This window comes from Haemorhous mexicanus, chromosome Z (assembly GCF_027477595.1).
Source record: "Haemorhous mexicanus isolate bHaeMex1 chromosome Z, bHaeMex1.pri, whole genome shotgun sequence".
In the NCBI taxonomy this organism is placed as follows: Eukaryota; Metazoa; Chordata; class Aves; order Passeriformes; family Fringillidae; genus Haemorhous; species Haemorhous mexicanus.
Window position 1 is genome coordinate 36,176,011 of NC_082381.1, and position 68,791 is coordinate 36,244,801.

The window sequence follows — 68,791 nt, forward strand, 5'->3', positions numbered from 1 at the left end:
ATTGTAGCCAGGCTGAAATATCTCCTTCAGAAGCATGTGCAATCCTGTCTAAACATTAGTCTTATTAGCCCACTTGAATTGAGTTTTAATAACTGAGTATCTCAATTTTATCTAAATTCATGACTTCTGCTCAGGACAGCTGGGGATAGAGCTCAGGAGAAATCAGGTTCCAAATGACAGGTTACTCCCTGTCCCTCACACTGCTACCTGCCTGCAGGGCATAACAGCAGCAGCAGAACCTGCTCTGGCTCCCTCTCTTTCTCCAGAGGCTAAAGGGGAGGCAAAGGACAGCAAACCTCCAGGTGTTGTCAGTCCAGGGCCTGAGCATCCTGCACCAATCAGTGGCAGCTTTGGCTGGTTCAGTGCAAAGCTCTGGTGCAGTGCAGGGCTGCAAGTTTCAGCGCAGGCAGCACTTGCTCTTTGTGGCCGACGATGCTGTGGGCTGGAGTCCTGCCATGACCTAGCTCTTCAGCCCAGGCACTGAACACACGTGGGGACTGGCATCTGAACTTTCACATGCAGGCATCATTGTCCTGGCATTCTCCCAGGGACTGTGAACTTCCCTTGGTGTCAGATAAGCAGTAGCATGGTGTCCTTTAGTGGTACTGGTATGAAAGTCAGCTCCTCTGTGCACTGAGTCTGTGCAGGCTCCCTGCTGTCAGCAGAGAGAGAAGTCCCATGGCGCAGTTCAGAGCCTTGTGGGGTGTGGAGGAGCCACTGTTGCCTGCAGGGACCTGCCCCTCTCCACACCCTACCTAGGTAGCTACAGTCACTGCTTGGACTGCACCCTTCACTTTGACCTGAGCCAAGTTTGTTGAGAAGACTCCTGAGCAGCTCTGCATGGCAGAGACAAGGTCTGTCTGTGAAGGGCTGGAATGCAGTTCCTGTTGGCTGCTCTCTAAGGCCTGAAATCCTGAGGGGAATCCACTTGACCAGAGCTGAGCAGGGAAATGTTCCCTGCTTCTCCTCAGACACTTGCAGAACAACTGCAGGCTTAGTTAGGACATAAACACCACATACATACCACATGAACAGCCCCGCACAACAGCTTTTGCCTTCAGGTCAGCCGTGTCTCTGCTTGCTGCGTCTGCCAGCTCTCAGGAGGACACTTCCCAACTCCTTATTGCTTGTTTGTGCTTTTTCCCTGCCCATTCCTTGCAGGTCTCGCTAGGAGAGGTTCTTGCCACTCAGGACTCATTGGCCCAGGCAGGAAAGTCGGAGCGGCAGGAGAGCACGGATAGAGTGCACGGCGCCCAGGAGTTCAGGTGTGTGTTCAGCTTTCTCGCTTTCTCTGAGCAGGGGTGGGCCTTGCTGGGCTCTCGGAGGCCCAGAGTCAAAGAACAGATTTGGCTTTCTCATCCTTTGTCTTGCTCAGCACTGACGGGGGAAGGCAGCCCAGGGCAGGTCTGGCTGCCCAGCCACCTAGAGCACAGCTGCCTCCTGGGACTCTCTTCTTAAGCCTTGACAAAAAGAATTCCAAACTAGACCAGAGTAAAAGCAAGGGAGGTTCAGGCTGGGCTTAAGGACAGCAAAGCATTGAATTGCAAAGGCAATCAGACAGCATAAGAAGGGCCTCAGAGATATCCTGCAGTTTCCACCTCTGGAAATTCAGAAGCCCCAGGTGGATAGAGCCTTGAGCAGCCTGTCCAGATGCTGACCCCAAGTGCTTGGAACTGAAGACTGGGCTAGAGGCTTCCTGGAGTCTCTGCCAGCCTAAACCATTCTTTGATAATTGGATTGGAAAATTTTACTCACCTCCTCCCCAAGCTCTAGCTTGCAGACTCGTTCCTTGTTTCACTAGTGAATGCAAGAGGAAGGGGGAGAGTACTCCTCTGGACCTCCCAAGCTCGTCTTACCCAAAGAAAAACTTTTGCAAGTCCGGTATACTCTGTAATCAGAAAGGAGCAGGCAGGAAGCTCTGATGCTGAGAGTACCTGAGCTTTCTGGAAATGTCCTGTGGCTTCTGGAGGCTTGTTTGACTTCCTACAGTGGTGAATCTTTCACCTGCACGAACGACAAAGAGAGATGCTGGTCTAGGGAGGGAATTGCAGCATTCTCTTGAGGTGAAAGTAGAGGGCTGTTGGAAGCCCCTGAGACTGCCTTTTGTGGGACATGGTATGTAGTCCTGGTTTTGCAAGGAGACCGTGTTGCCATTAAAGGCTTGTTTGTGTGTCTGCTTGTCGTAGATGGAAGGAGTTGGCTGCATTTGAGAGAAAGCACCACTCCTCCCTAGAGAGGGCGTCTGCAGTGGCGGCACAGACAGAGGAGGTATGGCAGCCTCAGAAGGATCTGCTGAAGGAAGAGCTTCCTCTAGCAGTGCCAAAGGTATGCTCACCTTGTTCCTAGGCAGCACTTGTGGGAGAGGGATTTGTCCTAGCAAGACACCCCAAATGCTGCTTCTGGCAGCAAGCTAAGACCCAGACTCTGCTGCTGTTGTTGTTGTGATTCCTCTTGGAAAATGGTGCCTCCCCCCTTCCAGGTGTGCCGCCGACAGCGGCCAGCCCGCAGAGGTCTGGAGAAGCTGCTCCAGGAATTCTCTCGCCAAGGGCACACACTGTCCCAGGTGTGCAGAGAGAAGGCGGTGCTGGCGCATGAGAACGCTGCCCTGGAAGCCCGACTTGAAGCCACGGAGCAGGACCTACGAGGCCTTTCAGAGCAGCTGGCAGAGGCCAGGTAAAGGCAGGGAGGAGATCCTGGGCGTGACATTATTGAAGGTCTGGAATTACAAAGGTGCTGCGTATCTTGTCAGGATTTACTTCCTGCTCTGTGCTCCCAAGATGTTTCTCGGACTGAGAAGAAAAGAGACACGAGTCAAAAGAAAAGGATCCTCTGGCCTGAATATTTTTTTTCTGCCAGCTCAAGCTCTCAAAGCTCTTTTTAGGCACATGCTTGGGACCCTTTGCACATTCCTTTGATAAGCGCAAAGCAAGCCAACTTAGCACTGAATTGAGTACCAGGGAAAGCGTACAGATGTTTGCTGAAACCAGAAGTTTCCCTCTGGTTTTGCTTTGTCCTTGGGTGCATCTGACCATCAATCTTTCCTTGCCAAGTAGTTGGACAGGGGATTTTCAAAATTCAAGGCTCTTCCATGTGAACTTTGTGAATAGCTCGCTGATGCTTCAGATGAAGCTGGAGGGTCATGCTGAAAATCTTGAGACCCTTCAGAGCTCACTCTTGTGAAGTATGGTGCAGGACCTAGATCTGCTTAGAAACAGCAGCAGCAGCAGAAGGGAAAGGTCTTGTGACTTCTTGACAGTGTCTGGGGATTCTTGCTCCGCACTGATTCTTGCCCACTGTCCACCCACCTCTGTAACCAGTCAAGGTCCCTTTGGCTGTTGCTTCTTCCTTTTTAAAGAGTGCCAAGATATTTGGGCACTGCTTGTTTAGTTAGTCAAAAATAAAGGAAGTGAGTGGTCTTGTTCATCAAATTCCAGTCATTGGAATGGCAGGAAATGGTCCATCACCCTGAGACAGTTCTTCAGATAAAAACCTACTTCTGCTCTCCTACTCATGGTGTTGGAAGCTGGAGGTTTCACTGTATCGTTTGGTGAATGCTTTTAGTCCCTTTTACTCAGAGAGTGCCTGGCAAACAAAGAAACGATACGTACACTAAGAATGGCATGAAACATGGATGAGTCAGCCAGGAGAGCCCTGTTCTGTCCCCTGCAGAGTGACTTGGGAGTGCTGATGAGCTCAGGGCAGTGAGCAGAGGCTGGGCTTTTGCTCCTTTGCAGATACTTGGTGGGCGCACGCGTGTGTGATAGGTCGGGCAACAGCAATTTGAGCTCTGGCTGCTGAGATCAAACTCAGCTGGGCTAGGCCATGAGGAAAGGCTGCCCAGTCACCTGGAGGACCTTGCTTTGCTATGTAAAGGGGTAAAATAGTCTTGCTCTATCTGAGTTTCCATGCAAGCCGTTATCCATACTAAGGCGTAGAGATCTTAAGTCACATCTTTCTGGAGAAACTGCCCCTGTGTGCCAGGAACTATTGCTCTTCATGTTCACAACTTGTAGGTCAGAGAAGGAGAGCCTGCAAAGCAGCCTGCTGGAGGCTCAGCAGCACATATCGGAGCTGGAGATCGCCAGGAGCCGTGTGCAAGGCCAAGTGCGCGCAGCCACGCAGGCCAAGGAGGCGATACTCGGTGAGAGCCTGGTGCTCTTTGTTTCTGCTGGTGGCCCTGCCCTGTGCAGTTGCTCCCAAGCCAGCTCAGTCCGCAGGGCTTCTGAGGAATGAAGCAGCTGAGGGCTGGTCCCTCCTTGCCTGAAACTGAAAGGGCTTAAGGTCAGCAGATCCCTTGGCTTGGATAGTCTCTGATTCTGGCCGTGTGTCATGTTTGCAGAGGATGTGAGGGGCCTTCGTCGTGAGCTGCTAGCTGTAAGATCTCTCAGCCAGCAGCAATGTGAAGACATGGCTCAACAGCTCCGCTGGGCAGAGGAGCAGTGCAGGAAGGCTCTGAGACTCTGGCAATCTGCTCAGGAAGTGGAAAAAAGGCAGCTTGTGCAAAACCTGGTAAGAAGCAATACACAACTAAAGATTTCAGGCAAGTTTGTAAGGCTGGCTTAGCAGCAGAGCGGCCTGAGTATGTGACATGGCCTCAAGCATCAGCTGTGGGCTACGCTTTGCTGAGCCAGGCAGCAGGGGACTTCAAGGGCACATACTCGACGGACTGGGAAGACCCAGAAGCCAATGCTGGGACAGTATATGCAGCCACAGGTTCAGGATGGGCATAAGCCAAGTTCCCCAGGAGGCTGGGTGGTCGCCACCCAACGCATGGCAGCAAAGGGGCAGGATCTTCCCCACAGCCTCGTGCCATGCCGCAGACGGCTGCTGACCTTGCTTCCAACTGCAGTCCCAGCAAGTGGATTCCTTGCTTTCTGTCCTTCCATGGTGGAAAGAGGCCTTCCCTTTGAGCTTGAAGCAGATGCAACAGGCCCCATGGTTCTGGTATTTCAGCTGGTGGCCTGTCTTGTGACTGGGTCATCGAGGTGCTGGCCATGTCCTAGTCCTGCAGTCCATCTGCAGCTCTTCCATGATCAAATGGCAGGGGCACTTGGAGAACAGAGCCTCTGAGAAGAGGCAGAAATCCTGAGCAGAGAGGGGCCAGAGAATAGGGAGCCATCAGAGCAGGGGAGGGAGGTGGCATTTCCTTCCTGCCACCTGCTGACACTCCCGCTAACTTCTGGGTTAGAACAGCATTGCAGGAGGGCAAGGACTACTTGCAGGCACTGGAAGCACAGAGCCTGGCAGGCTCCAGCACTGAGCCCCAGGAAGAACAGCTAGCATGGAAGGGTTAGAGCTGGCTGGAGAAGCAGAAGGAAGTGGTGGAATAGAAGTGCTTTTGAGCCTGGGAAAGAGGGAATCTGAGCGTGATGGCAGGTGCCAGTAAGATTTCTCTTGACCAAATATCAAGGACAAGCTGCAGGCAGAACTGCAGGAAGCTCAGAGGAAGATGAAGGCAATGGAGAAGAGCCACCAAGAAAACATGGAGAGGATGCGCAAGGTCCTGCTGCAGTACAAGCTGGCTGAACTAAAGCAGGTGAGTGAAAGAGCAGGAGCCACTGCAGTCACACAACGAGTGGTCTCTGCCCTTGTTGCCTTTGCCCTGCAGAGCAGCAGGTGGATGGGGGCGATGTGTCTGAGTGCCACGCTCTGAGGTCTCCATGGCAGTTGGTCAGAAGGACACTTACTGGGCCACTGAATCTCAGCTGCTGCCCTGGGCAGCAGGGCTTGTGCTTTGGCTGCTGGTCCAGCAATCCTGTGAATGTATTTCTGCTGGCCTCTTAGAGCTCACTTTGTTTTTTGAGGGGTTTGTTCAGGTCAGCATGGAGACCCACACAGATTCTGAAGCACTTGTCCCTGTCCATGGTGAATGCAGTCCTCAGAAAGGGGTGAAATGTGCAGTTGTTCTTTCCCTTTCCCAGTCTCTACTATGGCTGGCTGTGACAAGCTCTAGTCTCTGACTGCTGCTTGGGTTGGACTTGAGGAGGAAGACTTGACAGCTCAGCTTGCAGCCTAACACCAGTGTTGTTCCTCAAGGCATGACTTTGAAATGCTGTGTCTGAGGCATCTCTGCCAGGCACCTCTCTGACACAACCAAATTTCTTGTCCCAGATGGAAGCAGGATGTGCCATCAAAGCTGCCGCCGCAGCCGCATCCTCGGAAGCAGCCTCCTCTCCACAGCCTGAAAACCGGAGCATGAGCAGTTCGCCCCGCTGGAGCCAGGAGAGAGAGAAGCAGTTCCTGAAGCTGCTGAGTACGTCCTGGGGATTTCTTGTGCGATCGAGCAGTGTATTATAGTGTGTGTGCCTCAGCATGAGCTGTAGCACATGTTCCTCCCCACTCTGGTGTCAGACAGACCTTTTGGACTCCCTACAGAAGCCAGGGTTGTGCTTGGGGGCAGCAAGGGAGCACTTAGGGCGTTTCTCTTGCCTTTGAGGCAAAAGCTGGGAGTGGGTGGGCTTTGCCTGAGCTTCCCTGTGCAGTAAAGACTAAAGCAGGGATTGTGTCCAGAACAGCAGTAGGCTCTGATCTAGCCAATGACTCAGGGAATGTGTATGTGCTAGTGTGGCCAAAGTGATCGGAAGAAATGGTTTCCTAGACTCCCTTTAGACTCCTGACTTAGGACTCTTGACTCATTGGAGTAATATTACTTCAGAGACATTGATTGGCTCTGTGGCTGGTTTAATAATGGTGTTGTTTTTATGACTGTCAGTATTTCTACTATTCTTTCTACACTGTGGTTTGATAAGAATTCGACATTTTGGTTAGCCTGAACTCCTTGAAGAGAACATCAGGCGATAGAACTAAGAAGTGAGGAAGAGATCTTTTTCAGTAGCCCCTACAAGTTAAAAAGTTACATTCTTAGAACAATCCCAATTTATCAGAGAGAAAGAGTTGTTTTCAAAGTGCCCCAAAAGAGGAAAATCACATTTGTGCTGCAAAATCCCTGTTTGATATTTTAATTGGGTGCTTAGGAAGATGCATCAGAGAGACACATCTGTGTGGCATGGTCAGATAAAAGCGCTCTGCAGGCAATTCTCAGAAGGAAGCCTGCAGCCTCTCTGCTGCATGTTCCTCCAGTTCCAGGCACTTTGTCACTGCTTGTGCCCAGCTGGTAAATATTCTTGGAATACTGAGCATTGGCCTCAATCCCTGCATAGATTCCTGCACTCAAGGACAGCGTACCAACCAAGGCCTTAGTGACTCTGCAGTAGAACTGCAGTTGCTTCTTACAACTAGGAAGAGCTGGCAGGGCAGTGCTGTCAGAGAATATGGGGTCAGGTTTTTCAGAACAGGGCCCAGTTGACTCAGGGTCTGCCATCAGCTGTTGGGACAAAAGGTGGATTGATCGACTCCTCCGTGGGTCTGAATTCAAAGACAGTCATGTTCTGTCTTGAGTGGGGTCTACTGTAGCAGCGAGGGGGTTTAGATGGTGATTGCTGCTACCTATTTCCCTAAAGGCATTTCCTGTGGAAAAGCCACTTGGGTAAGCATTCAGGAAGGCAGTCAAGTCCACACACACCACACTCACCACGGCAAGCTCAGTGCACCGTGGCCGAGAGGCCTTTTAGAAGGTCAGTTCCAGCAAGGTTTATTTGAGCACGCCAAAGGGGAACTAGAGACAAAAGATGAGCCATGTCCTCTGCACAATGTTTAAGTAAGGGCTGGTGCAGTGGCGGTACCAAAGGGCAGGGCAAAGTGAGCTGGCTCTCAGGGAGGAAAGGGGCCACACAACCCATGAGGAAACAGGGAAAGGAGAAAGCTGGGAAAGTTGGGACATTCCCCTCAAGGCAGCCCTTCAAAGGAGAGTGGGAGAATCAGACTCTGTGCAGGCCAGAGCTGCCTGTCTTGCTGGGGCTGCTTTTGCTGCTGTTCTCGTTGATGGTATTGTTGGCCAAGCGACCATACATTGCTCAGAGCCCCAGAGAGTGGAGCTGAGTTTCAGATCTCCTGGAAATCAGGATCTCTGTTTTGAAGTTTGCTTCTTGCATTTTGTTTCTTTCAGGGCATGTGGTGAGTGTGGGAGATCCGGAGAAGAAGTACGCCAGGTGGAAACGTATTGGCAGTGGGTGAGTGCAGGCACGCTGACTTCTGCAGAACCGCAGGCCGGGAATTTTGGTGGTGCAACATCACATGTAAAGTTAGGCAAGCTGCAAGCATCTTCAGACCCTGGCTCCAGATTGTCCCTGTCTCTGTACTGTGGCAGTACAAGGCGTCATCTAAGATAACTGAATGCTGACAATGTCTTGGCTGCCTGAAGGAGCAGGATGTGGATGCTCTCCTATCTCTCCAAGATGTGGCACCAGGTTCCCTGAAGACTTGGGTTTGTATGATTCAAAGTAATATGACCAGACTCATGAAGGAAGAAAAACCTGAGAGAGCAGCTTCCCACCTGAGAGCTGTCAGATAACAGCTCTCAGTAGAATTTCTTAGCTGTATTGTGCTGGAAACCATATTCGGTGGCCAGGAAAATAAGAAAGGCTGTGTGGCATTGCCTGAGTTTGGCAGGTAGGATCAAAAGAGAGCGGTGAGAAGGCCCAGCAGGACTGTGTGTCTCATTGCCTGGAAAGGCATGCCACAGGCACAGACACAAGAAGGAAAAGGCAAAGAATAGCCCCGCATGCATCATCTAGTGTGTACATTTGAGATTTGTAGCAGCCCTTTTTCTTCCTGTTGGACCCAGCTTTTCTCTTGGACACTCTGCAGGGCAGAGGGCTGCTGGGCTGCTGGGCCATTGGCTGAAGAGCAGACAAACCCCGGTGTTTTAGAGGCACTGCAGGCAGCAGAGAGCTCCTGCCTGGGCTGCCTTTTGCTTCTCAGCACTGAACAACTTCTCTGTTCTTGCCACTGCTCTGTTTCTAGGGGTTTTGGCACTGTTTATAAGGCCGTCAACACTGCCACAGGACAAGCGGTAAGTGCCCATGCAGATTTTGCAGCTCTTGAGTGCTTTCCCTTGGCATGTGATCTGTGGCCAGAGCTTAGGGCCGCCTGTCTTTGCTGCAAAGGCTGTCCCGCAGGAGCAGCCTGTCTAGAGGCTGGCTGCAAAATGCATTTTGGACAGACTTTGTCCTTCTTGCCTACCTGAATGGATGCCAGGATAGCAGTGGTGTCCTTCAGATAAAGACAACCTTGAATGGATGCCAGGATAGCAGTGGTGTCCTTCAGAGAAGGACACCCTTGGACTTACTGCATAAATATGCATAGATTAGCTGATGGCAAGAGCTGTCATTCCAGCCAATTCCTTTTAAGCCCAGGTTCAGACACAGATAGTATTTCCCATTGTTTTCCATCACGTGGTTCAGTTTGAAAATATAATGCAAGACCTAAAGAAGGAGAGATCTTGTGTGCAACACCGTTTTGCCTTTTACTCCTAGGGAACCTAGTTCACATACACAGACACCCACACAAACACAAACACGCACAGATAAATGAGAAGAAGTGGATGAAGAGCCTTAAGTGATACAACCTTGTGTTGATCCTGTGTTGGTGACATTTCACTATGGAAATGCTGTTTGTACTGAAAGGACATGGAGGTGTTTTAGAGAATCACGCTGTTCTTTGAGGCTAAAAGTTCAGAGTTCAGAATTCTGGATTTTGGCTCTCAGCAAATACATTCCATCTTCCTTACTTGTAAGGCATTAGATAAGGTAGTTCCTTCTCCACCAGTGGTGCTGAGATCAGGTACTTCCCTTGGAGGGAGGTCCACGAGGTGTACGAAAGCCAGCCCTAAGCCCTATACTTAAAAGCTGGGACGCATCCATAGTGTACCATAGAGAGGGTTATTCATTGCTAAACACACGAAATAATTTCAAGTCTAAACCATGGTCACGAGTGTCCTTCACAGTTACAAAACCCAAAAGGCAGAAGTAAGGATGTGCTAAGATTGTATCTTTACTTTGGGTCGCTTTGGAGTTCTGTTTTGGACAGCATTTTCCCCGTCATGTTTGTGCGTGTTTATTTGGCACACAATCGAAATGGCAGCTGTCGCTGAAACGCTGCTCAAAGCCCCTAGAAATGCTACCATATCTTCAATGGTTTCAATTTGTCTTCACAGGACCAAAATTACTTTTGGCTTGCAAGACGTGTGCAAATGATAACAGTGGTGCGAAACAAAGTCTATTTGAGAAGTCTGGGGGTGCAGAGAGTGCTGTTAGCGCTTTGTGGTTGGTGGTTTAGAGTCCCTTTTGACTGAGGTGACAAGGCATCCAGGCCTGTGAGTGCACAGAGAAAGAGGCTCTGGTGATGTCTGTCCCTAAGAGCCTTTAATGTCATTATAGGTGGCCGTAAAGCAACTTAATCTCCAGCACCAGGGCTGTGAGGAAGTGTTAAAGGAAATCCTGGTCATGCGTGAAAATAAGAACCCCAATATTGTCACCTACTTTGAAAGGTAAGTAGTTCTGGCAGAAAATGGATCTTTCAATGAACATCAATCCACACCTGTACGAGGCATAGGAGGAGATTGCATTTTGTTGCCAGGAATGGTTCCTGGCATAAGCAGCTTGAAGATTGCTCTCAGAAACCTGGCTCTCTTACTAAGGCAGCAGCCTGTATGTTCACTGGCTGCATGTTGTTTTGCTCTTTTGGGACGTGATTATTTTTCCAAGTGTCGGAGGAGAAGTGCTGAGAAAGCATCCCAGAGATGATTTCCCTTGTGCTGTTCCCACTATTTTCCATTGCCTTGCATGCCAAAAGGCTTGGCTAGGAGGCACATCATTTGCCAGGTTGCCAATTGTTTTTCCTGTTTGTGACTATTCTTTCTGCAAGGTTTTCCAAAGGGTGATGGCACTGCTGCACACCTTCCTGCCCTGAGTAAAAGGTGTGAAATCGGTGTCTCCTTGCTGCTGGAGTTCTTGGTGCAATTTGTGTATGAAGATGATGAAGCAGCTGCTGGGATCTGTCCGCTTCCAGATTTATCTTTGCCCTCACAAAACTGCCTTTTTCCCCTGCCTGCCACCTAAGCCCTCTCCTTTTCCGTGGATTTGCCTTCCTCATTTAGGCGGCAGAGTTGGCAGACACTGGGTAGCCTGGCTGGAGTGTGTCTTCCTTTGATTCTGTCTTCATTTAGCAGTGACCTGGAAACAAAACTCAGCTGTAGTCTTTCTTCCATACGGCAATTTAGCTGTGCCCATTCAGCTCCACGCTGTTGCTTTCATCTTGCAGCTACCTTGTCAATGAGGCTGTCCTGCTGGTGTTGGAATATATGGATGGAGGCTCCTTAGCTGATGTGGTCAGCATGAGAAGGATGGCTGCAGGACACATAGCAACAGTGTGTCGGGAGGTAAGGGGTCCCCTTTGTGCTTGGGATGGCTTGGATGGGCTCGTCCTTGGAAAGCACGGCTAAAGCAGAGATTCCATGTTCAGAGCTTTCTTTCTGGGTTGCTCTTATGCTTCAGAGAAGAAGGAGCATCTGCACAGAACTGCCTACCACTGTCCCTGCCCTTACTGTAGGCTGTTCTTTACTCTTATCTACGGTTGTTGAACTCCCTGTCTCTTTTTCATTGTTATTTTCTGTTCTGCCCTGTGCCTCTCCAAGCCTTTACCCAGAACCTTTCTGTTTTGCCTCCTTGGCCTGTAAGCACAAAGGCGCTGGTGTGCGATTTCAAAACAAGTGGCAGAGCCAAAGAGAGACTCATCTGGCACAGGTCTCCAGTTCAAAGGATGGCATGGCAGCCACCTTGGTGCTTTCTGCTGAACTCTGACAAATGAGCTACTTCCAAGTCTTCTCTTAAGGCAGCCATGTAACCCCGGTCCTCCAGTCTCTCGCCCAACAGTGATCCCCTTGGTACCCAAGGCAGGGACTTTTTCTCTTTTGGCAAACCCATGATTGTCCTCCGGAGGGGGAGAGTGCATCCGCTGCAGCAGCGGTCATCTTACTGGCTTTGCAGGGGACTGTCTTGGACAACGACTGACGGTTCCCCCTCAAAATCTTACATGCCTCCTTTGGGAAGATCCTGCTCTCCTAGTGTTGCGGCAGCAAGCTCTTCCTCTTGCCAGCACTCACTGCTCCTTTGAGATCTGGGAATCTTCAGGAGCAGCCTCCTTTTGCGAGTGATGTGATCAGATCAGGGTAACTTTTGGCCTCCCGTTTCTTTTTTCTCTCATAGTGCCTGCAAGGCCTGGCTTTCCTTCATGCCAACCAGGTGATCCACAGAGACATCAAAAGTGACAACATCCTTCTGGGCCGGGATGGCTCCGTCAAGTTGGGTGGGTATTCCCAGTCAGGCGCAGCTCTCCAGGGAGGCGGTGTGGGGCTGCTTGGGAGTGGCTGCCGGGTGCCAGCAGTTGGCGCTGGTGAGAGGGCAGGGAGCACTCTGCAAGGCCAGGGTGCAGCTGTAAGGTGCTGAGTGGTCTAGAGAGAAACAAGGTGTCAAGAGTAACTTTGGTTTGTGTGTGTTCCTTCCAAAGGGAGGGAGTTACAGTGTAAAAATTCAGTGCAATGAGGATAAGCCACTGTGGAAATCATGGACGGGTTCTTAAGTGGACAATTGCCCATGTCCTTGGCCGCAGCCCTGAGGAAGGAGAGCCCAGCTGCTTTTCCAGCTTCATTCAGCACTGCATTCTGAGACTGAGAGTGAGGAACTCTTTTCCCTGATTTCCTACTTGAAGCAGTGTTTGTTTTTCTCCTCAGCTGATTTTGGCCTCTGTGCTCTGCTCAGCCCTGAGCAGAGGAAACGGAGGTCGATGGTCGGGACCCCCTGCTGGATGGCACCCGAGGTGGTGAGAGGAGAGCCATACGGCCCCAAAGTGGACACCTGGTCCCTTGGCATTGTGGGAATAGAAATGGCCAAAGGAGAGGCTCCTTATATTCGGGAAACCAGTGACAGGGTAAGGTGCAAAGAGGCTCAGATAGCTGTGCCCGTCTGGTCCCTGTCCATTAGACAAAATCCCATTCGCACAGCTTGAAGTGGCTTCCACCAGGGCCCAATTCTAAAACTGCCCCTGGGGATCACATCAGCTGTGGAGGCAAGACGTGGTGCAGCATGGAATAGCTGGAGCTGCACTGGGACCTTTCTTCCTTTGGGAGAGAAGGCTCATCTCTAACCGTCTGCTAAGGCAAGAACTTGCCACTGCCGACTGGAGCTGAAAAGATGGGGTCGAGGTGAGCCCTGAAGGATATGGAAGAATCACGTAGAGTCTCATGTTTCCTTTTGCTTCAGGCTAACTACCTGATAGCCAAGCGAGGGGTGCCAAATCTGCACAATCTCAGGCTACCCCCTGGCTTGTGTGAATTTCTGGGCTGCTGCCTGCAGATGGATGTGGACAGGCGAGGCTCTGCCAAGGAACTTCTGCAGGTACAAGGAAAAGGGGCTGCAGGACAAACAGCTGTTCCTCTTTGCTCCTTGGCCACACTCCAGGGAATCAGATGGGCCCCCCACGTAGTAACCTCCACTCTGGGTGCTTTTCAAATGGAAACCAAGTAGGATCCAAGAGTGCTTGAGGTTAGAAGGGACCAGGGAAGGTCACCTACTCCAAAACTCCAGCCACCAGCAAGGACATCTCCAAGCAGATCAGGTTGCTCAGTGTCCCATCCAAGCGGACCTTGAACGTTGCCGGGCTTGGGGCTCCTCCCAGCTCTCTGGGCAGCCTGTGCCAGTATTCTAGCACTCTCCTGGTATACAGTTTCTTCCTTGGAGCCAATCACAAATGAGGGGTTTTTAGGTTAAAAGCATTGCCTCTTATCCTCTTGCAATTGGCCCTGCTACAAGATATGTCCCCATCTTTCTTAGAAGCCTCTACAACTATTGAAAGGTCTCCTTGGAGCTTGCTCTTCTCCAGGCTAAACAAGCCCAACTCTCACAGCTGTTCCTCAGAGGAGAACTCCCACCTTCTGGTCATTTCTGTGGCCCTCTTTTGCTCTCGGCTGCTGCATTCAGGTTTACCTGGCAGCAAAGGAACCGAAGTATTGCAATGCCAGGGACAGGGGGCTTGAGGAACACAATGAAAGCAATCCCTGCCAAGTGGTTTTAGACTGATCTGTAAAAAGGCAGGGGCTTTGCGGGGGCTCACTGGGGGCATCCGAGGGCACCCAGCTTGTCCCTCCCAGCCCACTCTTAGAGGTTTCTGCCAGCCAAACGGGGACAGCTGTGCAGGATTTGTGCCAGCCCCATGTGCTGCCTGGCCCAGTCAAGACGATGAGAACGGCTGTGGCTTTGCTGCCAGGTTTTGTGGCAGACAAGGAGCTGGTGACCGGGCCGCTTCCTTGCCTGTGCCTGCTGTGAAGGAAGATGCCAGCCGGCACAGGAGGGGGGGGCATGCCGAGGCAGACACCGCTCTTCCTGCAAGCCAGAGCTGAGCACATCTGCGCCCTGCTACTTGTGTCCTTGCTCCTGGCTTGCTCCTGAAAACCTGCATGTCCAGCATCCTGAGAACAACATGTGGGATCAATACTTTTCAGAGCTCTTGGGAGTCTTTAGGAATGCTGTATGCCCCACATCTCCCTTGGACACCCATATAGCCCATGTCTCAAATAGCAAAGAGGAGGATAAGAATAAGTCTGTTGACTTTCCTGAAAGGAACAAAACCTTTGGAAAGCAAGCAGCAATCCCACAGTGATATCAGGACTAAAATCCCAGCAAGTGATGACACCTTGACGAATGGACTAGTGCACTTCAGGGCCATGTTTCCTGCTATAGCAGCATCCTGGACATGAAGGCAGATAAGCTGATGGTGCCCTCAGTCCGATGTTTGTGTATTTCTGGGCACTAGAGGAACCCAGCTTGACCCTGTTAGGAGCTCAGATTGGAAAAGAATGGTTCCTTTTTTCTTTGTCTCTTTTAACTTGGGTTGTTTTGTTTCTTTTTCCCTTTGGGCAGCATCCATTTCTCCAATCAGCGGAGCCTCTCTTAAGCCTCTTCTGACAGGCTGATTGCTGTCATCCCTGCAGCAAGGTAACGCAGGAAGCAAAGGTGATGACAAGGCCACTTCAGCACTTGGAGAACAGAGCCTCTGAGAGCAGGTAGAAATCCTGAGGAGAGAGGGGCCAGGAAAGAGGCAGCCATCAGAGCAGGAAAGCAAGGTGGCATCTCCTTTTCCCCCACCTGCTGATCCTCCATCTGAATTTCTGCTTAGGACAGCATTGCAGGAGGGCACAAAGTCACTCATGATGTGCACTTTTCAGGTGGGTGGTGTGAGGCATGAAGCTTCCACTGATTTTTTGGGGCAGCCTGGCTGGAACTTCATGTGGAAGTGTCTTCCTCCCCTCACTAGGAGCCGGAAGGGCAGCGTTTGGAGGCACAGCAGCTGCTGGCACAAGGGACAAACTTCCTTGCAGAGGTACAGAAGGAGCAGGAGAAAAGGCTGCTTGAGATGAAGCAGGAAGTTGCCAGCATGCAAGCTGAACAAGAAGAGGTACGAAGCAGAGCCAGTCAAAAGGCAAAGGGTGAGAAAAGAGAGCTTGTGTGTTGTTTTGGACTCCTCTGCCCTCCTTATGGGCACTGTTTCTCTGGACACTGTCTGTCAGGGTGGCACTGTCTCTTAACTGGCCCTTGGGAAACAGTTCTGGAGAGACCTTGGTGCCAGGAGGGAAAGCACCGGTCAGGTGAGAAGCTACCAGACCACAGGTTTACGGAAAGTTGGGATGGTGTTTCAGGCCCAAATGGAATGGGAAAGCCAGAGCTATGTCTCAGAAGGGGGGAGGTCCCACAGGAAGCCCCCTGCAGAGGTAGGCTAGAGCTGTGGGAGCGGGCTGGCTGTCAGGCTGCTGAGGAGGTGCCTGAAGCTGCTGAGTACGTCCTGTGCATTCTTTGTCTGATTGAGTAGTGCATGGTGTGTGTGCCTCAGCATGAGCTGTAGCACATGTATCTCCTCTCTTTGGTGTTGGGAGAGACATTTTGGACTCCCTTTAGAAGCCATTGTGGTGCTTGGATGCAGGCAGGGAGCACTTGGGGCGTTCCTTTTGCCTTTGAGGAAAAAGCTGGGAATGGTTGGGCTTTGACTGAGCTTCCCTGTGCAGTGAAGACATAAGCAGAGACTGTTGTGCGAGCAGCAGAAGGCTGCGGCCTAGCCAATGACTCAGTGATGGTGTGTGTGCTAGTCTGGGCAAACTGATGAGGACAGTTGGCTTCCTAGATTCCCTTCAGACTCCTGACTTGTCAGCAGTCATTGGAGTCAAATACTTCAGAGAAATGGATTGGCTGTGGTGCTGGTTTAATCCTGGTGCTGTTTACTAAGACTGTTTGTTCTTCTCTTGTTACTTCTCCAGACCACATGGGCCCCTCGCCGTCTAAATCCCCACTCTAAGGGCTTTTCAAACAAAAACAAAGAAACGTGCAGCAAAGCAATCGAGGAAGCGGAAGCGATGACAAGGACCACTTCAGGATTGCTTTCTGCAATGGCAGCTTGGATCTGGACTCACAATAATAATCCTATACACACTCAAGCCTGTTGGAAGATTCCCTTCCTTGTCAGCCAGGGCATAAGGCTCTACATTCCCTTGAGAACTGGCCATTCTTTCTTAAAAATGGAAAGTCCCCCCAAAGGGCATCCTTGTGTGGCTTGGAATTGGGCACGATCTCCATCCCTTATCAGCTCCAACATATACTGCCTTTGGAATGCTGCTCATTGGCCAGTTTTTGCCCAGTCATGGACTTCTGGATGAGGAAGAAAGTGCAATTGCATTTCCATTGAAAACCCAGAGAAGAGCAGGGCAGCCTGAGGAGACAGTCTGAAAGTTCCCCTCATTTGTCTCACGACCATCTCAAGGACAGGCATCGGGACCCTGAGGAGCCTGATGGGAATTCTGGTCTGCTGGTGGTGGATGAATGCCAAACATCCTGAGGCCCCCGAGCAGAGCTCTGGCCTGCCAAGAGATTGTTCGCAGCTGTGTCTACTGTGACTGCTCCTAGCAGGGCCTGCCAGGGGGAGAGGCGCCCCATATGCTTGAACCTGCTTGGTGACAATAGCCCAGGAATCTTCCCACCTCTTGGCATGGTTGGACTTTTCTGGGGTCACCTTTGGTGGTCCAAAGAAGACCCTCATCTGCTTTTCAGCCACCGTGGCGGACCGACTGAGATGGAAGAAGCCTCTCTCTCAAGGACTGAGACATGAGAGCCCTATACGGAGAAGCTCCCCCCTCCCAAGGACTGAGACTGAAACCCCTAACACGGGGCAGGTGTGTGGGGGAGACAACCAGACCAAAGGGACACATTTGCCTGCAAGTGTGGCCATTGGAGCAAGAAGATGATGGTCCTTGCCTACTGCTTAGAACATGGACTACCTTTTACATCTATTCTTAATTGTTTCTTTTTCCCCCTCAACGATTTCAATAGACTTACTTCAAGATCTGTTGGCCTCCCTCAGCAATATATATATCATAGAACCTTGAGTTAACCTTTGAGATCTCCCCTGGGGAAGGGGCTATAAGCAAGCCTGTTAGCTAAAGGTGTGAGAAGAAAGCTGAGAAGCAAGAAGAAACTGGCAAGGAGCTCTCTCCAAGGCTGTAAGCAAGGAGACCAGGAGAAGTGAGGAATGGAAGAAAGATAAGAAGAGAACTCTGCAGCTGGACAAAGTCTTTTTAGAAAGTTAGTTGAAGTCATTGTAACTTTTCAAGAATAGTGTTATGTTGATTTATTGTGGCCAATAGTTAGGGTAAAAGAAGTCTTAAGAGGTAGAAAGTGTATAAAAGGTCAGCCATGTTCGATAATAAAGAGTTGTCATCTGAGACTGCTTGTGGTCTCTGCTTTGCATGGGGACTGCCTCAACAGAGACACTCCCCAAAGTGACTAGGCGAACTCCTTCGGCTGGACTACGAGGACTTTGTCTTTCTATGTTTGCTAGCTATAACCCCTCTCTGTTTCTCTCTCCCCATTTCTCTCTTTCCTCTCCCTAAATCCGTCTATCGCATTTGCTGTGCTCATTCAATAAAGATGCATTTCTTTTGAATAATACTGAAATCCTCAGTGCGTTGTGTTTTGCACTCTGAGATCTTTAAAACGAACCATCATGACTCTCCTCTCATATGAATGGATCTTGCCACAGCCAAAACATCCTGTGCAGATGCAGGCTTTCAGCTGTGCACATCGATGCTTTTGGTTCCTGCTCTATGTAGCTGGAACATCTCCACCGTGACACCTCCTGCCTCCCACGTGGCCATGGCTAATAGGTACGAGGCTCTGCAAGTGCAACGAAGAAGGTGGGCATGTCTGCTGGCAGTACAGGAGAGCAAAGAGGAAAGCGCCTGGCAGGATCCTGGCCAGCAAGGCAAAGCACCTGATGTACCTGCTCTTTGTCATCAGATAAGGACTGGTGGGTGATGCAATGCTTGGGGTTGTCTGGGGCCCATCAGTCATGAAAAGTCTCTGTGCTTGAGTGGCTTTGTCCCTCTTCCTGTGCCTTGTGTTGCCCCTGTGCTCCGCCATATTTGCCCAGGGCTGTGTAGCTGTGTGGCACAGCTAAAGTGCAGGAGAGCTTCATTCGTCTGCCCTTTGAGGTAGCTGCTCACAGCAGCCTTTTCAATCTGCAAGCTCCGTCTGGAGAGTAAATTCCCTCCGTGTTTGGTCCCGGAGGCCAGGGCCTGTCATCTGCAGTCCCAGGTGGCACTGAGGGCTGCCCAGTGCCTCAGGCTGGTGTGACCCCAGCACAAACAAGAGGAGACAGTGGCAGGTGCTTGTTTCCAAAGTCACATTCTTCAGGGGCAATGTGCCGTGTGTGTCCTTTGTCCTGGCCAGGCCCAGACCTGGGGATCCGATGCAGGCACTGCTGCTGCCGCTGAAGTCAGCGAGGATTTGGTGGTTGGTTTCCATCCCAGCAGCAGAACGGGTCACTTAGGAAGCCGAGTGCTGATGGTGCCCTGAAGATCTCTGGGCTGCACAGCTGTGAGGGAACTGCCCCTTGTTGTAATTCTCCATCAGGGAAAGTTGTGCCGGCCAGGTTTGAGTCAACAGAGCAAGCAGGGACTGAGCGAGTCTCTTCTATCTGTGTCTGCTGAGAGCGGTGACCTTTGAGATTAAGTGCACAAAGTCAGTTGCTTGTGGTCCCTCTGTGAATCTCCATGTTTGGTAATGCTGCTTCTTTGGTAAATCTGCCTGTAGCACAGCAGCAGGGGAAAAAAGCCTCTCCAATCTGCAGATGTGATAGGCTGCCATTGATCCACAGAAAATCTGCATTTTGTCTTTATGAGAAACAGAAGAACTGGTTTAGCAGCGAGAGAAGGTGGAATGATTCTTCTGATCTTTCGTACAGTCTCGTATAGCAGATCTCTGTGGGTCAAGGCTGTGCCCCTGACTGGCAGCAAAGGGGGCAACCCCCGGCACCATACCCAGGTGGGGCCATGAGATGCAGGGACTGACCGGGAGCCTGGCCCTGGGTGGGCTCACCTGCAAAGTTTGGGCAGGCTGTGTCTTGGAGGTAGGTGCCACAGGCAAATCCATCAGTTTTCCTGTCCAGCGGCCAGGTCATGGAGGATGTTCTCTGGTTTGATGTTCCAGTGCAGGACCCAACAGCTGCTGCAGTGATGCACGGCCTCAGCACCTGGAGGAACAGCCCCTGCACCACCTCCACTGACACGGAGCCCCCATGGCAGATTGAAATCAAAGAGGTCCTGCGACCGCTCAGGGCACTCCATCACTAACAAGAAGTTGTTAGGGAGCTCACACCAATCCGAGAGCTGAACAACACCATGGAACCCAGTGGACACCTTGTCCAGAACCACCATCTCCCTGGATACGTGGGTTCCGTCGGGACACAAGAAAATCACAATGCCGTCAGTGGGGCTGATGCTGTGCCATCGGTCTGGACTCCCACACCCAGCCCAGGATGCTCTGAGCCCTCCACTCAGCTCACACCCGCTCTCCCTCCAGGCGTCCTGGCGGCTTCCACTCTGCCGGGCCTCGGTTTACCCGGCCCATCATGTGCCAGTTTCTGCCGCTAGTCCCGGTCACTCACCAGCTCGCCCTAATGACGGACGCGATCCCGCGGAACACCTTTGATGGCCAGCTGCGAGCCAAGGGGAGCAGAGGGCTGAGCTAAGATACCACCCTGCCGAGCCCCATCCTCTCCCTCCTCCGCCCTCCACCTACTCCGTCCTCTGCCAGCCCCTTCGTGGTGTTACATTTTAGTTCAATGTTACACTCTGTCTCACCCCTCAAAAATGTATGGTATATTCCAAGCCTGCGATCCCTCCCTTGAAGGAACATGCATCTGTAATCCCATTGGCCGAAGTTTTATTCCGCTCCCCCTTTGAATCTCCCTGTTAAGACATGCGAGGCAGGCGAGACACGGCCTTGGCCCTTTTTCTCCCTAGGCTCTCCCTCTCTCGCCCTCGCTTCCCCTTCCCCCCTTCTCTCTCAGAAACCATGCTGCTCCCGGGGGTGGCACCCCCAAAAAACGCTCATCTCATAAGCACCCTCAGAAGCCGTGTGGAGTCTCCTTGCCTGCCTGCGGCTACCAGCGAACATACAGCTTAGGGGGCGCCCTGGGGACTCCGCAGGGATCCTCAAACCAACCGCAACACCCCTCCTCCCACCGGGGCCCCGTCCGCCGCCACATCCCCGAGTAGACACTGCCATTCGAAGGCACAGCGCACCAGCAGCAAACCCGGAGGAATCGCTCTTGCAGGGACTCCGGCGCTTTCCCTGCGGGCAAGACGCGGCTGTCAGCCTTCGGGCCAGGGCCGGGAACGGTCCCCGACCTCCCCACTACAGCCCCCCAAGTGCTCCGGGCAGGGCATCCCCATTGGAATGGGACACCTGCGGCTCGGGCGGCCGGCTGCTCTGTGGAGTGGCGGAGCTCGGGCCGGGGAAAGCACTGCCGACTCCTCTATGGACTCACTTCATCATTTGAGCAATACTGCGGCAGCCCGCAGATCATGAAACAAAAAGGGAAAAATCACGCACTTGCAAGAATGCCCAGAGCGTGCAGTGAAAAGAGGAAAAAAATGGACCCTTGCACAAATCCCAGACTTAGATGCAACTCAAATGGAAAAATAAGGACGCTTGCATGACTGTGCAGACTATGCAAAAAAATGAGAATGAAAAAACACTTGCATGAGTTCTTGGATTGTACTGCAAAACATGGGGGAAAAAAGAGATACTTGCAGCAATCTACACACTGTACAAGAGGATGGAAGTAAAAGGCACACCTGCATGTGTTTGCAGACTCTACAACTGCAGAGAACAAAGAAAGGATGCCTGCACACACCATGCTGTGCAAGATACATCCCCTTTTTAGCTGAAGCTGGTGGCAGGAGCTTTACCAAACATTTGGCATCTCCATGCCATTTTTGCTTCAATATGCCGCCCCAACAAAAAAACTTCTACATACCCATCGGACCACCAACAACTCTGCAGGATGACAGCAACAAATAAGCCCTGCCAACTGCTCGATGGATTCACTCCATCATTTGATCAGTGCTGCTCATGTCTGCAGGCCAGGAAACAAAAATGGAACAAAAACCCACTTGCACAAATCCCCCAGCTATGCAAGGAAAAGGTGAAAAAGGGCACACCCACAGCAATTGGCCAACTGTAGAAGAAGAAGGCAAAAATAAAAGACACCTGAACATGTCTGCAAACCCTACAATTTCAGAGGCAAAAACCACAGATGCCTGCATTTGGCCACAGACTTTACAACATCAGGTGACAAAAAGGACTCCTTTGACAGGGCACACACTGCCCCAAAGCAGTGCTAAGCCCTCTTACAGTGCATAACCCATAGCTCAGAGGATCCAAGAGTAACACAGAACAGGCACCAAGCCCACACACCCTGTACTTTGGCCACCAAGGCTTCTGACTAAAACTAGTTCCCTACATTGCAATGCCTGTCATTCCTGCTCATTCCCTACATGGCTAACATCAACCAGCACATCGTAGGATTCACCCAAAGAAGAACTATTTTTTAGTGAGGGAAAAATGACAACTAACAAACCACCCATATGTGTTTGCATGACACTGGAGCGGCGTTTGTGTTGTCAATATGGCAGGGACACGTCCTGTGCACGGGGCAGTGCCCATGTCCTGTGCATGGCAGGGGGTGCCCTTGGAGCAGCCCTCACGGTGTGGGTGCAGCCATGAGTGCGTTTACCCGTTCTCTGCACTTCCACCAGCTCCCAAGTCAGCCCTTCTCCTGAAAAATTCTCTATCCAACATTCACCTCCTGGTGCCTTTGCAAAATCCCACTCCCAGGTGGGAAACCTGCAATTCAGATTCCTCCTTGGATGTGGGTTCGAAATCTCTGTCATGCCCAGTTTGGGTATGTGCTGCACAGTACTGCATTTTTCAGTCATTTGCTGCACTCCCACTTCTGGCCTGAAGGAGCTGAGAAAATTGATCCTGGTTTTCCTCAGCTAACTCAGGCTTTTCTTTCCTGGGCCACATAGCCCACTGAAACGAAAATCCCACATCCTTTGCGGACGGTTGCAAGCACCAAAAGGGGCAAAGGAGACAAAGGGCAGGTTCCCTGGAATTTCCTCTGTCATTTTGTTCTAGACCTCCTCAGAACATGCCTCAGGTGCCAGCCTGACGGGTAACAGGAGAAGGCCGCAGGTCAAGAACAGGAGTTCAGCCAATGGCTACAGGAAGCAGAGGAATTTGCAAGGCAGCTGAGTGTGGCAGATGGCGGAGGCTTGCCAAGCTGCCTGCTCTTGTCTTGCTGCTGAAACCCTGAACTGCACTGCTCTTGGGAACAACCCTTGGGTCTAAATCCCACTGGAATCAGCATTTCTTACAGGGATTGGCATTTGCTGAGGAAGGCCTTACACTGCAGCTAACCTGGGCCATGTGTTAGAAAGGAGGAAGCTAAGTGAGTCTCTGGCATTTCCTAGCAGGAACAAAGCCCTAAGACAGGAAGCAGCATTCTCAGGCTGCTCTCATGGGATGATCCCAACAAGATAAAGACACCTGGGTAAAGGGGTGAATACGATGGTGAGCTACGCTGGCCTGCAATAGCAAGGTCCTGGACATGAAGGGAAAGGGCACAGAGTGTCCTTGTGTCCTGTTTCTGCACCTTTCTGGGAACCAGAGGAATCCTGCCTCCGCCTGTGAGGAATTCAGCAAGGGAACTAATTGTTCCTTTCAGCTTTAGCTTTTATCTTTCTTTTCTTTTTGGAAGGCAGCGCTTTGTAACATCAGCTGAGCCTGCCCTCAGGCTGCCTGACTGGACCCCGTCAGCAAAGGAAGTGCAGGAAGCCTGGAGAGGAGGCACCTGTGCTTGAGGAGGCTTTGTGCCCTGACAGCTCAGCACAGGACTGGCAAACAAAACACGGAAATGCTGCACTCCATGGGAAGTTTCCCTTGCCGGTCAGCCCGCGCTTAAGCTGTGCTTTGCCCTGGCGCTGTCCATGGCCCTGGCGCTGTGCCTTGCGGCCGCACAGTCCCGTCTGTGGCTTCGCGCGGCTTCGCAGCTGCCCGAGGCTCTCCCCCCTCACAGAGGGGCCCCGCCCCGCCCCGGGCGCCCCCTGGCGGCTGCCCCGCCCCGCCCTTCCCGCGCAGGGGCGCTCCCTTCCCATGGCGCCGCCCAGCGGCAGCCGCCCCTCACTGCAGGCACAGAGGAGGGCTCGGGCCCTGCTGCTCGGCCTGGCCCTTGGCTCCCTTCTTTTCCAAGAGACAAGAAGGCTTGAAAGGAAGCCTTTTCCAGCTGTGTCCCTCTGCTTTACTTTGTGGGATTCGCCAGTCTCCTCTGAAGCAGGCCGTAGTGCGCCTCCACAGTGCTGGTGCAGGAAAAGGCCCCTTCCTTCTCCCACCAGCTGTCATTACTGCCTCAAAAGCATTTTCCATCTCTGGAAGGAGAAACAGCCTGCAGCACAGTGGTGCCATCCCTGCCCAGCCGGGGCTCTCTGGCAGAGCAGCAGCAGCAGCAGCAGCAGCAGCAGCAGCAGCAGCAGTAGGGCTTGCCTTGGCATCACCTGGGAAGCCGGAAGCCTCTGTAAATCAGCAGGTTCCCAGGCTGCACCAGCTCCTGATGCTGGGTGAATCCTTCTAGCTCTGACCATTTCCAAAAGGTTATAAAGGCAGCAGTGTAGACGTGCATGCAGATCAACCAGCATCCAATAAATGGGTATTACTATGAGGGTTTGTGTGGCATTATTAGGGCTGTCATGCTGATAGTGCCTCCTTGAGAGCTTGTGTGCAATGCCATTGCTGGGCCAGCTTCCTCCCCAAGCTGTCATCCCCAGCCTCATTCTCTGGCTGTGGTTGTATCTGAAAGCACAGTTGCCCAAGTTCCTGAGTACCAGCTCTCAAGCTGGAGCAGCAACCTGTGCAGTGTCACAGGAATGAATGGTCTGTCTCCACTTCACTCTGCTGGCAGAAAGCACTTTTCCTAAGACGTAGGCCGTAGAAAGTAGAGGAAAAACTTGGTTGGAAACTCTTGGGGTGGGGGCAGTCTGCTAGAGCTTTCTGTTGCTTTCCTTTGTGGAAACAGCAGTGTTTTGTGAATGGTGGGCAGAAAACGGTATGTGTGGTTCTGGGGACTGATTTGTAAGCAGTGACTGCTTGAAACTCCTCTTGAAACTCCTCTCTGATGTCTAGTCTAGAGGAAATTGGGGTCACCAAGCAGCATTTTAAAGCATTGGGATTATGACACCAGAAAGGCACAAATGTGCTGTCTGTAGATGCAAAGGCGTCTCTCATCCAATCAGATATTTCTTGAGAATTGTCCTGACTTTCAGTTTGACACACAGAGGGAATTTGCATCAGGACAATACCCAGTCTCCCACATGTCACATGTGGAGTCTGACCAGCTGCTCTCTCCACTACACTTGCTGGGCTCATGCCAGTGGTGGTCCTGGGGCTGGGAAACACCTGGACTTCTGTAGAGCCCTTCCAAAATGCTAATGTGGCTGCAAGAGCAGGCAAACTGCAAAAGCCCAGATCCTTCTCCATTCTTTTTAGTTTTTAACTGAGAAAAAAAATCACAGGAGGTTTTCCAGGCACTTGCTATGAATGCTCAAGAAAGTATTTTTGGATGGGAGAAAAAACCTGGTTTCAAGAGCAGAGGAGAGGAGGGGGAACAAAGCTTTTGAACTTTGAAAGGCTTGTGGTTGCTCTGTTATCCTGAGCCTGCCTTCCTTAGCTCTGCCCACCAGCTGAGCTCTTTTGTCTCTGCCTCATAACTCCCTTTTAGGTGGGACTTGCCCCTTTTGGTGCACTGGTTTCCTCTCCCCACCAGCTTCTACGTTGTCCCACATTGGGGTTTAACGTTCTTTTCCTTCTTTCTGTGGGTCCATTAGAGTCAGATCCCTGTGACTGCCAGATGCAGACTCCAGGGAAGCTTCCAGACGTGAGGCAGAGCCCCCAAAGGCTTCTTGGAGGTGCCGTAATTGAGCAGCAGCAGTGTGCTGTGTGTGCAGCAGGTTGGTTACTTGGCTTTTTCTCCCCACTTAGGTGTCATTCTTCCTCCAGGGAGCCCTACAGTTTGCTGGTTGATGTTAGCCATGCAGCACATGGGTGGGAATGGCAGGCATTCCAGTGGAGGGAACTCTCTGGGATATTAGCAAAGCACGATTTCATCCACAGAATTTAGGCAAGTGTTCTTGGTTTTAGTCAGAGGCGCTGCTGGCCAAAAGGGCGCGTTGCCTTTGCTTTCCTCACATCCTGGCTCTTTGTCAGTGTTCAGCTTGGCGTACAGGGTGTATGGGCTTGGTGCCTGTTTTGTGTTACTCTTGGATCCTTTCAGCTGTGAGCTATGGACTGCAAGGGGCTTTTGTGCTGCTTTGGGTCAGAGGAGAACTTTCTGGGCTTTTCTTTTGTGTTGACTGTGGAGAAGGTTTGGTTGCTATGCATGAATTCACAGACCAACCCAGAGCGGCTGCTTTTGTGATGTCAGCAGAGGGCTGCCACGTCACAGCCTTGTCAGCAGGAGGTTTTCCTGGTGCCCGCAAGGCCTCAGCATCCAGAGCAGCTCTTGGCGTGCTCGATGCTGGAGGATCACCTCGACTGAGCTGTTCTCAGTTTACAGCGGGTGTCCTTCTGTTTCTGTCTTTTCTTGCACAGTCCGTGGACTCGTGCAAGTGTGCTGTTTTTCCCCTTTTTCCTTGCACGGTCTCTGGACTTGTGCAAGTGGGGTTTTTTTTCCATTTTTTTTCCCAGCCTACGGACTCGAGCAGCACTGCTCAAACGATGGAGCGAGTCCGTAGAGCATTCAGCAGCGCCTTTTCATTGGCGGCTTCTCGGAAAGCTTTTCGTCGTTTGACTGGTAAATAGAAGGTTTTTCCTTGGGGCAGCAAGTGGGAACAAAAATGGCATAAAGTTGCCATATGTTTGGTAAAGTTCCTGTCAACAGCTTCAACTTAAATGGGGGGTGTCTCTCTCCCAGCATGGTGTAGGAACTTCCAAAGTGCAGCTGGGAAAGCTTTGCAGGCGTCCTCCAAAAAACTGTGTGCTCCTCTGCAGAACTGAGGAAAAGCATCTTTTTTTTGCATTCCGTCCTTAAAGGATGTGCCTGTGTAACAGGACCCCTTCCGTGTCCTACAAGAGCCATTGGCTTTGCGCTGAGGGGCAAACTGCCGAGCAGTTTGTGTGTGCTCCTGAAGCCTGGAGCTGGGCCTGTGCTGTGTCCCAACAAATCTGCAGGTGCCATAAGGAGTTTGCTGGAAGCTTTTGTGGGGAATTGTGTACAGCAACCCCATAGGACATGCTGGGTGCAATTTACAAAAAGCAAAAGCAAGTCCAGGAAAGAGAGGAGAAAAAAGCTGCTTTAGCTGTAGGCTGGACAATGCGCTCCCATGTATGCACTGACCTCTAAGAAACAATTTGCATAGGCACAACCTAGTTTCTAGTTCCTTAGTGGCAAAGCCAAGAAAAGGTAGACACAGCCTCTGTTGCTGGCCTGCAGTCCTGCTTGTTGTGCTAAAGAAGTGTTGCTCCTGGAGGGATGTTGTGAAAGGAAAATGCTCTCTGCTTGCTTGGGCTTGTTCTGTGAGATTCCTCAGCACCAACAGTTTTCTAATAGTACCTGTTCATTTTCCCTTGCCCCCGGCAGATCGCCTTAGACGTGGAAGGAATCAAGGGCACGGTTCAGTGAGTGGGACGGGCACCCTTGACATTGCTGGTGTCTGAGGATTGTGCAGCAAACTGTGGGCTTGGCCTGTTGCACTAGAGTGCCAGCCTGGCAGGCCGAACCAAGTCCACGTCAACATCTGCATGAACACCACCAAAAGGATTCCATCAGTTTCCTCCTCTTCTGCTGAAGAGCTTTACACTAATGAAGGTCAAGCTTTGCAGGCAGGAGGCTGCATGCTGATTGTAGCCAGGCTGAAATATCTGCTTCAGAAGCATGTGCAATCCTGTCTAAACATTAGTCTTATTAGCCCACTTGAATTGAGCTTTAATAACTGAGTATCTCAATTTTATCTAAATTCATGACTTCTGCTCAGGACAGCTGGGGATAGAGCTCAGGAGAAATCAGGTTCCAAATGACAGGTTACTCCCTGTCCCTCACACTGCTACCTGCCTGCAGGGCATAACAGCAGCAGCAGAACCTGCTCTGGCTCCCTCTCTTTCTCCAGAGGCTAAACGGGGAGGCAAAGGACAGCAAACCTCCAGGTGTTGTCAGTCCAGGGCCTGAGCATCCTGCACCAATCAGTGGCAGCTTTGGTTGGTTCAGTGCAAAGCTCTGGTGCAGTGCAGGGCTGCAAGTTTCAGAGCAGGCAGCACTTGCTCTTTGTGGCCGACGATGCTGTGGGCTGGAGTCCTGCCATGACCTAGCTCTTCAGCCCAGGCACTGAACACCCGTGGGGACTGGCATCTGAACTTTCACATGCAGGCATCATTGTCCTGGCATTCTCACAGGGACTGCGAACTTCCCTTGGTGTCAGATAAGCGGTAGCATGGTGTCCTTTAGTGGTACTGGTATGAAAGTCAGCTCCTCTGTGCACTGAGTCTGTGCAGGCTCCCTGCTGTCAGCAGAGAGAGAAGTCCCACGGCGCAGTTCAGAGCCTTGTGGGGTGTGGAGGAGCCACTGTTGCCTGCAGGGACCTGCCCCTCTCCACACCCTACCTAGGTAGCTACAGTCACTGCTTGGACTGCACCCTTCACTTTGACCTGAGCCAAGTTTGTTGAGAAGACTCCTGAGCAGCTTTGCATGGCAGAGACAAGGTCTGTCTGTGAAGGGCTGGAATGCAGTTCCTGTTGGCTGCTCTCTAAGGCCTGAAATCCTGAGGGGAAGCCACTTGACCAGAGCTGAGCAGGGAAATGTTCCCTGCTTCTACTCAGACACTTGCAGAACAACTGCAGGCTTAGTTAGGACATAAACACCACATACATACCACATGAACAGCCCCGCACAACAGCTTTTGCCTTCAGGTCAGCTGTGTCTCTGCTTGCTGCTTCTGCCAGCTCTCAGGAGGCAACTTCCCAACTCTTTATTGCTTGTTTGTGCTTTTTCCCTGCCTATTCCTTGCAGGTCCCGCTAGGAGAGGTTCTTGCCACTCAGGACTCATTGGCCCAGGCAGGAAAGGCTGAGCGGCAGGAGAGCACGGATAGAGTGCACGGCGCCCAGGAGTTCAGGTGTGTGTTAAGCTTTCTCGCTTTCTCTGAGCAGGGGTGGGCCTTGCTGGGCTCTCGGAGGCCCAGTGTCAAAGAACAGATTTGGCTTTCTCATCCTTTGTCTTGCTCAGCACTGACGGGGGAAGGCAGCCCAGGGCAGGTCTGGCTGCCCAGCCACCTAGAGCACAGCTGCCTCCTGGGACTCTCTTCTTAAACCTTGACAAAAAGAATTCCAAACTAGACCAGAGTAAAAGCAAGGGAGGTTCAGATTGGGCTTAAGGACAGCAAAGCATTGAACTGCAAAGGCAATCAGGCAGAAAGAAGCGCCTCAGAGATATCCTGAAGTTTCCACCTCTGGAAATTCAGAAGCCCCAGGTGGATAGAGCCTTGAGCAGCCTGTCCAAATGCTGACCCCAAGTGCTTGGAACTGAAGACTGGGCTAGAGGCTTCTTGGAGTCTCTGCCAGCCTAAACCATGCTTTGATAATTGGATTGGAAAATTTTACTCACCTCCTCCCCAAGCTCTAGCTTGCAGACTCGTTCCTTGTTTCACTAGTGAATGCAAGAGGAAGGGGGAGAGTACTCCTCTGGACCTCCCAAGCTCGTCTTACCCAAAGAAAAACTTTTGCAAGTCCAGTATACTCTGTAATCAGAAAGGAGCAGGCAGGAAGCTCTGATGCTGAGAGTACCTGAGCTTTCTGGAAATGTCCTGTGGCTTCTGGAGGCTTGTTTGACTTCCTCAGTGGTGAATCTTTCACCCGCACAAACGACAAAGAGAGATACTGGTCTAGGGAGGGAATTGCAGCATTCTCTTGAGGTGGAAGTAGAGGGCTGTTGGAAGCCCCTGAGACTGCCTTTTGTGGGACATGGTATGTAGTCCTGGTTTTGCAAGGAGACCGTGTTGCCATTAAAGGCTTGTTTGTGTGTCTGCTTGTCGTAGATGGAAGGAGTTGGCTGCATTTGAGAGAAAGCACCACTCCTCCCTAGAGAGGGCGTCTGCAGTGGCGGCACAGACAGAGGAGGTATGGCAGCCTCAGAAGGATCTGCTGAAGGAAGAGCTTCCTCTAGCAGTGCCAAAGGTATGCTCACCTTGTTCCTAGGCAGCACTTGTGGGAGAGGGATTTAACCTAGCAAGACCCCTCCCAAATGCTGCTTCTGGCAGCAAGCTAAGACCCAGACTCTGCTGCTGTTGTTGTTGTGATTCCTCTTGGAAAATGGTGCCTCCCCACTTCCAGGTTTGCCGCCGACAGCGGCCAGCCCGCAGAGGTCTGGAGAAGCTGCTCCAGGAATTCTCTCGCCAAGGGCACACACTGTCCCAGGTGTGCAGAGAGAAGGCGGTGCTGGCGTAAGAGAACGCTGCCCTGGAAGCCCGACTGGCAGCCATGGAGCGGGACCTACGAGGCCTTTCAGAGCAGCTGGCAGAGGCCAGGTAAAGGCAGGGAGGAGATCCTGGGCTTGACATTATTGAAGGTCTGGAATTACAAAGGTGCTGCGTATCTTGTCAGGATTTAATTCTTGCTGTGTGCTCCCAAGATGTTTCTCTGAGAGAGAAGCAAAGAAACAAACACCAAAAGAAAAGGATCCGGTGGTCTGAATATTATTTTTCTGCCAGCTCAAACTCGAAAAGCTCTTTTTGGGCGCATGCTCGGGACCCCTTGCACATTCCTGTGACAACTGCAAAGCAAGCCAGTTTGGCATTGAATTGAGTACCAGGGAAAGCGGGCAGATGTTTGCTGAAACCAGAAGTTTCCCTCTGGTTTTGCTTTCTCCTTGGGTGCATCTGACCATCAATCTTTCCTTGCCAAGTAGCTGGACATGGGATTTTCAAAATTCAAGGCTCTTCCATGTGAACTTTGTGAGTAGCTCGCTGATGCTTCAGATGAAGCTGGAGGGTCATGCTGAAAATCTTGAGACCCTTCAGAGCTCACTCTTGTGAAGTATGGTGCAGGACCTAGATCTGCTTAGAAACAGCAGGGGCAGCAGAAGGGAAAGGTCTTGTGACTTCTTGACAGTGTCTGGGGATTCTTGCTCCGCACTGATTCTTGCCCACTGTCCACCCACCTCTGTAACCAGTCAAGGTCCCTTTGGCTGTTGCTTCTTCCTTTTTAAAGAGTGCCAAGATATTTGGGCACTGCTTGTTTAGTTAGTCAAAAATAAAGGAAGTGAGTGGTCTTGTTCATCAAATTCCAGTCATTGGAATGGCAGGAAATGGTCCATCACCCTGAGACAGTTCTTCAGATAAAAACCTACTTCTGCTCTCCTACTCATGGTGTTGGAAGCTGGAGGTTTCACTGTATCGTTTGGTGAATGCTTTTAGTCCCTTTTACTCAGAGAGTGCCTGGCAAACAAAGAAACGATACGTACACTAAGAATGGCATGAAACATGGACGAGTCAGCCAGGAGAGCCCTGTTCTGTCCCCTGCAGAGTGACTTGGGAGTGCTGATGAGCTCAGGGCAGTGAGCAGAGGCTGGGCTTTTGCTCCTTTGCAGATACTTGGTGGGCGCACGCGTGTGTGATAGGTCGGGCAACAGCAATTTGAGCTCTGGCTGCTGAGATCAAACTCAGCTGGGCTAGGCCATGAGGAAAGGCTGCCCAGTCACCTGGAGGACCTTGCTTTGCTATGTAAAGTGGTAAAATAGTCCTGCTCTATCTGAGTTTCCATGCAAGCCGTTATCCATACTAAGGTTTTGGGATCTTAAGGTACTTCTTACTGGAGAAACTGCCCCTGTGTGCCAGGAACAATTGCTCTTCATGTTCACAACTTGTAGGTCAGAGAAGGAGAGCCTGCAAAGCAGCCTGCTGGAGGCTCAGCAGCACATATCGGAGCTGGAGATCGCCAGGAGCCGTGTGCAAGGCCAAGTGCGCGCAGCCACGCAGGCCAAGGAGGCGATACTCGGTGAGAGCCTGGTGCTCTTTGTTTCTGCTGGTGGCCCTGCCCTGTGCAGTTGCTCCCAAGCCAGCTCGGTCCGCAGGGCTTCTGAGGAGTGAAGCAGCTGAGGGCCGGTCCCTCCTTGCCTGAAACTGAAAGGGCTTAAAGTCATCAGATCCCTTGGCTTGGATAGTCTCTGATTCTGGCCGTGTGTCATGTTTGCAGAGGATGTGAGGGGCCTTCGTCGTGAGCTGCTAGCTGTAAGATCTCTCAGCCAGCAGCAATGTGAAGACATGGCTCAACAGCTCCGCTGGGCAGAGGAGCAGTGCAGGAAGGCTCTGAGACTCTGGCAATCTGCTCAGGAAGTGGAAAAAAGGCAGCTTGTGCAAAACCTGGTAAGAAGCAATACACAACTAAAGACTTCAGGCAAGTTTGTAAGGCTGGCTTAGCAGCAGAGCGGCCTGAGTATGTGACATGGCCTCAAGCATCAGCTGTGGGCTACGCTTTGCTGAGCCAGGCAGCAGGGGGCTTCAAGGGCACATACTCGACGGACTGGGAAGACCCAGAAGCCAAAGCTGGGACAGTATATGCAGCCACAGGTTCAGGATGGGCATAAGCCAAGTTCCCCAGGAGGCTGGGTGGTCGCCACCCAACGCATGGCAGCAAAGGGGCAGGATCTTCCCCACAGCCTCGTGCCATTCAGCAGACGGCTGCTGACCTTGCTTCCAACTGCAGTCCCAGCAAGTGGATTCCTTGCTTTCTGTCCTTCCATGGTGGAAAGAGGCCTTCCCTTTGAGCTTGAAGCAGATGCAACAGGCCCCATGGTTCTGGTATTTTAGCTGGTGGCCTGTCTTGTGACTGGGTCATCGAGGTGCTGGCCATGTCCTAGTCCTGCAGTCCATCTGCAGCTCTTCCATGATCAAATGGCAGGGGCACTTGGAGAACAGAGCCTCTGAGAAGAGGCAGAAATCCTGAGCAGAGAGGGGCCAGAGAATAGGGAGCCATCAGAGCAGGGGAGGGAGGTGGCATTTCCTTCCTGCCACCTGCTGACACTCCCGCTAACTTCTGGGTTAGAACAGCTATGCAGGAAGGCAAGAGGATGTAAGGACTACTTGCAGGCACTGGAAGCACAGAGCCTGGCAGGCTCCAGCACTGAGCCCCAGGAAGAACAGCTAGCATGGAAGGGTTAGAGCTGGCTGGAGAAGCAGAAGGAAGTGGTGGAATAGAAGTGCTTTTGAGCCTGGGAAAGAGGGAATCTGAGCGTGATGGCAGGTGCCAGTAAGATTTCTCTTGACCAAATATCAAGGACAAGCTGCAGGCAGAACTGCAGGAAGCTCAGAGGAAGATGAAGGCAATGGAGAAGAGCCACCAAGAAAACATGGAGAGGATGCGCAAGGTCCTGCTGCAGTACAAGCTGGCTGAACTAAAGCAGGTGAGTGAAAGAGCAGGAGCCACTGCAGTCACACAACGAGTGGTCTCTGCCCTTGTTGCCTTTGCTCTGCAGAGCAGCAGGTGGATGGGGGCAATGTGTCTGAGTGCCACGCTCTGAGGTCTCCATGGCAGCTGGTCAGAAGGACACTTACTGGGCCACTGAATCTCAGCTGCTGCCCTGGGCAGCAGGGCTTGTGCTTTGGCCGCTGGGCCAGCAATCCTGTGAATGTATTTCTGCTGGCCTCTTAGAGCTCACTTTGTTTTTTGAGGGGTTTGTTCAGTTGAGCATGGAGACCCACACAGATTCTGAAGCACTTGACCCTGTCCATGGTGAATGCAGTCCTCAGAAAGGGGTGAAATGTGCAGTTGTTCTTTCCCTTTCCCAGTCTCTACTACGGCTGGCTGTGACAAGCTCTAGTCTCTGACTGCTGTTTGGGTTGGACTTGAGGAGGAAGACTTGACAGCTCAGCTTGCAGCCTAACACCAGTGTTGTTCCTCAGGGCTTGACTTTGAAATGCTGTGTCTGGGGCATCTCTGCCAGGCACCTCTCTGACAAAACCAAATTTCTTGTCCCAGATGGAAGCAGGATGTGCCATCAAAGCTGCCGCCGCAGCCGCATCCTCGGAAGCAGCCTCCTCTCCGCAGCCTGAAAACCGGAGCATGAGCAGTTCGCCCTGCTGGAGCCAGGAGAGAGAGAAGCAGTTCCTGAAGCTGCTGAGTACGTCCTGGGGATTTCTTGTGCGATCGAGCAGTGTATTATAGTGTGTGTGCCTCAGCATGAGCTGTAGCACATGTTCCTCCTCACTCTGGTGTCAGACAGACCTTTTGGACTCCCTACAGAAGCCAGGGTTGTGCTTGGGGGCAGCAAGGGAGCACTTTGGGGCGTTTCTTTTGCCTTTGAGGCAAAAGCTGGGAGTGGGTGGGCTTTGCCTGAGCTTCCCTGTGCAGTAAAGACAAAAGCAGGGATTGTGTCCAGAACAGCAGTAGGCTCTGATCTAGCCAATGACTCAGGAAAGGTGTATGTGCTAGTCTGGCCAAAATGATCGGAAGAAATGGTTTCCTAGATTCCCTTTAGACTCCTGACTTTAGGCTCTTGACTCATTGGAGTAAAATTACTTCAGAGACATTGATTGGCTCTGTGGCTGGTTTCATAATGGTGTTGTTTTTATGACTGTCAGTATTTCTACTATTCTTTCTACAGTGTGGTTTGATAAGAATTCGACATTTTGGTTAGCCTGAACTCCTTGAAGAGAACATCAGGCGATAGAACTAAGAAGAGAGGAAGAGATCTTTTTCAGTAGCCCCTACAAGTGAAAAAGTTACATTCTTAGAACAATCCCAATTTATCAGAGAGAAAGAGTTGTTTTCAAAGTGCCCCAAAAGAGGAAAAGCACATTTGTTACAATCCCTGTTGGATATTTTAATTGGGTGCTTAGGAAGATGCATCAGAGAGACACATCTGTGTGGCATGGTCAGATAAAAGTGCTCTGCAGGCAATTCTCAGAAGGAAGCCTGCAGCCTCTCTGCTGCATGTTCCTCCAGTTCCAGGCACTTTGTCACTGCTTGTGCCCAGCTGGTAAATATTCTTGGAATACTGAGCATTGGCCGCAATCCCTGCACAGATTCCTGCACTCAAGGACAGCACACCAACCAAGGCCTTAATGACTCTGCAGTAGAACTGCAGTTGCTTCTTACAACTAGGAAGAGCTGGCAGGGCAGTGCTGTCAGAGAATATGGGGTCAGGTTTTTCAGAACAGGGCCCAGTTGACTCAGGGTCTGCCATCAGCTGTTGGGACAAAAGGTGGATTGATCGACTCCTCCGTGGGTCTGAATTCAAAGACAATCATGTTCTGTCTTGAGTGGGGTCTACTGTAGCAGCGAGGGGGTTTAGATGGTGATTGCTGCTACCTATTTCCCTAAAGGCATTTCCTGTGGAAAAGCCACTTGGGTAAGCATTCAGGAAGGCAGTCAAGTCCACACACACCACACTCACCACGGCAAGCTCAGTGCACCGTGGCCGAGAGGCCTTTTAGAAGGTCAGTTCCAGCAAGGTTTATTTGAGCACGCCAAAGGGGAACTAGAGACAAAAGATGAGCCACGTCCTCTGCACAATGTTTAAGTAAGGGCTGGTGCAGTGGCGGTACCAAAGGGCAGGGCAAAGTGAGCTGGCTCTCAGGGAGGAAAGGGCCATCCACCAGGGGCCACACAACCCATGAGGAAACAGGGAAAGGAGAAAGCTGGGAAAGTTGGGACATTCCCCTCAAGGCAGCCCTTCAAAGGAGTATGGGAGAATCAGACTCTGTGCAGCCCAGAGCTGCCTGTCTTGCTGGGGCTGCTGTTGCTGCTGTTCTCGTTGATGGTATTGTTGGCCAAGCGACCATAAATTGCTCAGAGCCCCAAAGAGTGGAGCTGAGTTTCAGATCTCCTGGAAGTCAGGATCTCTGTTTTGAAGTTTGCTTCTTGCATTTTGTTTCTTTCAGGGCATGTGGTGAGTGTGGGAGATCCGGAGAAGAAGTACGCCAGGTGGAAACGTATTGGCAGTGGGTGAGTGCAGGCACGCTGACTTCTGCAGAACCACAGGCCAGGAATTTTGGTGGTGCAACATCACATGTAAAGTTAGGCAAGCTGCAAGCATCTTCAGACCCTGGCTCCAGATTGTCCCTGTCTCTGTACTGTGGCAGTACAAGGCATCATCTAAGATAACTGAATGCTGACAATGTCTTGGCTGCCTGAAGGAGCAGGATGTGGATGCTCTCCTATCCCTCCAAGATACGGCACCAGGTTCCCTGAAGACTTGGGTTTGTATGATTCAAAGTAATATGACCAGACTCATGAAGGAAGAAAAACCTGAGAGAGCAGCTTCCCACCTGAGAGCTGTCAGATAACAGCTCTCAGTAGAATTTCTAAGCTATATTGTGCTGGAAACCATATTCGGTGGCCAGGAAAATAAGAAAGGCTGTGTGGCATTGCCTGAGTTTGGCAGGTAGGATCAAAAGAGAGCGGTGAGAAGGCCCAGCAGGACTGTGTGTCTCATTGCCTGGAAAGGCACGCCACAGGCACAGACACAAGAAGGAAAAGGCAAAGAACAGCCCCGCATGCATCATCTAGTGTGTACATTTGAGATTTGTAGCAGCCCTTTTTCTTCCTGTTGGACCCAGCTTTTCTCTTGGACACTCTGCAGGGCAGAGGGCTGCTGGGCTGCTGGGCCATTGGCTGAAGAGCAGACAAACCCCGGTGTTTTAGAGGCACTGCAGGCAGCAGAGAGCTCCTGCCTGGGCTGCCTTTTGCTTCTCAGCACTGAACAACTTCTCTGTTCTTGCCACTGCTCTGTTTCTAGGGGTTTTGGCACTGTTTATAAGGCCGTCAACACTGCCACAGGACAAGCGGTAAGTGCCCATGCAGATTTTGCAGCTCTTGAGTGCTTTCCCTTGGCATGTGATCTGTGGCCAGAGCTTTGGGCCGCCTGTCTTTGCTGCAAAGGCTGTCCCGCAGGAGCAGCCTGTCTAGAGGCTGGCTGCAAAATGCATTTTGGACAGACTTTGTCCTTCTTGCCTACCTGAATGGATGCCAGGATAGCAGTGGTGTCCTTCAGAGAAGGACACCCTTGGACTTACTGCATAAATATGCATAGATTGGATGATGGCAAGAGCTGTCATTCCAGCCAATTCCTTTTAAGCCCAGGTTCAGACACAGATAGTATTTCCCATTGTTTTCCATCACGTGGTTCAGTTTGAAAATATAACGCAAGACCTAAAGAAGGAGAGATCTTTTGTGGAACACTGTTTTGCCTTTTACTCCTAGGGAACCTAGTTCACGTACACAGACACCCACACAAACACAAACACACACAGATAAATGAGAAGAAGTGGATGAAGAGCCTTAAGTGATACAACCTTGTGTTGATCCTGTGTTGGTGACATTTCACTATGGAAATGCTGTTTGTACTGAAAGGACATGGAGGTGTTTTAGAGAATCACGCTGTTCTTTGAGGCTCAAAGTTCAGAGTTCAGAATTCTGGTTTTTGGCTCTCAGCAAATACATTCCATCTTCCTTACTAGTAAGGCATTAGATAAGGTAGTTCCTTCTCCACCAGTGGTGCTGAGATCAGGTACTTCCCTTGGAGGGAGGTCCACGAGGTGTACGAAAGCCCTAAGCCCTATACTTAAAAGCTGGGGCACATCCATAGTGTACCATAGAGAGGGTTATTCATTGCTAAACACATGAAATAATTTCAAGTCTAAACCATGGTCACGATTGTCCTTCACAGTTACGAAACCCAAAAGGCAGAAGTAAGGATGTGCTAAGATTGTATCTTTACTTTGAGTCGCTTTGGAGTTCTGTTTTGGACAGCATTTTCCCCGTCATGTTTGTGCGTGTTTATTTGGCACACAATCGAAAGGGCAGCTGTCGCTGAAACGCTGCTCAAAGCCCCTAGAAATGCTACCATATCTTCAGTGGTTTCAATTTGTCTTCACAGGACCAAAATTACTTTTGGCTTGCAAGACGTGTGCAAATGATAACAGTGGTGCTAAACAAAGTCTATTTGAGAAGTCTGGGGGTGCAGAGAGTGCTGTTAGCGCTTTGTGGTTGGTGGTTTAGAGTCCCTTTTGACTGAGGTGACAAGGCATCCAGGCCTGTGTGTGCACAGAGAAAGAGGCTCTGGTGATGTCTGTCCCTAACAGCTTTCAATGTCACTATAGGTGGCCGTGAAGCAACTTAATCTCCAGCACCAGGGCTGTGAGGAAGTGTTAAAGGAAATCCTGGTCATGCGTGAAAATAAGAACCCCAATATTGTCACCTACTTTGAAAGGTAAGTAGTTCTGGCAGAAAACGGATCTTTCAATGAACATCAATCCACACCTGTACGAGGCATAGGAGGAGATTGCATTTTGTTGCCAGGAATGGTTCCTGGCATAAGCAGCTTGAAGATTGCTCTCAGAAACCTGGCTCTCTTACTAAGGCAGCAGCCTGTATGTTCACTGGCTGCATGTTGTTTTGCTCTTTTGGGACGTGATTATTTTTCCAAGTGTCGGAGGAGAAGTGCTGAGAAAGCATCCCAGAGATGATTTCCCTTGTGCTGTTCCCACTATTTTCCATTGCCTTGCATGCCAAAAGGCTTGGCTAGGAGGCACATCATTTGCCAGGTTGCCAATTGTTTTTCCTGTTTGTGACTATTCTTTCTGCAAGGTTTTCCAAAGGGTGATGGCACTGCTGCACACCTTCCTGCCCTGAGTAAAAGGTGTGAAATCTGTGTCTCCTTGCTGCTGGAGTTCTTGGTGCAATTTGTGTATGAAGATGATGAAGCAGCTGCTGGGATCTGTCCGCTTCCAGATTTATCTTTGCCCTCACAAAACTGCCTTTTTCCCCTGCCTGCCACCTAAGCCGTCTCCTTTTCCGTGGATGTGCCTTCCTCATTTAGGCGGCAGAGTTGGCAGACACTGGGTAGCCTGGCTGGAGTGTGTCTTCCTTTGATTCTGTCTTCATTTAGCAGTGACCTGGAAACAAAACTCAGCTGTAGTCTTTCTTCCATACGGCAATTTAGCTGTGCCCATTCAGCTCCACGCTGTTGCTTTCATCTTGCAGCTACCTTGTCAATGAGGCTGTCCTGCTGGTGTTGGAATATATGGATGGAGGCTCCTTAGCTGATGTGGTCAGCATGAGAAGGATGGCTGCAGGACACATAGCAACAGTGTGTCGGGAGGTAAGGGGTCCCCTTTGTGCTTGGGATGGCTTGGATGGGCTCGTCCTTGGAAAGCGCGGCTAAAGCAGAGATTCCATGTTCAGAGCTTTCTTTCTGGGTTGCTCTTATGCTTCAGAGAAGACGGAGCATCTGCACAGAACTGCCTACCAGTGTCCCTGCCCTTACTGTAGGCTGTTCTTTACTCTTATCTACCGTTGTTGAACTCCCTGTCTCTTTTTCATTATTATTTCTGTTCTGCCCTGTGCCTCTCCAAGCCTTTACCCAGAACCTTTCTGTATTGCCTCCTTGGCCTGTAAGCACAAAGGCGCTGGTGTGCGAGTTTAAAACAAGTGGCAAAGCCAAAGAGAGACTCATCTGTCACAGGTCTCCAGTTCAAAGGATGGCATGGCAGCCACCTTGGTGCTTTCTGCTGAACTCTGACAAATGAGCTACTTCCAAGTCTTCTCTTAAGGCAGCCATGTAACCCCTGTCCTTCAGTCTCTCGCCCAACAGTGATCCCCTTGGTGCCCAAGGCAGGGACTTTTTCTCTTTTGGCAAACCCATGATTGTCCTCCGGAGGGGGAGAGTGCATCCGCCGCAGCAGCGGTCATCTTACTGGCTTTGCAGGGGACTGTCTTGGACAACGACTGACGTTTCCCCCTCAAAAGCTAACATGCCTCCTTTGGAAAGATCCTGCTCTCCTAGTGTTGCAGCTACAAGCTCTTCCCCTTGCCAGCACTCACTGCTCCTTTGAGATCTGGGAATCTTCAGGAGCAGCCTCCTTTTGCGAGTGATGTGATCAGATCAGGGTAACTTTTGGCCTCCCGTTTCTTTTTTCTCTCGTAGTGCCTGCAAGGCCTGGCTTTCCTTCATGCCAACCAGGTGATCCACAGAGACATCAAAAGTGACAACATCCTTCTGGGCCGGGATGGCTCCGTCAAGTTGGGTGGGTATTCCCAGTCAGGCGCAGCTCTCCAGGGAGGCGGTGTGGGGCTGCTTGGGAGTGGCTGCCGGGTGCCAGCAGTTGGTGCTGGTGAGAGGGCAGGGAGCACTCTGCAAGGCCAGGGTGCAGCTGTAAGGTGCTGAGTGGTCTAGAGAGAAACAAGGTGTCAAGAGTAACTTTGGTTTGTGTGTGTTCCTTCCAAAGGGAGGCAGTTACAGTGTAAACATTCAGGGGAATGAGGAAAAGCCACTAGGGAAATTGTGGGTGGGGTTTTCACGTGGACAACCATACCCTTGCGGGCAGATACTTGGCTGCAGCCCTGAGGAAGGAGAGCCCAGCTGCTTTTCCAGCTTCATTCAGCACTGCATTCTGAGAGTGAGGAACTCTTTCCCCTGATTTCCTACTTGAAGCAGTATTTGTTTTTCTCCTCAGCTGATTTTGGCCTCTGTGCTCTGCTCAGCCCTGAGCAGAGGAAACGGAGGTCGATGGTCGGGACCCCCTGCTGGATGGCACCCGAGGTGGTGAGAGGAGAGCCATACGGCCCCAAAGTGGACACCTGGTCCCTTGGCATTGTGGGAATAGAAATGGCCAAAGGAGAGGCTCCTTATATTCGGGAAACCAGTGACAGGGTAAGGTGCAAATAGGCTCAGATAGCTGTGCCCGTCTGGTCCCTGTCCATTAGACAAAATCCCATTCGCACAGCTTGAAGTGGCTTCCACCAGGGCCCAATTCTAAAACTGCCCCTGGGGCTCACATCAGCTGTGGAGGCAAGACGTGGTGCAGCATGGAATAGCTGGGGCTGCACTGGGACCTTTCTTCCTTTGGGAGAGAAGGCTCATCTCTAACCGTCTGCTAAGGCAAGAACTTGCCACTGCCGACTGGAGCTGAAAAGATGGGGTCGAGGTGAGCCCTGAAGGATATGGAAGAATCACGTAGAGTCTCATGTTTCCTTTTGCTTCAGGCTAACTACCTGATAGCCAAGCGAGGGGTGCCAAATCTGCACAATCTCAGGCTACCCCCTGGCTTGTGTGAATTTCTGGGCTGCTGCCTGCAGATGGATGCGGACAGGCGAGGCTCTGCCAAGGAACTTCTGCAGGTACAAGGCAAAGGGGCTGCAGGACAAACAGCTGTTCCTGTTTGCTCCTTGGCCACACTCCAGGGAATCAGATGGGCCCCCCATGTACTAACCTCCAATCTGGGTGCTTTTCAAATGGAAACCAAGTAGGATCCAAGAGTGCTTGAGGTTAGAAGGGACCAGGGAAGGTCACCTACTCCAAAACCCCAGCCACCAGCAAGGACATCTCCAAGTAGATCAGGTTGCTCAGTGTCCCATCCAAGCGGACCTTGAACGTTGCCGGGCTTGGGGCTCCTCCCGGCTCTCTGGGCAGCCTGTGCCAGTATTCTAGCACTCTCCTGCTATACAGTTTCTTCCTTGGAGCCAATCACAAATGAGGAGGTTTTAGGTTAAAAGCACTGCCTCTTATCCTCTTGCAATTGGCCCTGCTACAAGATATGTCCCCATCTTTCTTAGAAGCCTCTACAACTATTGAAAGGTCTCCTTGGAGCTTGCTCTTCTCCAGGCTAAACAAGCCCAACTCTCACAGCTGTTCCTCAGAGGAGAACTCCCACCTTCTGGTCATTTCTGTGGCCCTCTTTTGCTCTCGGCTGCTGCATTCAGGTTTACCTGGCAGCAAAGGAACTGATGTATTGCAATGCCAGGGACAGGGGACTTGAGGAACACAATGAAAGCAATCCCTGCCAAGTGGTTTTAGACTGATCTGTAAAAAGGCAGGGGCTTTGCGGGGGCTCACTGGGGGCATCCGAGGGCACCCAGCTTGTCCCTCCCAGCCCACTCTTAGAGGTTTCTGCCAGCCAAACGGGGACAGCTGTGCAGGATTTGTGCCAGCCCCATGTGCTGCCTGGCCCAGTCAAGATGATTTGAACGGCTGTGGCTTTGCTGCCAGGTTTTGTGGCAGACAAGGAGCTGGTGACCGAGCCGCTTCCTTGCCTGTGCCTGCTGTGAAGGAAGATGCCAGCCGGCACAGGAGGGAGGGGCATGCCGAGGCAGACACCGCTCTTCCTGCAAGCCAGAGCTGAGCACATCTGCGCCCTGCTGCTTGTGTCCTTGCTCCTGGCTTGCTCCTGAAAACCTGCATGTCCAGCATCCTGAGAACAACATGTGGGATCAATACTTTCCAGAGCTCTTGGGAGTCTCTTGAGGAATGCTGTATGCCCCACATCTCCCTTGGACACCCATATAGCCCATGTCTCAAATAGCAAAGAGGAGGATAAGAATAAGTCTGTTGACTTTCCTGAAAGGAGCAAAACCTTTGGAAAGCAAGCAGCAATCCCACAGTGATATCAGGACTAAAATCCCAGCAAGTGATGACACCTTGAGGAATGGACTAGTGCACTTCAGGGCCATTTTTCCTGCTATAGCAGCATCCTGGACATGAAGGCAGATAAGCTGATGGTGCCCTCAGTCCGATGTCTGTGTATTTCTGGGCACTAGAGGAACCCAGCTTGACCCTGTTAGGAGCTCAAATTGGAAAAGAATGGTTCCTTTTTTCTTTGTCTCTTTTAATTTGGGTTGTTTTGTTTCTTTTTCCCTTTGGGCAGCATCCATTTCTCCAATCAGCGGAGCCTCTCTTAAGCCTCTTCTGACAGGCTGATTGCTGTCATCCCTGCAGCAAGGTAATGCAGGAAGCAAAGGTGATGACAAGGCCACTTCAGCACTTGGAGAACAGAGCCTCTGAGAGCAGGTAGAAATCCTGAGGAGAGAGGGGCCAGGAAAGAGGCAGCCATCAGAGCAGGAAAGCAAGGTGGCATCTCCTTTTCCCCCACCTGCTGATCCTCCATCTGAATTTCTGCTTAGGACAGCATTGCTGGAGGGCACAAAGTCACTCATGATGTGCACTTTTCAGGTGGGTGGTGTGAGGCATGAAGCTTCCTCTGATTTTTTGGGGCAGCCTGGCTGGAACTTCATGTGGAAGTGTCTTCCTCCCCTCACTAGGAGCCGGAAGGGCAGCGTTTGGAGGCACAGCAGCTGCTGGCACAAGGGACAAACTTCCTTGCAGAGGTACAGAAGGAGCAGGAGAAAAGGCTGCTTGAGATGAAGCAGGAAGTTGCCAGCATGCAAGCTGAACAAGAAGAGGTACGAAGCAGAGCCAGTCAAAAGGCAAAGGGTGAGAAAAGAGAGCTTGTGTGTTGTTTTGGACTCCTCTGCCCTCCTTATGGGCACTGTTTCTCTGGACACTGTCTGTCAGGGTGGCACTGTCTCTTAACTGGCCCTTGGGAAACAGTTCTGGAGAGACCTTGGTGCCAGGAGGGAAAGCACCAGTCAGGTGAGAGGCTACCAGACCAAAGGTTTAAGGAAAGTAGGGATGGTGTTTCAGGCCCAAATGGAATGGGAAAGCCAGAGCTATGTCTCAGAAGGGGGAAGGTCCCACAGGAAGCCCCCTGCAGAGGTAGGCTAGAGCTGTGGGAGCGGGCTGGCTGTCAGGCTGCTGAGGAGGTGCCTGAAGCTGCTGAGTACGTCCTGTGCATTCTTTGTCTGATTGAGTAGTGCATGGTGTGCGTGCCTCAGCATGAGCTGTAGCACATGTATCTCCTCTCTTTGGTGTTGGGAGAGACATTTTGGACTCCCTTTAGAAGCCATTGTGGTGCTTGGATGCAGGCAGGGAGCACTTGGGGCGTTCCTTTTGCCTTTGAGGAAAAAGCTGGGAATGGGTGGGCTTTGCCTGAGCTTCCCTGTGCAGTGAAGACATAAGCAGAGACTGTTGTGCGAGCAGCAGAAGGCTGCGGCCTAGCCAATCACTCAGTGATGGTGTGTGTGCTAGTCTGGGCAAACTGATGAGAACAGTTGGCTTCCTGGATTCCCTTCAGACTCCTGACTTGTCAGCAGTCATTGGAGTCAAATACTTCAGAGAAATGGATTGGCTGTGGTGCTGGTTTAATCCTGGTGCTGTTTACTAAGACTGTTTGTTCTTCTCTTATTCCTTCTCCAGACCACATGGGCCCCTCGCCGTCTAAATCCCCACTCTAAGGGCTTTTCAAACAAAAACAAAGAAACGTGCAGCAAAGCAATCGAGGAAGCGGAAGCGATGACACGGACCACTTCAGGATTGCTTTCTGCAATGGCAGCTTGGATCTGGACTCACAATAATAATCCTATACACACTCAAGCCTGTTGGAAGATTCCCTTCCTTGTCAGCCAGGGCATAAGGCTCTACATTCCCTTGAGAACTGGCCATTCTTTCTTAAAAATGGAAAGTCCCCCCAAAGGGCATCCTTGTGTGGCTTGGAATTGGGCACGATCTCCATCCCTTATCAGCTCCAACATATACTGCCTTTGGAATGCTGCTCATTGGCCAGTTTTTGCCCAGTCTTGGACTTCTGGATGAGGAAGAAAGTGCAATTGCATTTCCATTGAAAACCCAGAGAAGAGCAGGGCAGCCTGAGGAGACAGTCTGAAAGTTCCCCTCATTTGTCTCACGACCATCTCAAGGACAGGCATCGGGACCCTGAGGAGCCTGATGGGAATTCTGGTCTGCTGGTGGTGGATGAATGCCAAACATCCTGAGGCCCCCGAGCAGAGCTCTGGCCTGCCACGAGATTGTTCGCAGCTGTGTCTACTGTGACTGCTCCTAGCAGGGCCTGCCAGGGGGAGAGGCGCCCCATATGCTTGAACCTGCTTGGTGACAATAGCCCAGGAATCTTCCCACCTCTTGGCATGGTTGGACTTTTCTGGGGTCACCTTTGGTGGTCCAAAGAAGACCCTCATCTGCTTTTCAGCCACCGTGGCGGACCGACTGAGATGGAAGAAGCCTCTCTCTCAAGGACTGAGACATGAGAGCCCTATACGGAGAAGCTCCCCCCTCCCAAGGACTGAGACTGAAACCCCTAACACGGGGCAGGTGTGTGGGGGAGCCAACCAGACCAAAGGGACACATTTGCCTGCAAGTGTGGCCATTGGAGCAAGAAGATGATGGTCCTTGCCTACTGCTTAGAACATGGACTACCTTTTACATCTATTCTTAATTGTTTCTTTTTCCCCCTCAACGATTTCAATAGACTTACTTCAAGATCTGTTTGCCTCCCTCAGCAATATATATATCACAGAACCTTGAGTTAACCTTTGAGATCTCCCCTGGGGAAGGGGCTATAAGCAAGCCTGTTAGCTAAAGGTGTGAGAAGAAAGCTGAGAAGCAAGAAGAAACTGGCAAGGAGCTCTCTCCAAGGCTGTAAGCAAGGAGACCAGGAGAAGTGAGGAATGGAAGAAAGATAAGAAGAGAACTCTGCAGCTGGACAAAGTCTTTTTAGAAAGTTAGTTGAAGTCATTGTAACTTTTCAAGAATAGTGTTATGTTGATTTATTGTGGCCAATAGTTAGAGTAAAAGAAGTCTTAAGAGGTAGAAAGTGTATAAAAGGTCAGCCATGTTCGATAATAAAGAGTTGTCATCTGAGACTGCTTGTGGTCTCTGCTTTGCGTGGGGACTGCCTAGACACAGACACTCCCCAAAGTGACGAGGCGAACTCCTTCGGCTGGACTACGAGGACTTTGTCTTTCTATGTTTGTTAGCTATAACCCCTCTCTGTTTCTCTCTCCCCATTTATCTCTTTCCTCTCCCTAAATCCGTCTATCGCATTTGCTGTGCTCATTCAATAAAGATGCATTTCTTTTGAATAATACTGAAATCCTCAGTGTGTTGTGTTTTGCACTCCGAGATCTTTAAAACGAACCATCATGACTCCCCTCTCATATGAATGGATCTTGCCACAGCCAAAACATCCTGTGCAGATGCAGGCTTTCAGCTGTGCACATCGATGCTTTTGGTTCCTGCTCTATGTAGCTGGAACATCTCCACCGTGACACCTCCTGCCTCCCACGTGGCCATGGCTAATAGGTACGAGGCTCTGCAAGTGCAACGAAGAAGGTGGGCATGTCTGCTGGCAGTACAGGAGAGCAAAGAGGAAAGCACCTGGCAGGATCCTGGCCAGCAAGGCAAAGCACCTGATGTACCTGCTCTTTGTCATCAGATAAGGACTGGTAGGTGACACCACGCTTGGGGTTGTCTGGGGCCCATCAGTCATGAAAAGTCTCTGTGCTTGAGCGGCTTTGTCCCTCTTCCTGTGCCTTGTGTTGCCCCTGTGCTCCGCCGTATTTGCCCAGGGCTGTGTAGCTGGGTTGGCACAGCTAAAGTGCAGGAGAGCTTCATTCGTCTGCCCTTTGAGGTAGCTGCTCACAGCAGCCTTTTCAATCTGCAAGCTCCATCTGGAGAGTAAATTCCCTCCGTGTTTGGTCCCGGAGGCCAGGGCCTGTCATCTGCAGTCCCAGGTGGCACTGAGGGCTGCCCAGTGCCTTAGGCTGGTGTGACCCCAGCACAAAGAAGAGGAGACAGTGGCAGGTGCTTGTTTCCAAAGTCACATTCTTCAGGGGCAATGTGCCGTGTGTGTCCTTTGTCCTGGCCAGTCCCAGACCTGGGGATCCGATGCAGGCACTGCTGCTGCCGCTGAAGTCAGCGAGGATTTGGTGGTTGGTTTCCATCCCAGCAGCAGAACTGGTCACTTATGAAGCCGGGTGCTGATGGTGCCCTGAAGATCTCTGGGCTGCACAGCTGTGAGGGAACTGTCCCTTGCTGTAATTCTCCATCAGGGAAAGTTGTGCCGGCCAGGTTTGAGTCAACAGAGCAAGCAGGGACTGAGCGAGTCTCTTCTATCTGTGTCTGCTGAGAGCGGTGACCTTTGAGATTAAGTGCACAAAGTCAGTTGCTTGTGGTCCCTCTGTGAATATCCTTTTTTCGTAATGCTGCTTCTTTGGTAAATCTGCCTGTAGCACAGCAGCAGGGGAAAAAAGCCTCTCCAATCTGCAGATGTGATAGGCTGCCATTGATCCACAGAAAATCTGCATTTTGTCTTTATGAGAAACAGAAGAACTGGTTTAGCAGCGAGAGAAGGTGGAATGATTCTTCTGATCTTTCGTACAGTCTCGTATAGCAGATCTCTGTGGGTCAAAGCTGTGCCCCTGACTGGCAGCAAAGGGGGCAACCCCCGGCACCATAGCCAGGTGGGGCCATGAGATGCAGGGACTGACCGGGAGCCTGGCCCTGGGTGGGCTCATCTGCAAAGTTTGGCTGTGTCTTGGAGGTAGGTGCCACAGGCAAATCCATCAGTTTTCCTGTCCAGCAGCCAGGTCATGGAGGATGTTCTCTGGTTTGATGTTCCAGTGCAGGACCCAACAGCTGCTGCAGTGATGCACGGCCTCAGCACCTGGAGGAACAGCCCCTGCACCACCTCCTCTGACACAGAGCCCCCATGGCAGAATGAAATCAAAGAGGTCCTGCGACCGCTCAGGGCACTCCATCACTAACAAGAAGTTGTTAGGGAGCTCACACCAATCCGAGAGCTGAACAACACCATGGAACCCAGTGGACACCTTGTCCAGAACCACCATCTCCCTGGATACGTGGGTTCCGTCGGGACACAAGAAAATCACAATGCCGTCAGTGGGGCTGATGCTGTGCCATTGGTCTGGACTCCCACACCCAGCCCAGGATGCTCTGAGCCCTCCACTCAGCTCACGCCCGCTCTCCCTCCAGGCGTCCTGGCGGCTTCCACTCTGCCGGGCCTCGGTTTACCCGGCCCATCATGTGCCAGTTTCTGCCGCTAGTCCCTGTCACTCACCAGCTCGCCCTAATGACGGACGCGATCCCGCGGAACACCTTTGATGGCCAGCTGCGAGCCAAGGGGAGCAGAGGGCTGAGCTAAGATACCACCCTGCCGAGCCCCATCCTCTCCCTCCTCCGCCCTCCACCTACTCCGTCCTCCGCCAGCCCCTCCGTGGTGTTACATTTTAGTTCAATGTTACACTCTGTCTCACCCCTCGAAAATGTCCGGTATATTCCAAGCCTGCGATCCCTCCCTTGAAGTATCATGCATCTGTAATCCCATTGGCCGAAGTTTTATTCCGCTCCCCCTTTGAATCTCCCTGTTAAGACATGCGAGGCAGGCGAGACACAGCCTTGGCCCTTTTTCTCCCTAGGCTCTCCCTCTCTCGCCCTCGCTTCCCCTTCCCTCCTTCTCTCTCAGAAACCATGCTGCCCCCGGGGGTGGCACCCCCAATAAACGCTCATCTCATAAGCACCCTCAGAAGCCATGTGGAGTCTCCTTGCCTGCCTGCGGCTACCAGCGAACATACAGCTTAGGGGGCGCCCCGGGGACTCCGCAGGGATCCTCAAACCAACCGCAACACCCCTCCTCCCACCTGGGCCCCGTCCGCCGCCACATCCCCGAGTAGACGCTGCCATTCGAAGGCACAGCACAGCAGCAGCAGCGAACCCGGAGGAATCGCTCTTGCAGGGCCTCCTGCGCTTTCCCTGCGGGCAAGACGCGGCTGTCAACATTCGGGCCAAGGCCGAGAATGGTCCCCGACCTCCCCACTACAGCCCCCCAAGCACTCCTGGCAGGGCATCCCCATTGGAACGGGGCACCTGCGGCTCGGGCGGGCGGCTGCTCTGTGGAGTGGCGGAGCTCGGGCCGGGGAAAGCACTGCCGACTCCTCTATGGACTCACTTCATCATTTGAGCAATACTGCGGCAGCCCGCAGATCATGAAACAAAAAGGGAAAAATCACCCACTTGCAAGAATGCCCAGAGCGTGCAGTGAAAAGAGGAAAAAAGTGGACCCTTGCACAAATCCCAGACTTAGATGCAACTCAAATGGAAAAATAAGGACGCTTGCATGACTGTGCAGACTATGCAAAGAATGAGAATGAAAAAACACTTGCATGAGTTCTTGGATTGTACAGCAAAACATGGGGGAAAAAAGAGATACTTGCAGCAATCTACACACTGTACAAGAGGATGGAAGTAAAAGGCACACCTGCATGTGTTTGCAGACTCTACAACTGCAGAGAACAAAGAACGGATGCCTGCACACACCATGCTGTGCAAGATACATCCCCTTTTTAGCTGAAGCTGGTGGCAGGAGCTTTACCAAACATTTGGCATCTCCATGCCATTTTTGCTTCAATATGCCGCCCCAACAAAAAAACTTCTACATACCCATCGGACCACCAACAACTCTGCAGGATGACAGCAACAAATAAGCCCTGCCAACTGCTCGATGGATTCACTCCATCATTTGATCAGTGCTGCTCATGTCTGCAGGCCAGGAAACAAAAATGGAACAAAAACCCACTTGCACAAATCCCCCAGCTATGCAAGGAAAAGGTGAAAAAGGGCACACCCACAGCAATTGGCCAACTGTAGAAGAAGAAGGCAAAAATAAAAGACACCTGAACATGTCTGCAAACCCTACAATTTCAGAGGCAAAAACCACAGATGCCTGCATTTGGCCACAGACTTTACAACATCAGGTGACAAAAAGGACTCCTTTGACAGGGCACACACTGCCCCAAAGCAGTGCTAAGCCCTCTTACAGTGCATAACCCATAGCTCAGAGGATCCAAGAGTAACACAGAACAGGCACCAAGCCCACACACCCTCTACTTTGGCCACCAAGGCTTCTGACTAAAACTAGTTCCCTACATTGCAATGCCTGTCATTCCTGCTCATTCCCTACATGGCTAACATCAACCAGCACATCGTAGGATTCACCCAAAGAAGAACTATTTTTTAGTGAGGGAAAAATGACAACTAACAAACCACCCATATGTGTTTGCATGACACTGGAGCGGCGTTTGTGTTGTCAATATGGCAGGGACACGTCCTGTGCACGGGGCAGTGCCCATGTCCTGTGCATGGCAGGGGGTGCCCTTGGAGCAGCCCTCACGGTGTGGGTGCAGCCATGGGCGCGTTTACCCGTTCTCTCCACTTCCACCAGCTCCCAAGTCAGCCCTTCCCCTGAAAAATTCTCTATCCAACATTCAGCTCCTGGTGCCTTTGCAAAATCCCACTCCCAGGTGGGAAACCTGCAATTCAGATTCCTCCTTGGATGTCGGTTCGAAATCTCTGTCATGCCCAGTTTGGATATGTGCTGCACAGTACTGCATTTTTCAGTCATTTGCTGCACTCCCACTTCTGGCCTGCAGGAGATGAGAAAATTGATCCTGGTTTTCCTCAGCTAACTCAGGCTTTTCTTTCCTGGGCCTCATAGCCCACTGAAACGAAAATCCCACGTCCTCTGCGGACAATTGCAAGCACCAAAAGGGGCAAAGAAGACAAAGGGCAGGTTCCCTGGAATTTTCTCTGTCGTTTTGTTCTAGACCTTCTCAGAACATGCCTCAGGTGCCAGCCTGACGGGTAACAGGAGAAGGCCGCAGGTCAAGAACAGGAGTTCAGCCAATGGCTACAGGAAGCAGAGGAATTTGCAAGGCAGCTGAGTGCGGCAGATGGCGGAGGCTTGCCAAGCTGCCTGCTCTTGTCTTGCTGCTGAAACCCTGAACTGCACTGCTCTTGGGAACAACCCTTGGGTCTAAATCCCACTGGAATCAGCATTTCTTAGAGGGATTGGCATTTGCTGAGGAAGGCCTTACACTGCAGCTAACCTGGGCCATGTGTTAGAAAGGAGGAAGCTAAGTGAGTCTCTGGCATTTCCTAGCAGGAACAAAGCCCTAAGACAGGAAGCAGCATTCTCAGGCTGCTCAAATGGGATAATCCCAACAAGATAAAGACACCTGGGTAAAGGGGTGAATACGATGGTGAGCTACGCTGGCCTGCAATAGCAAGGTCCTGGACATGAAGGGAAAGGGCACAGAGTGTCCTTGTGTCCTGTTTCTGCACCTTTCTGGGAACCAGAGGAATCCTGCCTCCGCCTGTGAGGAATTCAGCAAGGGAACTAATTGTTCCTTTCAGCTTTAGCTTTTATCTTTCTTTTCTTTTTGGAAGGCAGCGCTTTGTAACATCAGCTGAGCCTGCCCTCAGGCTGCCTGACTGGACCCCGTCAGCAAAGGAAGTGCAGGAAGCCTGGAGAGGAGGCACCTGTGCTTGAGGAGGCTTTGTGCCCTGACAGCTCAGCACAGGACTGGCAAACAAAACACGGAAATGCTGCACTCCATGGGAAGTTTCCCTTGCCGGTCAGCCCGCGCTTAAGCTGTGCTTTGCCCTGGCGCTGTCCATGGCCCTGGCGCTGTGCCTTGCGGCCGCACAGTCCCGTCTGTGGCTTCGCGCGGCTTCGCAGCTGCCCGAGGCTCTCCCCCCTCACAGAGGGGCCCCGCCCCGCCCCGGGCGCCCCCTGGCGGCTGCCCCGCCCCGCCCTTCCCGCGCAGGGGCGCTCCCTTCCCATGGCGCCGCCCAGCGGCAGCCGCCCCTCACTGCAGGCACAGAGGAGGGCTCGGGCCCTGCTGCTCGGCCTGGCCCTTGGCTCCCTTCTTTTCCAAGAGACAAGAAGGCTTGAAAGGAAGCCTTTTCCAGCTGTGTCCCTCTGCTTTACTTTGTGGGATTCGCCAGTCTCCTCTGAAGCAGGCCGTAGTGCGCCTCCACAGTGCTGGTGCAGGAAAAGGCCCCTTCCTTCTCCCACCAGCTGTCATTACTGCCTCAAAAGCATTTTCCATCTCTGGAAGGAGAAACAGCCTGCAGCACAGTGGTGCCATCCCTGCCCAGCCGGGGCTCTCTGGCAGAGCAGCAGCAGCAGCAGCAGCAGCAGCAGCAGCAGCAGCAGTAGGGCTTGCCTTGGCATCACCTGGGAAGCCGGAAGCCTCTGTAAATCAGCAGGTTCCCAGGCTGCACCAGCTCCTGATGCTGGGTGAATCCTTCTAGCTCTGACCATTTCCAAAAGGTTATAAAGGCAGCAGTGTAGACGTGCATGCAGATCAACCAGCATCCAATAAATGGGTATTACTATGAGGGTTTGTGTGGCATTATTAGGGCTGTCATGCTGATAGTGCCTCCTTGAGAGCTTGTGTGCAATGCCATTGCTGGGCCAGCTTCCTCCCCAAGCTGTCATCCCCAGCCTCATTCTCTGGCTGTGGTTGCATCTGAAAGCACAGTTGCCCAAGTTCCTGAGTTCCAGCTCTCAAGCTGGAGCAGCAACCTGTGCAGTGTCACAGGAATGAATGGTCTGTCTCCACTTCACTCTGCTGGCAGAAAGCACTTTTACTAAGACGTAGGCCGTAGAAAGTAGAGGAAAAACTTGGTTGGAAACTCTTGGGGTGGGGGCAGTCTGCTAGAGCTTTCTGTTGCTTTCCTTTGAGGAAACAGCAGTGTTTTGTGAATGGTGGGCAGAAAACGGTATGTGTGGTTCTGGGGACAGATTTGTAAGCAGTGACTGCTTGAAACTCCTCTTGAAACTTCTCTCTGATGTCTAGTCTAGAGGAAATTGGGGTCACCAAGCAACATTTTAAAGCTTTGGGATTATGACACCAGAAAGGCACAAATGTGCTGTCTGTAGATGCAAAGGCGTCTCTCATCCAATCAGATATTTCTTGAGAATTGTCCTGACTTTCAGTTTGACACACAGAGGGAATTTGCATCAGGACAATACCCAGCCTCCCACATGTCACACGTGGAGTCTGACCAGCTGCTCTCTCCACTACACTTGCTGGGCTCATGCCAGTGGTGGTCCTGGGGCTGGGAAACACCTGGACTTCTGTAGAGCCCTTCCAAAATGCTAATGTGGCTGCAAGAGCAGGCAAACTGCAAAAGCCCAGATCCTTCTCCATTCTTTTTAGTTTTTAACTGAGAAAAAAAATCACAGGAGGTTTTCCAGGCACTTGCTATGAATGCTCAAGAAAGTATTTTTGGACGGGAGAAAAAACCTGGTTTCAAGAGCAGAGGAGAGGAGGGGGAACAAAGCTTTTGAACTTTGAAAGGCTTGTGGTTGCTCTGTTATCCTGAGCCTGCCTTCCTTAGCTCTGCCCACCAGCTGAGCTCTTTTGTCTCTGCCTCATAACTCCCTTTTAGGTGGGACTTGCCCCTTTTGGTGCACTGGTTTCCTCTCCCCACCAGCTTCTACGTTGTCCCACATTGGGGTTTAACGTTCTTTTCCTTCTTTCTGTGGATCCATTAGAGTCAGATCCCTGTGACTGCCAGATGCAGACTCCAGGGAAGCTTCCAGACGTGAGGCAGAGCCCCCAAAGGCTTCTTGGAGTTGCCGTAATTGAGCAGCAGCAGTGTGCTGTGTGTGCAGCAGGTTGGTTACTTGGCTTTTTCTCCCCACTTAGGTGTCATTCTTCCTCCAGGGAGCCCTACAGTTTGCTGGTTGATGTTAGCCATGCAGCACATGGGTGGGAATGGCAGGCATTCCAGTGGAGGGAACTCTCTGGGATATTAGCAAAGCACGATTTCATCCACAGAATTTAAGCAAGTGTTCTTGGTTTTAGTCAGAGGCGCTGCTGGCCAAAAGGGCGCGTTGCCTTTGCTTTCCTCACATCCTGGCTCTTTGTCAGTGTTCAGCTTGGCGTACAGGGTGCATGGGCTTGGTGCCTGCTTTGTGTTACTCTTGGATCCTTTCAGCTGTGGGCTGTGGACTGCAAGGGGCTTTTGTGCTGCTTTGGGTCAGAGGAGAACTTTCTGGGCTTTTCTTTTGTGTTGACTGTGGAGAAGGTTTGGTTGTTATGCATGAATTCACAGACCAACCCAGAGCAGCTGCTATTGTGATGTCAGCAGAGGGCTGCCACGTCACAGCCTTGTCAGCAGGAGGTTTTCCTTGTGCCTGCAAGGCCTCAGCATCCAGAGCAGCTCTTGGCGTGCTCGATGCAGGAGGATCACCTCGACTGAGCTGTTCTCAGTTTACAGCGGGTGTCCTTCTGTTTCTGTCTTTTCTTGCACAGTCCGTGGACTCGTGCAAGTGTGCTGTTTTTCCCCTTTTTCCTTGCACGGTCTCTGGACTTGTGCAAGTGGGGTTTTTTTTCCATTTTTTTTCCCAGCCTACGGACTCGAGCAGCACTGCTCAAACGATGGAGCGAGTCCGTAGAGCATTCAGCAGCGCCTTTTCATTGGCGGCTTCTCGGAAAGCTTTTCGTCGTTTGACTGGTAAATAGAAGGTTTTTCCTTGGGGCAGCAAGTGGGAACAAAAATGGCATAAAGTTGCCATATGTTTGGTAAAGTTCCTGTCAACAGCTTCAACTTAAATGGGGGGTGTCTCTCTCCCAGCATGGTGTAGGAACTTCCAAAGTGCAGCTGGGAAAGCTTTGCAGGCGTCCTCCAAAAAACTGTGTGCTCCTCTGCAGAACTGAGGAAAAGCATCTTTTTTCTGCATTCCGTCCTTAAAGGATGTGCCTGTCTAACAGGACCCCTTCCGTGGGCTACAAGAGCCATTGGCTTTGCGCTGAGGGGCAAACTGCCGAGCAGTTTGTGTGTGCTCCTGAAGCCCGGAGCTGGGCCTGTGCTGTGTCCCAACAAATCTGCAGGTGCCATAAGGAGTTTGCTGGAAGCTTTTGTGGGGAATTGTGTACAGCAACCCCATAGGACATGCTGGGTGCAATTTACAAAAAGCAAAAGCAAGTCCAGGAAAGAGAGGAGAAAAAAGCTGCTTTAGCTGTAGGCTGGACAATGCGCTCCCATGTATGCACTGACCTCTAAGAAACAATTGGCATAGGCACAACCTAGTTTCTAGTTCCTTAGTGGCAAAGCCAAGAAAAAGTGGACACAGCCTCTGTTGTTGGCCTGCAGTCCTGCTTGTTGTGCTAAAGAAGTGTTGCTCCTGGAGGGATGTTGTGAAAGGAAAATGCTCTCTGCTTGCTTGGGCTTGTTCTGTGAGATTCCTCAGCACCAACAGTTTTCTAATAGTACCTGTTCATTTTCCCTTGCCCCCGGCAGATCGGCTCAGACGTGGAAGGAATCAAGGGCACGGTTCGGTGAGTGGGACGGGCACCCTTGACATTGCTGGTGTCTGAGGATTGTGCAGCAAACTGTGGGCTTGGCCTGTTGCACTAGAGTGCCAGCCTGGCAGGCCGAACCAAGTCCACGTCAACGTCTGCATGAACACCACCAAAAGGATTCCATCAGTTTCCTCCTCTTCTGCTGAAGAGCTTTACACTAATGAAGGTCAAGCTTTGCAGGCAGGAGGCTGCATGCTGATTGTAGCCAGGCTGAAATAATTCCTTCAGAAGCATGTGCAATCCTGTCTAAACATTAGTCTTATTAGCCCACTTGAATTGAGCTTTAACAACTGAGTATCTCAATTTTATCTAAATTCATGACTTCTGCTCAGGACAGCTGGGGATAGAGCTCAGGAGAAATCAGGTTCCAAATGACAGGTTACTCCCTGTCCCTCACACTGCTACCTGCCTGCAGGGCATAACAGCAGCAGCAGAACCTGCTCTGGCTCCCTCTCTTTCTCCAGAGGCTAAAGGGGAGGCAAAGGACAACAAACCTCCAGGTGTTGTCAGTCCGGGGCCTGAGCATCCTGCACCAATCAGTGGCAGCTTTGGTTGGTTCAGTGCAAAGCTCTGGTGCAGTGCAGGGCTGCAAGTTTCAGAGCAGGCAGCACTTGCTCTTTGTGGCCGACGATGCTGTGGGCTGGAGTCCTGCCATGACCTAGCTCTTCAGCCCAGGCACTGAACACCCGTGGGGACTGGCATCTGAACTTTCACATGCAGGCATCATTGTCCTGGCATTCTCACAGGGACTGCGAACTTCCCTTGGTGTCAGATAAGCGGTAGCATGGTGTCCTTTAGTGGTACTGGAATGAAAGTCAGCCCCTCTGTGCACAGAGTCTGTGCAGGCTCCCTGCTGTCAGCAGAGAGAGAAGTGCCATGGCGCAGTTCAGAGCCTTGTGGGGTGTGGAGGAGCCACTGTTGCCTGCAGGGACCTGCCCCTCTCCACACCCTACCTAGGTAGCTACAGTCACTGCTTGGACTGCACCCTTCACTTTGACCTGAGCCAAGTTTGTTGAGAAGACTCCTGAGCAGCTCTGCATGGCAGAGACAAGGTCTGTCTGTGAAGGGCTGGAATGCAGTTCCTGTTGGCTGCTCTCTAAGGCCTGAAATCCTGAGGGGAATCCACTTGACCAGAGCTGAGCAGGGAAATGTTCCCTGCTTCTACTCAGACACTTGCAGAACAACTGCAGGCTTAGTTAGGACATAAACACCACATACATACCACATGAACAGCTCCGCACAACAACTTTTGCCTTCAGGTCAGCTGTGTCTCTGCTTGCTGCGTCTGCCAGCTCTCAGGAGGCAACTTCCCAACTCCTTATTGCTTGTTTGTGCTTTTTCCCTGCCCATTCCTTGCAGGTCTCGCTAGGAGAGGTTCTTGCCACTCAGGACTCATTGGCCCAGGCAGGAAAGGCTGAGCGGCAGGAGAGCACGGATAGAGTGCACGGCGCCCAGGAGTTCAGGTGTGTGTTAAGCTTTCTCGCTTTCTCTGAGCAGGGGTGGGCCTTGCTGGGCTCTCGGAGGCCCAGAGTCAAAGAACAGATTTGGCTTTCTCATCCTTTGTCTTGCTCAGCACTGACGGGGGAAGGCAGCCCAGGGCAGGTCTGGCTGCCCAGCCACCTAGAGCACAGCTGCCTCCTGGGACTCTCTTCTTAAACCTTGACAAAAAGAATTCCAAACTAGACCAGAGTAAAAGCAAGGGAAGTTCAGGCTGGGCTTAAGGACAGCAAAGCATTGAACTGCAAAGGCAATCAGGCAGAAAGAAGCGCCTCAGAGATATCCTGAAGTTTCCACCTCTGGAAATTCAGAAGCCCCAGGTGGATAGAGCCTTGAGCAGCCTGTCCAAATGCTGACCCCAAGTGCTTGGAACTGAAGACTGGGCTAGAGGCTTCTTGGAGTCTCTGCCAGCCTAAACCATTCTTTGATAATTGGATTGGAAAATTTTACTCACCTCCTCCCCAAGCTCTAGCTTGCAGACTCGTTCCTTGTTTCACTAGTGAATGCAAGAGGAAGGGGGAGAGTACTCCTCTGGACCTCCCAAGCTCGTCTTACCCAAAGAAAAACTTTTGCAAGTCCAGTATACTCTGTAATCAGAAAGGAGCAGGCAGGAAGCTCTGATGCTGAGAGTACCTGAGCTTTCTGGAAATGTCCTGTGGCTTCTGGAGGCTTGTTTGACTTCCTCAGTGGTGAATCTTTCACCCGCACAAACGACAAAGAGAGATACTGGTCTAGGGAGGGAATTGCAGCATTCTCTTGAGGTGGAAGTAGAGGGCTGTTGGAAGCCCCTGAGACTGCCTTTTGTGGGACATGGTATGTAGTCCTGGTTTTGCAAGGAGACCGTGTTGCCATTAAAGGCTTGTTTGTGTGTCTGCTTGTCGTAGATGGAAGGAGTTGGCTGCATTTGAGAGAAAGCACCACTCCTCCCTAGAGAGGGCGTCTGCAGTGGCGGCACAGACAGAGGAGGTATGGCAGCCTCAGAAGGATCTGCTGAAGGAAGAGCTTCCTCTAGCAGTGCCAAAGGTATGCTCACCTTGTTCCTAGGCAGCACTTGTGGGGAGAGGGATTTGTCCTAGCAAGACCCCCCCAAATGCTGCTTCTGGCAGCAAGCTAAGACCCAGACTCTGCTGCTGTTGTTGTTGTGATTCCTCTTGGAAAATGGTGCCTACCCCCTTCCAGGTGTGCCGCCGACAGCGGCCAGCCCGCAGGGGTCTGGAGAAGCTGCTCCAGGAATTCTCTCGCCAACGGCACACACTGTCCCAGGTGTGCAGAGAAAAGGCGGTGCTGGCGCAAGAGAACGCTGCCCTGGAAGGCCGACTGGCAGCCACGGAGCGGGACCTACGAGGCCTTTCAGAGCAGCTGGCAGAGGCCAGGTAAAGGCAGGGAGGAGATCCTGGGCGTGACATTATTGAAGGTCTGGAATTACAAAGGTGCTGCGTATCTTGTCAGGATTTACTTCCTGCTCTGTGCTCCCAAGATGTTTCTCGGACTGAGAAGCAAAGAGACACGAGTCAAAAGAAAAGGATCCTCTAGCCTGAATATTATTTTTCTGCCAGCTCAAGCCCGAAAAGCTCTTTTTAGGCACATGCTGGGGACCTTTTGCACATTCCTTTGATAAGCGCAAAGCAAGCCAACTTAGCACTGAATTGAGTACCAGGGAAAGCGTACAGATGTTTGCTGAAACCAGAAGTTTCCCTCTGGTTTTGCTTTCTCCTTGGGTGCATCTGACCATCAATCTTTCCTTGCCAAGTAGTTGGACATGGGATTTTCAAAATTCAAGGCTCTTCCATGTGAACTTTGTGAGTAGCTCGCTGATGCTTCAGATGAAGCTGGAGGGTCATGCTGAAAATCTTGAGACCCTTCAGAGCTCACTCTTGTGAAGTATGGTGCAGGACCTAGATCTGCTTAGAAACAGCAGCAGCAGCAGAAGGGAAAGGTCCTGTGACTTCTTGACAGTGTCTGGGGATTCTTGCTCCGCACTGATTCTTGCCCACTGTCCACCCACCTCTGTAACCAGTCAAGGTCCCTTTGGCTGTTGCTTCTTCCTTTTTAAAGAGTGCCAAGATATTTGGGCACTGCTTGTTTAGTTAGTCAAAAATAAAGGAAGTGAGTGGTCTTGTTCATCAAATTCCAGTCATTGGAATGGCAGGAAATGGTCCATCACCCTGAGACAGTTCTTCAGATAAAAACCTACTTCTGCTTTCCTACTCATGCTGTTGGAAGCTGGAGGTTTCACTGTATCGTTTGGTGAATGCTTTTAGTCCCTTTTACTCAGAGAGTGCCTGGCGAACAAAGAAACGATACGTACACTAGGAATGGCATGAAACATGGACGAGTCAGCCAGGAGAGCCCTGTTCTGTCCCCTGCAGAGTGACTTGGGAGTGCTGATGAGCTCAGGGCAGTGAGCAGAGGCTGGGCTTTTGCTCCTTTGCAGATACTTGGTGGGCTCACGCGTGTGTGATAGGTCGGGCAACAGCAATTTGAGCTCTGGCTGCTGAGATCAAACTCAGCTGGGCTAGGCCATGAGGAAAGGCTGCCCAGTCACCTGGAGGACCTTGCTTTGCTATGTAAAGGGGTAAAATAGTCCTGCTGTATCTGAGTTTCCATGCAAGCCGTTATCCATACTAAGGTTTTGGGATCTTAAGGTACTTCTTACTGGAGAATCTGCCCCTGTGTGCCAGTAACAATTGCTCTTCATGTTCACAACTTGTAGGTCAGAGAAGGAGAGCCTGCAAAGCAGCCTGCTGGAGGCTCAGCAGCACATATCGGAGCTGGAGATCGCCAGGAGCCGTGTGCAAGCCCAAGTGCGCGCAGCCACGCAGGCCAAGGAGGCGATACTCGGTGAGAGCCTCGTGCGCTTGGTTTCTGCTGGTGGCCCTGCCCTGTGCAGTTGCTCCCAAGCCAGCTGGGTCCGCAGGGCTTCTGAGGAGTGAAGCAGCTGAGGGCCGGTCCCTCCTTGCCTGAAACTGAAAGGGCTTAAAGTCATCAGATCCCTTGGCTTGGATAGTCTCTGATTCTGGCCGTGTGTCATGTTTGCAGAGGATGTGAGGGGCCTTCGTCGTGAGCTGCTAGCTGTAAGATCTCTCAGCCAGCAGCAATGTGAAGACATGGCTCAACAGCTCCGCTGGGCAGAGGAGCAGTGCAGGAAGGCTCTGAGACTCTGGCAATCTGCTCAGGAAGTGGAAAAAAGGCAGCTTGTGCAAAACCTGGTAAGAAGCAATACACAACTAAAGATTTCAGGCAAGTTTGTAAGGCTGGCTTAGCAGCAGAGCAGCCTGAGTATGTGACATGGCCTCAAGCATCAGCTGTGGGCTACGCTTTGCTGAGCCAGGCAGCAGGGGACTTCAAGGGCTCATACTCGACGGACTGGGAAGACCCAGAAGCCAATGCTGGGACAGTATATGCAGCCACAGGTTCAGGATGGGCATAAGCCAAGTTCCCCAGGAGGCTGGGTGGTCGCCACCCAACGCATGGCAGCAAAGGGGCAGGATCTTCCCCACAGCCTCGTGCCATGCCGCAGACCGCTGCTGACCTTTCTTCCAACTGCAGTCCCAGCAAGTGGATTCCTTGCTTTCTGTCCTTCCATGGTGGAAAGAGGCCTTCCCTTTGAGCTTGAAGCAGATGCAACAGGCCCCATGGTTCTGGTATTTCAGCTGGTGGCCTGTCTTGTGACTGGGTCATCGAGGTGCTGGCCATGTCCTAGTCCTGCAGTCCATCTGCAGCTCTTCCATGATCAAATGGCAGGGGCACTTGGAGAACAGAGCCTCTGAGAAGAGGCAGAAATCCTGAGCAGAGAGGGGCCAGAGAACAGGGAGCCATCAGAGCAGGGGAGGGAGGTGGCATTTCCTTCCTGCCACCTGCTGACACTCCCGCTAACTTCTGGGTTAGAACAGCTATGCAGGAAGGCAAGAGGATGTAAGGACTACTTGCAGGCACTGGAAGCACAGAGCCTGGCAGGCTCCAGCACTGAGCCCCAGGAAGAACAGCTAGCATGGAAGGGTTAGAGCTGGCTGGAGAAGCAGAAGGAAGTGGTGGAATAGAAGTGCTTTTGAGCCTGGGAAAGAGGGAATCTGAGCGTGATGGCAGGTGCCAGTAAGATTTCTCTTGACCAAATATCAAGGACAAGCTGCAGGCAGAACTGCAGGAAGCTCAGAGGAAGATGAAGGCAATGGAGAAGAGCCACCAAGAAAACATGGAGAGGATGCGCAAGGTCCTGCTGCAGTACAAGCTGGCTGAACTAAAGCAGGTGAGTGAAAGAGCAGGAGGCACTGCAGTCACACAACGAGTGGTCTCTGCCCTTGTTGCCTTTGCCCTGCAGAGCAGCAGGTGGATGGGGACGATGTGTCTGAGTGCCACGCTCTGAGGTCTCCATGGCAGCTGGTCAGAAGGACACTTACTGGGCCACTGAATCTCAGCTGCTGCCCTGGGCAGCAGGGCTTGTGCTTTGGCCGCTGGGCCAGCAATCCTGTGAATGTATTTCTGCTGGCCTCTTAGAGCTCACTTTGTTTTTTGAGGGGTTTGTTCAGGTCAGCATGGAGACCCACACAGATTCTGAAGCACTTGTCCCTGTCCATGGTGAATGCAGTCCTCAGAAAGGGGTGAAATGTGCAGTTGTTCTTTCCCTTTCCCAGTCTCTACTACGGCTGGCTGTGACAAGCTCTAGTCTCTGACTGCTGTTTGCGTTGGACTTGAGGAGGAAGACTTGACAGCTCAGCTTGCAGCCTAACACCAGTGTTGTTCCTCAGGGCTTGACTTTGAAATGCTGTGTCTGAGGCATCTCTGCCAGGCACCTCTCTGACAAAACCAAATTTCTTGTCCCAGATGGAAGCAGGATCTGCCATCAAAGCTGCCGCCGCAGCCGCATCCTCGGAAGCAGCCTCCTCTCCGCAGCCTGAAAACCGGAGCATGAGCAGTTCGCCCCGCTGGAGCCAGGAGAGAGAGAAGCAGTTCCTGAAGCTGCTGAGTACGTCCTGGGGATTTCTTGTGCGATCGAGCAGTGTATTATAGTGTGTGTGCCTCAGCATGAGCTGTAGCACATGTTCCTCCCCACTCTGGTGTCAGACAGACCTTTTGGACTCCCTACAGAAGCCAGGGTTGTGCTTGGGGGCAGCAAGGGAGCACTTAGGGCGTTTCTCTTGCCTTTGAGGCAAAAGCTGGGAGTGGGTGGGCTTTGCCTGAGCTTCCCTGTGCAGTAAAGACTAAAGCAGGGATTGTGTCCAGAACAGCAGTAGGCTCTGATCTAGCCAATGACTCAGGGAAGGTGTATGTGCTAGTGTGGCCAAAGTGATCGGAAGAAATGGTTTCCTAGATTCCCTTTAGACTCCTGACTTTAGGCTCTTGACTCATTGGAGTAAAATTACTTCAGAGACATTGATTGGCTCTGTGGCTGGTTTAATAATGGTGTTGTTTTTATGACTGTCAGTATTTCTACTATTCTTTCTACACTGTGGTTTGATAAGAATTCGACATTTTGGTTAGCCTGAACTCCTTGAAGAGAACATCAGGCGATAGAACTAAGAAGAGAGGAAGAGATCTTTTTCAGTACCCCCTACAAGTTAAAAAGTTACATTCTTAGAACAATCCCAATTTATCAGAGAGAAAGAATTGTTTTCAAAGTGCCCCAAAATGGGAAAAGCACATTTGTTACAATCCCTGTTGGATATTTTAATTGGGTGCTTAGGAAGATGCATCAGAGAGACACATCTGTGTGGCATGGTCAGATAAAAGCGCTCTGCAGGCAATTCTCAGAAGGAAGCCTGCAGCCTCTCTGCTGCATGTTCCTCCAGTTCCAGGCACTTTGTCACTGCTTGTGCCCAGCTGGTAAATATTCTTGGAATACTGAGCATTGGCCTCAATCCCTGCATAGATTCCTGCACTCAAGGACAGTGTACCAACCAAGGCCTTAATGACTCTGCAGTAGAACTGCAGTTGCTTCTTACAACTAGGAAGAGCTGGCAGGGCAGTGCTGTCAGAGAATATGGGGTCAGGTTTTTCAGAACAGGGCCCAGTTGACTCAGGGTCTGCCATCAGCTGTTGGGACAAAAGATGGATTGATCGACTCCTCCGTGGGTCTGAATTCAAAGACAATCATGTTCTGTCTTGAGTGGGGTCTACTGTAGCAGCGAGGGGGTTTAGATGGTGATTGCTGCTACCTATTTCCCTAAAGGCATTTCCTGTGGAAAAGCCACTTGGGTAAGCATTCAGGAAGGCAGTCAAGTCCACACACACCACACTCACCACGGCAAGCTCAGTGCACCGTGGCCGAGAGGCCTTTTAGAAGGTCAATTCCAGCAAGGTTTATTTGAGCACGCCAAAGGGGAACTAGAGACAAAAGATGAGCCATGTCCTCTGCACAATGTTTAAGTAAGGGCTGGTGCAGTGGCGGTACCAAAGGGCAGGTCAAAGTGAGCTGGCTCTCAGGGAGGAAAGGGGCCACACAACCCATGAGGAAACAGGGAAAGGAGAAAGCTGGGAAAGTTGGGACATTCCCCTCAAGGCAGCCCTTCAAAGGAGTATGGAAGAATCAGACTCTGTGCAGCCCAGAGCTGCCTGTCTTGCTGGGGCTGCTGTTGCTGCTGTTCTCGTTGATGGTATTGTTGGCCAAGCGACCATAAATTGCTCAGAGCCCCAAAGAGTGGAGCTGAGTTTCAGATCTCCTGGAAGTCAGGATGTCTGTTTTGAAGTTTGCTTCTTGCATTTTGTTTCTTTCAGGGCATGTGGTGAGTGTGGGAGATCCGGAGAAGAAGTACGCCAGGTGGAAACGTATTGGCAGTGGGTGAGTGCAGGCACGCTGACTTCTGCAGAACCACAGTCCAGGAATTTTGGTGGTGCAACATCACATGTAAAGTTAGGCAAGCTGCAAGCATCTTCAGACCCTGGCTCCAGATTGTCCCTGTCTCTGTACTGTGGCAGTACAAGGCATCATCTAAGATAACTGAATGCTGACAATGTCTTGGCTGCCTGAAGGAGCAGGATGTGGATGCTCTCCTATCTCTCCAAGATGTGGCACCAGGTTCCCTGAAGACTTGGGTTTGTATGATTCAAAGTAATATGACCAGACTCATGAAGGAAGAAAAACCTGAGAGAGCAGCTTCCCACCTGAGAGCTGTCAGATAACAGCTCTCAGTAGAATTTCTTAGCTGTATTGTGCTGGAAACCATATTCGGTGGCCAGGAAAATAAGAAAGGCTGTGTGGCATTGCCTGAGTTTGGCAGGTAGGATCAAAAGAGAGCGGTGAGAAGGCCCAGCAGGACTGTGTGTCTCATTGCCTGGAAAGGCACGCCACAGGCACAGACACAAGAAGGAAAAGGCAAAGAACAGCCCCGCATGCATCATCTAGTGTGTACATTTGAGATTTGTAGCAGCCCTTTTTCTTCCTGTTGGACCCAGCTTTTCTCTTGGACACTCTGCAGGGCAGAGGGCTGCTGGGCTGCTGGGCCATTGGCTGAAGAGCAGACAAACCCCGGTGTTTTAGAGGCACTGCAGGCAGCAGAGAGCTCCTGCCTGGGCTGCCTTTTGCTTCTCAGCACTGAACAACTTCTCTGTTCTTGTCACTGCTCTGTTTCTAGGGGTTTTGGCACTGTTTATAAGGCCGTCAACGCTGCCACAGGACAAGCCGTAAGTGCCCATGCAGATTTTGCAGCTCTTGAGTGCTTTCCCTTGGCATGTGATCTGTGGCCAGAGCTTTGGGCCGCCTGTCTTTGCTGCAAAGGCTGTCCCGCAGGAGCAGCCTGTCTAGAGGCTGGCTGCAAAATGCATTTTGGACAGACTTTGTCCTTCTTGCCTACCTGAATGGATGCCAGGATAGCAGTGGTGTCCTTCAGAGAAGGACACCCTTGGACTTACTGCATAAATATGCATAGATTAGCTGATGGCAAGAGCTGTCATTCCAGCCAATTCCTTTTAAGCCCAGGTTCAGACACAGATAGTATTTCCCATTGTTTTCCATCACGTGGTTCAGTTTGAAAATATAATGCAAGACCTAAAGAAGGAGAGATCTTGTGTGCAACACCCTTTTGCCTTTTACTCCTAGGGAACCTAGTTCACATACACAGACACCCACACAAACACAAACACGCACAGATAAATGAGAAGAAGTAGATCAAGAGCCTTAAGTGATACAACCTTGTGTTGCTCCTGTGTTGGTGACATTTCACTATGGAAATGCTGTTTGTACTGAAAGGACATGGAGGTGTTTTAGAGAATCACGCTGTTCTTTGAGGCTAAAAGTTCAGAGTTCAGAATTCTGGATTTTGGCTCTCAGCAAATACACTCCATCTTCCTTACTAGTAAGGCATTAGATAAGGTAGTTCCTTCTCCACCAGTGGTGCTGAGATCAGGTACTTCCCTTGGAGGGAGGTCCACGAGGTATACGAAAGCCCTAAGCCCTATACTTAAAAGCTGGGGCGCATCCATAGTGTACCATAGAGAGGGTTATTCACTGCTAAACACATGAAATAATTTCAAGTCTAAACCATGGTCACAAGTGTCCTTCACAGTTACAAAACCCAAAAGGCAGAAGTAAGGATGTGCTAAGATTGTATCTTTACTTTGGGTCGCTTTGGAGTTCTGTTTTGGACAGCATTTTCCCCGTCATGTTTGTGCGTGTTTATTTGGCACACAATCGAAATGGCAGCTGTCACTGAAACGCTGCTCAAAGCCCCTAGAAATGCTACCATATCTTCAGTGGTTTCAATTTGTCTTCACAGGACCAAAATTACTTTTGACTTGCAAGACGTGTGCAAATGATAACAGTGGTGCTAAACAAAGTCTATTTGAGAAGTCTGGGGGTGCAGAGAGTGCTGTTAGCGCTTTGTGGTTGGTGGTTTAGAGTCCCTTTTCACCAAGGTGACAAGGCATCCAGGCCTGTGTGTGCACAGAGAAAGAGGCTCTGGTGATGTCTGTCCCTAACAGCTTTCAATGTCGTTATAGGTGGCTGTAAAGCAACTTAATCTCCAGCACCAGGGCTGTGAGGAAGTGTTAAAGGAAATCCTGGTCATGCGTGAAAATAAGAACCCCAATATTGTCACCTACTTTGAAAGGTAAGTAGTTCTGGCAGAAAATGGATCTTTCAATGAACATCAATCCACACCTGTACGAGGCATAGGAGGAGATTGCATTTTGTTACCAGGAATGGTTCCTGGCATAAACAGCTTGAAGATTGCTCTCAGAAACCTGGCTCTCTTACTAAGGCAGCAGCCTGTATGTTCACCGGCTGCATGTTGTTTTGCTCTTTTGGGACGTGATTATTTTTCCAAGTGTCGGAGGAGAAGTGCTGAGAAAGCATCCCAGAGATGATTTCCCTTGTGCTGTTCCCACTATTTTCCATTGCCTTGCATGCCAAAAGGCTTGGCTAGGAGGCACATCATTTGCCAGGTTGCCAATTGTTTTTCCTGTCTGTGACTATTCTTTCTGCAAGGTTTTCCAAAGGGTGATGGCACTGCTGCACACCTTCCTGCCCTGAGTAAAAGGTGTGAAATCTGTGTCTCCTTGCTGCTGGAGTTCTTGGTGCAATTTGTGTATGAAGATGATGAAGCAGCTGCTGGGATGTGTCCGCTTCCAGATTTATCTTTGCCCTCACAAAACTGCCTTTTTCCCCTGCCTGCCACCTAAGCCGTCTCCTTTTCCGTGGATGTGCCTTCCTCATTTAGGCGGCAGAGTTGGCAGACACTGGGTAGCCTGGCTGGAGTGTGTCTTCCTTTGATTCTGTCTTCATTTAGCAGTGACCTGGAAACAAAACTCAGCTGTAGTCTTTCTTCCATACGGCAATTTAGCTGTGCCCATTCAGCTCCACGCTGTTGCTTTAATCTTGCAGCTACCTTGTCAATGAGGCTGTCCTGCTGGTGTTGGAATATATGGATGGAGGCTCCTTAGCTGATGTGGTCAGCATGAGAAGGATGGCTGCAGGACACATAGCAACAGTGTGTCGGGAGGTAAGGGGTCCCCTTTGTGCTTGGGATGGCTTGGATGGGCTCGTCCTTGGAAAGCGCGGCTAAAGCAGAGATTCCATGTTCAGAGCTTTCTTTCTGGGTTGCTCTTATGCTTCAGAGAAGAAGGAGCATCTGCACAGAACTGCCTACCAGTGTCCCTGCCCTTACTGTAGGCTGTTCTTTACTCTTATCTACCGTTGTTGAACTCCCTGTCTCTTTTTCATTGTTATTTTCTGTTCTGCCCTGTGCCTCTCCAAGCCTTTACCCAGAACCTTTCTGTATTGCCTCCTTGGCCTGTAAGCACAAAGGCGCTGGTGTGCGAGTTTAAAACAAGTGGCAGAGCCAAAGAGAGACTCATCTGTCACAGGTCTCCAGTTCAAAGGATGGCATGGCAGCCACCTTGGTGCTTTCTGCTGAACTCTGACAAATGAGCTACTTCCAAGTCTTCTCTTAAGGCAGCCATGTAACCCCTGTCCTCCAGTCTCTCGCCCAACAGTGATCCCCTTGGTACCCAAGGCAGGGACTTTTTCTCTTTTGGCAAAGCCTTGATTGTCCTCCGGAGGGGGAGAGTGCATCCGCTGCAGCAGCGGTCATCTTACTGGCTTTGCAGGGGACTGTCTTGGACAACGACTGACGGTTCCCCTCAAAAGCTAACATGCCTCCTTTGGAAAGATCCTGCTCTCCTAGTGTTGCAGCAGCAAGCTCTTCCCCTTGCCAGCACTCACTGCTCCTTTGAGATCTGGGAATCTTCAGGAGCAGCCTCCTTTTGCGAGTGATGTGATCAGATCAGGGTAACTTTTGGCCTCCCGTTTCTTTTTTCTCTCGTAGTGCCTGCAAGGCCTGGCTTTCCTTCATGCCAACCAGGTGATCCACAGAGACATCAAAAGTGACAACATCCTTCTGGGCCGGGATGGCTCCGTCAAGTTGGGTGGGTATTCCCAGTCAGGCGCAGCTCTCCAGGGAGGCGGTGTGGGGCTGCTTGGGAGTGGCTGCCGGGTGCCAGCAGTTGGCGCTAGTGAGAGGGCAGGGAGCACTCTGCAAGGCCAGGGTGCAGCTGTAAGGTGCTGAGTGGTCTAGAGAGAAACAAGGTGTCAAGAGTAACTTTGGTTTGTGTGTGTTCCTTCCAAAGGGAGGGAGTTACAGTGTAAAAATTCAGTGCAATGAGGATAAACCACTGTGGAAATCATGGACGGGTTCTTAAGTGGACAATTGCCCATGTCCTTGGCCGCAGCCCTGAGGAAGGAGAGCCCAGCTGCTTTTCCAGCTTCATTCAGCACTGCATTCTGGGACTGAGAGTGAGGAACCTTCTTCCTTGGTTTCCTACTTGAAGCAGTGTTTTTTTTTCTCCTCAGCTGATTTTGGCCTCTGTGCTCTGCTCAGCCCTGAGCAGAGGAAACGGAGGTCGATGGTCGGGACCCCCTGCTGGATGGCACCCGAGGTGGTGAGAGGAGAGCCATACGGCCCCAAAGTGGACACCTGGTCCCTTGGCATCGTGGGAATAGAAATGGCCAAAGGAGAGGCTCCTTATATTCGGGAAACCAGTGACAGGGTAAGGTGCAAATAGGCTCAGATAGCTGTGCCCGTCTGGTCCCTGTCCATTAGACAAAATCCCATTCGCACAGCTTGAAGTGGCTTCCACCAGGGCCCAATTCTAAAACTGCCCCTGGGGCTCACATCAGCTGTGGAGGCAAGACGTGGTGCAGCATGGAATAGCTGGGGCTGCACTGGGACCTTTCTTCCTTTGGGAGAGAAGGCTCATCTCTAACCGTCTGCTAAGGCAAGAACTTGCCACTGCCGACTGGAGCTGAAAAGATGGGGTCTAGGTGAGCCCTGAAGGATATGGAAGAATCACGTAGAGTCTCATGTTTCCTTTTGCTTCAGGCTAACTACCTGATAGCCAAGCGAGGGGTGCCAAATCTGCACAATCTCAGGCTAGCCCCTGGCTTGTGTGAATTTCTGGGCTGCTGCCTGCAGATGGATGTGGACAGGCGAGGCTCTGCCAAGGAACTTCTGCAGGTACAAGGCAAAGGGGCTGCAGGACAAACAGCTGTTCCTCTTTGCTCCTTGGCCACACTCCAGGGAATCAGATGGGCCCCCCATGTAGTAACCTCCACTCTGGGTGCTTTTCAAATGGAAACCAAGTAGGATCCAAGAGTTCTTGAGGTTAGAAGGGACCAGGGAAGGTCACCTACTCCAAAACCCCAGCCACCAGCAAGGACATCTCCAAGTAGATCAGGTTGCTCAGTGTCTCATCCAAGCGGACCTTGAATGTTGCCGGGCTTGGGGCTCCTCCCAGCTCTCTGGGCAGCCTGTGCCAGTATTCTAGCACTCTCCTGCTATACAGTTTCTTCCTTGGAGCCAATCACAAATGAGGGATTTTTAGGTTAAAAGCATTGCCTCTTAATCCTCTTGCAATTGGCCCTGCTACAAGATATGTCCCCATCTTTCTTAGAAGCCTCTACCACTATTGAAAGGTCTCCTTGGAGCTTGCTCTTCTCCAGGCTAAACAAGCCCAACTCTCACAGCTGTTCCTCAGAGGAGAACTCCCACCTTCTGGTCATTTCTGTGGCCCTCTTTTGCTCTCGGCTGCTGCATTCAGGTTTACCTGGTAGCAAAGGAACCGAAGTATTGCAATGCCAGGGACAGGGGACTTGAGGAACACAATGAAAGCAATCCCTGCCAAGTGGTTTTAGACTGATCTGTAAAAAGGCAGGGGCTTTGCGGGGGCTCACTGGGGGCATCCGAGGGCACCCAGCTTGTCCCTCCCAGCCCACTCTTAGAGGTTTCTGCCAGCCAAACGGGGACAGCTGTGCAGGATTTGTGCCAGCCCCATGTGCTGCCTGGCCCGGTCAAGACGATGAGAACGGCTGTGGCTTTGCTGCCAGCTTTTGTGGCAGAAAAGGAGCTGGTGACCGGGCCGCTTCCTTGCCTGTGCCTGCTGTGAAGGAAGATGCCAGCCGGCACAGGAGGGGGGGCATGCCGAGGCAGACACCGCTCTTCCTGCAAGCCAGAGCTGAGCACATCTGCGCCCTGCTGCTTGTGTCCTTGCTCCTGGCTTGCTCCTGAAAACCTGCATGTCCAGCATCCTGAGAACAACATGTGGGATCAATACTTTTCAGAGCTCTTGGGAGTCTCTTGAGGAATGCTGTATGCCCCACATCTCCCTTGGACACCCATATAGCCCATATCTTAAAAAGCAAAGAGGAGGATAAGAATAAGTCTGTTGACTTTCCTGAAAGGAACAA

The 68,791-nt window shown here is 51.4% G+C and overlaps 2 protein-coding genes across 2 annotated transcripts; both read left to right on the plus strand.

Moving 5' to 3' along the window:
* The first annotated feature begins 5,458 nt into the window (after positions 1 to 5,458).
* Positions 5,459 to 29,766, plus strand: LOC132322480 (serine/threonine-protein kinase PAK 3-like). The gene is made up of 13 exons (XM_059836968.1): positions 5,459 to 5,536; positions 6,112 to 6,253; positions 8,006 to 8,069; positions 8,863 to 8,911; positions 10,278 to 10,387; positions 11,161 to 11,278; positions 12,105 to 12,199; positions 12,657 to 12,825; positions 13,158 to 13,292; positions 15,208 to 15,348; positions 28,336 to 28,439; positions 29,358 to 29,496; positions 29,653 to 29,766. The coding sequence occupies exons 1-13, from the start codon at positions 5,459 to 5,461 to the stop codon at positions 29,764 to 29,766; spliced, it is 1,458 nt and encodes a 485-aa protein (XP_059692951.1).
* Positions 29,767 to 32,641: 2,875 nt separating this feature from the next.
* On the plus strand, positions 32,642 to 59,320 carry LOC132322481 (serine/threonine-protein kinase PAK 3-like). Its single transcript, XM_059836969.1, has 15 exons — positions 32,642 to 32,719; positions 33,295 to 33,385; positions 35,199 to 35,262; positions 36,056 to 36,104; positions 37,419 to 37,528; positions 38,302 to 38,419; positions 39,245 to 39,339; positions 39,802 to 39,970; positions 40,303 to 40,437; positions 42,355 to 42,495; positions 54,059 to 54,096; positions 56,502 to 56,640; positions 56,797 to 56,990; positions 58,331 to 58,458; positions 59,271 to 59,320. Exons 1-15 carry the CDS (start codon positions 32,642 to 32,644, stop codon positions 59,318 to 59,320), a joined length of 1,599 nt encoding a protein of 532 aa, XP_059692952.1.
* The last annotated feature ends 9,471 nt before the right edge of the window (positions 59,321 to 68,791 follow it).

What these genes read in the sequence shown, in the direction of transcription:
- LOC132322481 (XM_059836969.1), top strand. Translation starts at nt 32,642, where the DNA reads ATGGAGAAGAGCCACCAAGAAAACATGGAGAGGATGCGCAAGGTCCTG. An exon ending in TTCGGGAAACCAGTGACAGG is followed by an intron (nt 39,971 to 40,302) that starts GTAAGGTGCAAA and finishes CTTTTGCTTCAG; the next exon opens with GCTAACTACCTGATAGCCAA. An exon ending in GGCCAAGGAGGCGATACTCG is followed by an intron (nt 58,459 to 59,270) that starts GTGAGAGCCTCG and finishes CTGGTATTTCAG; the next exon opens with CTGGTGGCCTGTCTTGTGAC.
- LOC132322480 (XM_059836968.1), top strand. Translation starts at nt 5,459, where the DNA reads ATGGAGAAGAGCCACCAAGAAAACATGGAGAGGATGCGCAAGGTCCTG. An exon ending in ACACTGCCACAGGACAAGCG is followed by an intron (nt 8,912 to 10,277) that starts GTAAGTGCCCAT and finishes ATGTCATTATAG; the next exon opens with GTGGCCGTAAAGCAACTTAA. An exon ending in TGCAAGCTGAACAAGAAGAG is followed by an intron (nt 15,349 to 28,335) that starts GTACGAAGCAGA and finishes TATTCCTTGCAG; the next exon opens with GTCCCGCTAGGAGAGGTTCT.